The 72,089-nt window shown below is 43.7% G+C and overlaps 1 protein-coding gene across 1 annotated transcript; it reads right to left on the bottom strand.

The window, feature by feature from the left end:
• Positions 1-29,759: 29,759 nt before the first annotated feature.
• On the bottom strand, positions 29,760-60,313 carry LOC125462292 (complement C1q tumor necrosis factor-related protein 1-like). Its single transcript, XM_048552163.1, has 3 exons — positions 60,142-60,313; positions 35,264-35,511; positions 29,760-30,768 (listed from the first exon to the last, which is right to left on the bottom strand). The coding sequence occupies exons 2-3, from the start codon at positions 35,490-35,492 to the stop codon at positions 30,215-30,217; spliced, it is 783 nt and encodes a 260-aa protein (XP_048408120.1). The 5' UTR covers positions 35,493-35,511; positions 60,142-60,313; the 3' UTR covers positions 29,760-30,214.
• Positions 60,314-72,089: the final 11,776 nt, after the last annotated feature.

Here is a 72,089-nt window from a genome sequence, read left to right as displayed (position 1 = left end):
GTCCTCTTGTATCATTGCCTGGGATCATAACAGCATAAATCTGAAAGGGCAGATACAGCCTTTGTTTAATGTCACATCCAAAAGAGAGATTGTTAAACCATGACTGAAATGGCAGCCTAGATTTTGTGCTCTAGTCTCTAATGTGTATCTTGATCCCACATCTGTCTGTCTTAAGGCTGCAAGATCCACCCACTGAGTCATCATTAACATCTAAAATGACAATAACAATTAAACAAAATTAATGCATAAACAATGACTAAATAACACCACGCAGTTAATCTGCAGTGCCTAATCAGCTCAGGAAAATACTTCTCTCTGCATTTCTTTAATTTGTGAAGTGTGTTGTTTGGTGATAACACTTCACAAACCTATTAAAGGGAATGAAGCACCTAGAATCCTGCGTCGATGAAAGAGGTGTGAATTTTGAGAAGCACTGACATCATATATGACATTGTTGTAACATTTAATTTTCTTGCAGTGAGGAAAGTGGAAGAAATTGGTACTGACAAATTAAATAATCTGTTAACCCATGTGAGAAGTTATCCCAGTGATGGTTTAACTAGATGCATCTCAGTCACAATCAAGGCATTTAATCATCTATCACACAGTTAAACTATCTATTGTGTACAGTAATTCCATGGTCATAATCTTTCCACCCGATTGAATGTGGGTTTGGGCCCAAGCTAGATTGGAAAGACCAGAAATTTACATGGGACTGTAATATGGCGCATACTCTGCTGGCTTTCCTTGGTCAGACACTGGAGTCAGACCGGGAACATCTTTGCATCTGACAGGTAGGTAATTATTTGGTTGCGGAAGTTATTAAGACATTAATTATGAGATCCTTTAGCCAATTCTGAATTGCCCAGCATGCACCCATGCTTCCTGATCTGCCACCAAGGGTCACAGGCAGTGTTCCCTCTAATTTCTTTCTAGCCGCACAGGCCTCTGAGATCTGTTTGCGGTAGCGACTACCAGAATTGGAAATCTGTGGCACGGTCAGAATACCAGTGCTCATGGAATCATGAATCTTAGAGGAAACATTGCTCACAGGCATAAGTGCTCAGTGGGAAGAGCCTCTTCAGTGAAACTGACAAGCTGGGAAAGGCTTAGATCAGTTACAATGAAGAACTCCAGCCTTAGGCATCCAGAGACTCCTGTAGAAAGCTCTTTTTTCAGAGAATGTTTTCATTGGGTGACAGATGCTTGCCAACATCTTTAAAGGTGCTTCACCTGTCCAGTGCTTCACCTTCAGCTGCATTTCCCTGTCACCAGCCATCACCATAGTAAAGCAAGTTCCTAAGCTTCTCTGGCTGTCACTTCTACTAAGGAAGAATATCCGAGGTTCTACCAGTGCCGACTGTATCAGGAGCAGCACCATGTCTCCTATTCATTTCTGGTTGACTGTTTTTGCTTTACCACTGGCAGCTGTGCCATTATGTGCCTGTATCTGCAGCTAAATTAGAGCTGATTTTTTTTAATACATCCATTTAACCACTTTGGATCCCTGAGTCTTTCTTAATACCCTTCTCGAAACAGCAATCTATCTTGTAGGCTAATTACCTTTCATCACAACGCTTAAGGTTTGTTGGTGAAACAATGGTCTGGGGGAGAGTAGCATCAAGTGCTAAAGATGGTGTCCAATAAGGTCTCATTTGCAGCCAACGACATCACCACCTTACGACCCAGTTTGACGGCAATGTCCAGGTTGGATCTGAAAGAATGGAAGCCAGCCAGTTCAGAGGGTTACAGCAAGTGAGGGGAGCTGAGCAATCAGATGGCTGAAGTCACAGCAGTAGTCTTCAATGAGAGAATCTGCAGAGGCCAAGAGGCCAGGAAGAGGGATGTTGGTAGATGGCGTGTTCTGGAGACAGGATAGAAGGATCTGTAGTGTGGGTGGAAGACTCCTGATCAATGATGTGGTAGAGATGGAAATGAAACAAAAGAAGACCTTGGTGTCATGCTGAGCTCAAAATTCACTGAGACCAGGCAAAGATGTGCGGGGTAAGTGGATTGGCCATTGGCCACTGCTAAATTGCCTGTAATGTTCAGGGATACGTAGATTAGGTGGGTTACAGGGAGATGAGTAGGTGTGGTCTTGTTGGACCAAAGGGCCTGTTGCCACACTGTAGGGGTTCAATGATATTCTATTCTAAGTTAAACCATTGTCATAGCCAAGCCATTAAGGGTCAGAAGGTAAAAGTGATGAGATCAGTTGGACGGGAGTAAGTGGAAGGATCCAGGGACGTATTGGAACCCATGCAAGATTTGTTAAGACTCGCCATCCTTCCCAGCTGAAGGAAAGAGAAAGTCATTTCTTGAAGCAATGGATGAGACAAAGGGTGAAATGAAATGGATTAGCTCAGCTTTGAGGTAGAGTAAGTGGGGCTGCTGAAGGCTGAGGTTGGTACTGTACATGTGGCAGCCAATTCCAGCGAGCATCAGGAGGATCAGTCTCCTGAAATCTTGAATATCTCGGAGATCTCAAGGTGAATCCAAAGCATAAAAGGTAGAATTTCAGTTGGAATCCACATGGAATATGTGAGAGACAAAAACAGTTCTTAGGGAAATAGATGTGGCTGTGAAAGTAAATGTTTGCAGGTAGCCCACCAAGTGGTGGAAGGGACTAAAAAACGATCACAATGAACAAAGCAGAGGAATCGAACAGAAATCCATCGAAACAAATAGTGAAACTCTTCAAGGCAGACATTCCTGGAAGAGGAGAGGCAGTGAATTAGAAAAGAGCAAAAGATTACAAACAATAGTTCCAACAGCATCCATGGGAAAGAGAGAGCATTAACATTTCAGGTCAATGACCTTTCTTGGAATTCAGCTAATCCAACTACTTTGTTGATGGTGGAAAATTAGGATGAACGCTTCAGATTTTCACCAGACTGAGAAGCAATGCGTTCTAAATTCACCTCAGAATGATTTATCGTTAACCTAAAGTTATCTACTCATGTTCTTGACTCCTTCACCAGAAGAAATGGTTTCTCTCTATTTAGCCTATCAAAACGTTTATGCTGCCTAAGCTGGAACTGGTTTTATTGGGGAGTAGCGCCAGTTGTGGATAGATGCTGTGGTGCAGTGTTCTTGAGGCTACCAAGGTATCTGACTTGATCACCGAGTTAGCTGATCCCAGTGAGCCCATTGGTGTGGACTCTACAAAACATTTCAAACTTCCTGCACACTCGCAGCTATGGACACCAAGAAGTGACAGAATGTAAAAGATAGCGAGGAGAAGTTAGGACTGTTGTCCTTGATGAAAAGAAGGCTGAGAGGACATCTGATCGAGATATTCAAAAACATGAGAAGCCCAGACGGATGGCAGAATATAAGGATTCTTTTTGGTGGGATTTGTGGCAGAATTGGAGAGGAGGTGACAGTGATTATTGCTTATTGAAAGCCTCCTAAACAATACAAATTGCCCGCCATCTTGCCAAATGCACCGAACAAGTTTGAAGTAGGGAAAGCTCAACAAGGAAACCAGAGTAAGCACTTGGTGGGTACAGGACACTGAATGCTCCAAGCAACCCCCATGTTGGAAACTGAGCACCAACATCTCAGTGCTGTGTGGGCACCTGCCACTTGCACTCCATATCTACAAACCTTGGCATCTGAAATGTACCAGCATCTAAGTACCCTCGTGGCACATTTTCAAAACATTTAAAAGATGTTTCCTGACTTCAATGCTGCACTAGCAACTCTCATTATAATGCTGCATCAAGGACACTGTGCATTTAGGAACACACACCCAGCTCGTAGACTGGACGAGGCTGCATCTCAGTGCTGTTCGCTTGCTGTCTTAGTGCTCTGAAGCCATTGTACCTTGCCTTGCATTTTTGCATTTTGGTCCTTCAGCCAAGGATACCAGGCTCATATCCCTACTGTCTCGTCATGCAGTTTAACTAACACCCAAAGCCAGGAAGGTTATTGTTGTTGTCAGCAGTCCTCAGCCAAGTCAAAGAAGATAGACTTTGTTCAGGGGCTTCCCGTTACAGTAAACATTGGCAGCCTCTAATACAGGGCTGCTCAGAGTGGCCAGAGTCAAGACCCACTCCACATAATGGATGAGGAGCCGAATGATGGTCAGCACACCAACTAACTTGACTCTTTCTGCCCTACTGTGTCTTGTTTTCCTCATGGAATGAGGAAGGCACGTATGGAAGATGAAAGTTGGTGGCATAGGTCGGGGATGTGATGCTGGGCAAGCAAGTGAGTAGATAGTAGACAGGGTAGGTGATAGTACGTGGAGTCAGACGTTGCAGGCATTACAGAGAGTGATGGAACATGAGCCTTGGTAGCAGATGGGCCCAGTAACAGAAATAGAGTGAGTTATCAGAAAGAAGATGGTGGCACTAATGAGGACAAAGTAAAGAAAGTAAGTGACCTTCTTCCTACTGAGCTGGGCATTCCTGATCTAGTCCAGCTGGCAACCCCAGACCAGGCTGGCATGGGGTTTGGTGTCGTGGCCTCCACTGCTGATCCTGAGGAAAGAGAAAATCACCAGCTTTGGATCAGTGTTTACTTTGATTTTTTGCATAAATCCTCCTAGTCATGTGTTCATGTCTAGTTAGCTATGGGCGCTGTCTGATGTCTTAGGGGTGGCACAGTGGTTAGGACTGCTGCCTCACAGCATCAGGGACCTGGGTTCGATTCCAGCCTCGGGTCACTGTCTGTGTGGAGTTTGCACATTCTCCCCATATCTGCGTGAGTTTCCTCTGGGTGCTCCAGTTTCCTCCCACAGTCTAAAGATGCGCAGGTTAGGTCGATTGGCCATTGCTAAATTGCCCGTAGTGTGTAAGGTGGGAAGTGCAGGGATAGGATCAGAGGTGGTCTGGGTGGGATGTTCTTTGGACGGTTAGTGTGGACTGGATGGGTTGAATGGACTGCTTCCACACCGTAGATTCTAAGATTCTATGACCATCGCCACACCATCCAGCAAGACCTCCAGGACCCTGCCCACAAAATGGGAGCAAGGAACACCAATTTCTCTCCTGCCTCCACACCCAGGGCAGATATGCAGGACAGGGCACATACAGTAACTGTACAGGGCAGATTCAGACAGCCAGTGCTTGCTCAGGAGCACCACAGTATTAAAGATAGTATGGTGCAAGGAATAATAGTCAATCCTAGATTATCTACTGTGTGCTGGGTGTTCCAAAAATGGCTTGTGGTAAGATGTGGTGGAAATCAAAGGTAAGAGGCGCAGAGAAGGTCATCAATGAGTTGCCTTTGGTGAGACATGGTGTGAGAACTCAATAGGCCTTGCAACGTCAGGTCTTTCAAAAAGAAACTTGACACACCTCACCTTTAGCTACTTAAGGTTCAGCCTGAGGGATATGTAAAGAGAAATTGTTTCCACTCATGAAAGGGTTGGGAATGAGAGTAATTAGTGAAAAAACAGCTGAAGCACAATAAGCAAATACCTGCTCACATGGTGAGTGGTTAGGTTAGCTGCCTGCAATTCTGGTGGAGGCTGAATCAACTGAAACTTTCAGAAAAGAATTAGACTGTTTTCTGAAAAGGGAGCATATGCAAAACTGAGGGGAATTTGGAACCAAGCAAATTTCCCATTCAGTGAGCTGAATGGTGGGATAGATGACATCCTGCACTGCAACTATTTTGTGATTCAGTGATTCTGCACCAGCTAATCTGCTAACACTCCCTATCTTGGCTCAGAATGAAGGAGCTAGTTGTGGTACAGTTTTATTAAACAGGAATAACCATGTTTAAAGACTACTTGGAAAAATAACTCTCTTCCTCCTATACTAATTAAACCCAAGATGAATTTTAGACTTTGGCTGTTTGCCTGATATGAGGAATTTGGCTGTTGTGTGGCAAGCTGGTGATCTTATTTTAAAATAATGATCAACTGTTTAGAGTCATAGAATCATACAGCATGGAAACTGACCTTTTAATCCAACTAATGTGCACCAACCAGATATCCAGACCCATTTGTCAACAATTGGGCCATAAACCTACAAAACCTTCCTTTTTTCTCTGCATATTGATTATAGCTCCAGGCGTACAGTTGGAAGCAATGTAATGATCATCTCAAACATATTTGCACTGAATTTTCTCATGGAATGCTTACCTATGAAGCTAAGGATCAGAGATCTTGCTGAGATCAACTGTCACCATGGATATCTTAGCAACGAATATGCAGTAAATAAATGTACACCCACACACTTCGTGTACAAAAGTCAATAGCATTAAGACTAAGATAACAAGGTGCAGAGCTGGATGAATACAACAGGCCAAGCAAAATCAGAGGAGCAGGAAGGCTGACGGTTCAGGCCTAGACTCTTCTTCAGAAATGGGGGAGGGGTAGGGTCTAGGCCCGAAAGGTCAGCCTTCCTGCTCTTCTGATGCTGCTTGGCCTGCTGTGTTCATCCAGCTCTACACCTTGTTATCTCAAATTCTCCGGCATTTGCAGTTCCTGCTGTCTCTGAAACAGCATTAAGGCTAAACTTTTTTCTTTCTTTCCAATTTTTTCTTCACTTAGCTGAATGTGTGTAACTGTATCCAGTTTCCCCAGACACCTTGACTTCAAAGTTTAGTTCCCTGGTGCTGGTAGTTTCAGAGTTACAAGCATAGTGTGGCAGAAAAAGAAAGTCTGTGTCCTTTCCACCCATTTCACCCAATACCCAACTAATACTCCTCATGTACTCTGTTATTGCCTGATCTTCATGTGACTTTCTCTTTCTGGTGCTCCTACATGATGTGAAACCAGTGGCTGCAGTAAAGGCTGTGCCTCCCCATGGCACCTTCCCATGTAAACACAGAAGGTGCAACACCTGCCCCTCCACCTCCTCCCTGCTCACCATCCAAGGGCCTAAACAGTCTTTCCAGGTGAAGCAGCGTTTCATCTGCACCTCCTCCATCCTGGCCTACGGCATTCACTGCACCCAATGTGGCCTACTCTAACACAGGAGAAACTAAACACAGAGTGGGTGACCACTTTGCAGAATACATGCAAAAGCATGACACTGACCTTCCCACAGCGGGTCATTTTAACACTGTGCCCTGCTCACATGCCCACTTGTCTGTCCTCAGCATGCTGCAGTGCTCCAGCGAATCACAGCGTAAACTAGAGGAACAGCATCTCATCTTCAGACGAGGTACTTTACAGCCTTCTGGATTTAACATTGAGTTCACTACCTTCAAATTATGAGCCTGCCCTTATTCCTTCCCTTTCTTTAGTTTTACTTGTTACATTGTCCATTGCCATGTCCTCTCTCCCCACTCCCCAACCAAGTGGGACTGTCTGTTCGTCACAGTCTGGCAGTTAGACACATCATTGTTCTGCCATTCTCACGTTCTGGTCACTTAACATGACTTTGTCAACATCCTGCCTCCCCTAGGACTCCGCCCTGCCCACCCCACCCCACAACAGTTGCATAAATGCTGCCCCCTCCACACTTGACATCAGCTCTGAGCCATCTCGACTGAAAAAGTTAGCTTGCTTTCTCTCCATGGATGCTGCTGACCCATTGTGATCTCCAGCACTTTTTCTCCAGGCTGACAGAATGAGAGGCATTCTAACTAACAGCTGAGATGACTCAAAGTACTAAAATCTCAACTAAAAGACAATTCTGTGCTCCAGAACACGGCCAACCCAATACCTATAATGAAAGTATGATTCAACAACTTGAAATAGTAACTGTTTTTGAAGGTTTGCTCTGTATAAAAGTCTCACTGTCAGCGAGCATGGTTGTGTGGAGATCTCAGGGGCACAATGTGAACCAACAGGGGAGACAGGGGACGCGTTCCAGGCAGCTATACCGAATTAAGCCCCAATAGCCACAGCCTAGAACTCTGTTGGAAGGTAGGGAAGTGATTGCTGGGCCCCTACTGAGATATTTGTATCATCGATAACCACAGGTGAGATGCTGGAAGACTGGAGCTTGGCTAATGGGGTGCCACTATTTAGGAAAGGTGGTAAGGAAAAGCCAGGGAACTATAGACCAGCGATCCTGACATTGGTGGTGGGCAAGGTGTTGGAGGGAATCCTGAGGGATAGGATTTGCATGTATTTGGAAATGCGAGTAGTGATTAGGGACAGTTAACATGGCTTTGCGTGTGGAAAATGCCATCTTACTAACTCGAATGAGTTTTCTGAAAAAGTAACAAAGAGGATTGTTGAGGGCAGACTGGTGGACGCGAGGCGTTCAACAAGGTTCCTCATGGTAGAATAGTTAGAAAGGTTAGATTAAATGGAATATAGGAGAACTAGCTATCTGGATACATAACTGGCTCAAAGGTAGAAGCCAGAGTGTGGTGGTGGAAGGTTGCTTTTCAGGCTGGAGCCTGTGGCCAACGGCGTGCCACAATGATCAGTGCTGGGTCCACTGCTTTTCGTGATTTACATAAATGATTTGAATGTGATATAGGAGGTATGGTTAATACGTTTGCAAATGACACCAAAATTGGAGGTGTAGTGGATGTTGAAGAAGGTTACCTCAGAGTGCAACAGGATCTTGATCAGATGGGCCAATGGGTCAAGGAGTAGCAGATGGAATTTTGTTTAGATAAATGTGAGGTGCTGCGTTTTGAAAAGGCAATTCAGGACTCTTAATGGTAATGTCCAGGGGTGTTGCTGAACATAGAGACCTTGGAGTGCAGGTCCATAGCTCTTTGAAGTGGAGTCCCAGGTAGATAGGATTGTGAAGAAAGCATTTGGTATGCTTGCCTTTATTGGTCACTGCTTTGAGAATAGGAGTTGGGAGGTCATGTTGTGGGTATATAGGACACTGGTTAGGCCAATATTGGAATTCTGTGTGCAGCCCTGAATTCCCTGCTATAGGAAGGATGCTGTGAAACTTGAAAGGGTTCAGAAAAGATTTACAAGGATGCTGCCAAGGTTGGACTGTTTGTGCTATAGGGAGAGGCTAAATGGTCTGGGACCACTTTCCTTGGAATTTCAGAGGCTGAAGGGTGACCTTATGGAGGCTTGTAAAGTCATGAGGAGCCTGGATAGGGTAAATAGACCAGGTCTTTTTCCCAGGATGGGAGAGTCGAAAACTAGAGGGTGTGGGTTTAAGTTGGGAGGAGGGAAGATTTAAAAAAAGACCTAGGGAGCACCTTTTTCCATGCAGAAGGTGGTGTATGTATGGAATGAGTTGCCAGAGGAAGTGGTGGAGGCTGGTACAATTGTAAAATTTAAAAGGCATCAGGATGGGTGTAAGAATAGGAAAGGTTCAGAGGGATATGGGCCAAATGCTGGCAAATGGGATTAGGTTAGTACAGGATATCTGGTCGGCATGGACTCTACATGACTCCATGACTCTATAACTGCAGGCGCTATCTACAGCTGTTGACTGCAGGTTTTCAACCTCTTCACTTTGGAAGGAGAATCACTCAACAAGCTGGGCATGCAATGATAGTAAAGGCTTATCTCATTTTCACCTTCGCGTGTAACTTCTATTATTTACTCTAAATCTTTCTATCCTATTTTAGCTGATAACGTTATCCCTGAATGACTTTCAGCCATTGCTTAGTGATAAACTAATCTTTTACATTGTTTCATAAAGCTGGGATGCTGGTTAGTTTTAAATTACAACATTCAGAAGTTTAAATGGGGTTACCAATGAGCTTTATACATGGACCAATCTGATGCCATACCTGGTGCATGGATGTGATTACATACTGAATGGCTTTGGCTGTGCTACAGTGGGAGCTTGAGACATCGACTGTAAGATGCTGCATTGTGATTAGGCCCATGCGTGCTGTTGTGGATTTGACCATTACATCTGCGACAGAAAGGTTAGGCTCTAAATTCCACTCAAAGATCCAGCAAACTGCCCAAGAGTCTTAAGGACTCATTTCTGCAGCTTTTGCCTCATCATTTAATTTTCTTCAACAAGGTTTCGCTCCCTTAATAAGAAAGTATCCATTTCAGTTCTGAAATTTTCAGCCCTCACACAACAATGACAGTACTTTACGGGAGGGAGTTTCAGATTTTCATCATCTTTTGTGTGAGGAATTGCTCCTGGCACTCTCCCTCAAAGGCCAAATTTTAATTTTAAGATTATGCACCTTGTGGAGGACTGCCCCTCCATTTTTTTCGACACTACCCTTTAGTCAAGTTTAAGCACCCCAAATAGGAAGGTCATTAAAACCTACCTCCTTAAGCAAACCATCTGTCCCAATGTCTCCTTACATTACAACTCACTATCAAATATTGACAGTACTCACATGAAACTGTTTGAACATGACGCTAGACTAAAAGTAATAGTTAGACAAACAGGAGGCTGGAAGAACACAGCAGGCCAGGCAGCATCTGGAGGAATGGAGCAATCAATGTTTTGGGTATTACCCTTCTTCAGGACTGGATGTGGGGCTAGTGGGGAGCTGTAGATAAAGGGATGGGTGGAGACAGAATGGTGATGATAGGTGGACACTGGTGGCAGGTATGACCCGGTTGGTCGGTGGGAGGAATGAATCTGATTAATGCTGAAAGGGAAGGTCAGTAGGTAGAATGGAAAGGAGGAGGAGGGGAGATGGGGGGAAGGGTGGCAAAGTTATTTGAAATTGGAGGAGAACTCAATGTGGAATCCTCCAGACTGTAGGGTGCCCAGACAGAAGATAAGGTGTTGTTCTTCAAATTTGTGTTCCAAGTCGCTGCAGCACTGGAGTAGGCTGAGGACAGATGTGTCGGAAGGGAAGTGGGGCATGGAGTTGAAATAGGTGGCAACCGGGAGGATAGGTTGGCAGTTACAGACCAGGCAGAGATGCTGGCAGCACCTCCTCCCTTCCATTCCACATTCACCCTTCCAGCTGCCAACTGGATTTATCCCTCCCATCGACCAACCAGGTTGAACCTACCACCAGTGCCCACCTATCACCACCATTCCACCTCCACCCCACCCTACACCTCTTTATCTGCACCTCCAGATGCTGCCTGGTCTGCTGTGTTCTTCCAGCCTCCTGTCTGTCTACCTTGGATTCCAGCATCTGCCGTTTTTTATTGTCTCTAAAGGTAAAAGTTGTTTTTGTGTTCAAAATTGACAGCAGCACATCTGGGCATCAGTAAATCTAACAGGTATCTGTGAAGTTGGAGCATGAGAGATCACAGCAAATAATAAAGAACCGAAGAAATTCAAAACAGACATTCGAGAAGGCACCTTTCTGCAGATTTTAAGTTGCAACTAAAGGTTAATATGGAAAATTACATGAATGCTTTTTGATCAACATTCAAGTCCCTAATTCTACCTTGAATATAATGAATATTTGGTCTTTTATCAAACTCCGATATGTGGTATTGTCTACTGCTCTTCATTAAACTTCAAAAGTATTTCATTGTCTTTAGTGCACTTGGACATTCCAAGGTGGTGGCCATTGTTACATACAGATGCAAATTCCTCATTTAAAACAATTTGTATAAATAGATCGAGAAGAAACATAAGGCTAATAAGGAACAAATTGATCAGAAAGGTCTGCATACAATGAATCATTAATCCATGGAATGGAATCTTGGGCAAAAATATTGTTTATGAAGATGTGGCATCTTCTTGTCAGCTCGATACTGGTGATGTTAACACATTAAAAATGTATGAGTTCGTAAATGGAAGCAGCAACAAACTTAAAATAAATTGCTAAATGGAGGCAATAATGTCTTCAAAAATAGAGAGGAAGTAACACATGTGGAAATGCCAAGTTAATGAATGCACACAATAAATGACAGCAGTAACATATTCAAAGTAAAATAAATAGAAGTCCGAGCATTGATGCACCTTTTTATACAGCAAGTAAAGCACTATCTTGTAAATATTTTCACCATTTATGTTACTATTAACACATAAGTAAATAACACCAAAGCAATTATTTAATATGTCAAGTGTAGGACTTGATTTATCTTTTCATCTAAATCAAATCCACTATTAAATAATGTAGGCTCACAGAATTAATTAGAGGGGTGCGAGTCAATATAATGCGCAAGAAACATGGAATAGTTACTGCATTGAAAGGGTCAACATTGCTGTCGATATGGGCAGATTATTTGAAAGAAGTGAGCTGAGTGAAGAGAATATTGTTTACTGGATTTATAAATTAATCATTAAATAATGTTCACTATGGAAAGCATCAGTTAATAATCATCAGGTAAAGGAACTACACAGCTTGGATTAATTTTTATGTAAATCACAAATATAAAATGGAAACACTGATATCGCTTACCAATTTATAGGGCAAATGAGAGCCCATTGGGATAGAAGTTGATTCCAGTTCGTTTTTGCAGCGAAGGCTAGGTGGCATTAGCCAGAACCTGAAGTTCTGAAGCTCAACCAAAATCATGTCCCAGGCCTTATGTTAAAGGCACAATATCTGCCAGCACTTATTGCATCTCCAGGGGGAGTTCACAAGTCACCAGGGAACCAGGAGAGGCCCCATCTCTTACTGCCTTCAGCAACTTCCAAATAAAAGCAGGTAGAAGGCAAAGGAAGGAAAATGTTATTGCAGGCCTCCCCTCACAGAGCGTTGGGTAGGCCTCAAAAAGAACTGGTAGCCCAGAATTATGTAAGCATTGTGTCTGCTCTGCATCAGAGAGACACGTGCTCCCATTCGTCAGGGTCCTGATACCTGACAGACAAAGTCTGAGATGCCTCAAATGGTACCAGTATATTGAGCACAGTTTGAATGTGGACATCAAGCCCCAAAATTAGGCCAAAATTTTTAAATGTAAAAACAACTTTCATTTGAATACCTGCAGCTTTCACACAGTAAAATGAGAAGGAACTTACATGAACTTTATTGAACAGAATTTGACATCAAGCCACATGAGGAGGGCAGCTGGCCAAAGCTTTGAAAAAAGGACAGACCAAAAAGGAGTTCTAAACGAGACAGTTGAATGCGGTGGAAACGTTTTCGGAGGGAATTCCAGAGTTTAGAGCCTTTACAGTAAGGCCCTGCTGTCGCTGGTGGAACAACTAAAATTTTGGTTGAGAATTTGGCGAAGTGCAGAGAATTTGGAGGCTGTTGCAGGTTAAAAATGGACACAAACAGATGGGCCAACTATAGGTTTCTAAGATAAGCTGACATCGAAAATGAGCTTGAGGACGGGATTCTCAATTGTACAACTAATGATGAACAGGACAGCTATCAGAGAGCATAACTCTACTTGTTTGATCATACATGGGATAACTTGGCATTGCATATGTGCTTCTCTGTCAAAAGGCATGGTAAGCATATGGGTAGAAGGCCGTATTACATGTTAGAAAGAATTACATTTGATCTAGCAGGGAGTTAATATGTTTTGGGTGCTACAGGATGTAAAATGTGAACTATTAAGTCACACTCTATTTGCATATTACATGGACTACTCATTATTTAAATGTAACAGGAGGGCTATTGATCACAGGAAGCAGGGAAGGTGGTGAAATTAAAAGCTGCAGGCAATCTTCAGGAATGGTGGAACAATAATAAATGTGGTTTTTCACCCGACAACTAAGTGAGAATGGTGTGATAGGCGAACTACAGGTAAAGCAGCCAGGGTGGAGACAGGATACAAACTTGAAGACAGAGCTTATGATCAGGGAAGAGAACAGAATACCAATAACAGTCAAGGGTTACAGCTGTTATAAAGTGGAGGTTGGCACCCTCCTCTGAGAACTAAAATCGAAATACCCAAAGAGGAGCACCTCGCCCTATAACTTGTAAGAGGAGTGCGAAAAGTGGTGTAACCTGCCTTTCAGAAATTTCCAGTGGTTAAATAAAATAATTCCCTGACACCCACTTTATAATCAACAAATAACATCTTTTAACTCTTACAGTGAACAAATTAACCAACCTATTAACAAACCAAATTCATCCCTTCTAGCTATTAATTATTTCTGAATAAAACAAGATTCTAATGACATGCACTTCCAATAAATACAAGTACTACTTACATAAAATAAACATACAATGTAGTCTCTCAAAATTACAGCCAGGTTACGTGCCTTCCAGACTGCTCTATGCCTTCTTCCATTGATTCTTCAGTCAGGAATGTTAACAAGTTGTGCCACCAATACTGCTGTTATTTAGATGGTGCTTTCTCTAAGATATAGAAGAGCCTCTGAGTGCCAGTGATTCTCCCTTGACAGCTGAGACCTGTTAACTCTGGCAGATAGCAGTTAACTCTGCTGTCTGTGTCCAACTACTCACTTCTTTTATACTCTTGATGACATATAAATTTCTTACAATAGGATTGGTCCTATGTTGTCAAAACCATCAGATTTACATTGAATTGGTTTTTGCTATCTAAGTGCCTGGTTCAAATTGATTAGCCAAATTCAAAACCCTGTGGTCTTGGTAAAAAAAAACTGCTACTTAGCCTGCTAACTATACAGCTTTTTGATATAAATGTTTCAATTTGGGTGGTCTCTGTGTACTTGCAAACATTCAAGCTGCTGCTCACAGACATCCATTTTACAGCTCTAAGTATCCAAAAAGCACATCATTTTTTAAGGGACCATGCAATGCTTCCACCCCCTGGTATTTTACAAATACCAAATTCTAACTTCCTTGTTCCCTATCCACAAGTACTCTACCCAACATTGCAACACAACTGCATCAGGCTAACGTAAAGATTATTCATTCCTCTGTACTACTGCTAAAGCAATTATATTTACTTTAATTATTACATATTAATAAAGTCAATATCGGCAAACCTGCTAAATTGACAAGCAACAAAAGAACAGCTAGTCTGTTGAGCCTTGCCACACATATCGCAATGGTCAGAGCTTTGTGACTACACATTTCTTCCCTTCCCTCAATCTTATTCCCCTATTGTTTCTCACCAGAGATCAAGTTCAAGGTCAAAAAAGGAAATCAAACTCCTGAAAATTCCTCTCTGAGCCCTGTGAATGATCAGAAACACAACAGGAGATGGCCCTAGCCCTATCAGTACCTACCTTTTGCCTCAGTCAGAAGACAGCAATGAGAACTGACCACAGCCGCATTCTAGGAGCCCACTACTCTCTGGGAAAAGCAGGATTGCTCAGCATCCTGCCTATTCCTAATCTTCCGTACTTTGAAATCATGTCTTCAAGATTTTCCAAATCTGTTAAACGGGAACAATCCATCAGGCTCTGGGATTCTTACTGCATACCTCTGGAGAATGCATTTAACTTGTTCTGCCTCTTTATATTCAAACTGACTGCTGTGTTTCTTACATTACAGAGTTTTAATTTCAAAAGGTACTTCATTGGCGTTCCACTTTAGAATGTGTTACGATTATAATATTTGCCATATCAATGAAAATCTACTTTAATTTTCCAATTGAGTACATATGTAGCTTATGGCCCTGCATGAGTACAATCCTTCTGACACGGTACATTTACATCACTTCGTAGGATAGAATAGAACAGTACTACAAAGTGTCCATTATGCCTGTGATGTCTGTGCTAATTCTACTTAAACTAGCAGCGTGATTGAGAAGCTTAACCATGATGTGCTAGTGATATCTTGCGACTGATACTAGCATAAGCTTGCGCTCCCAGATTGCTGAATATTCTGGACGAAAAATTGTGCAATCACAGCTTTGGTGATGGGTGACATAAACAGAGTGTTTATGTTCACAGTGGACCTCAACCTATATTTCTGCTGGAAATCACTGGAACAATGATCTGATACAGAGCAACATCGGTGTCACATCTGGAATCGTCACTCCCAATGGCTCATTGCTGCACAAAAGACAGAATACTGAAAGAAGCAGACTAAATGACAATAGGACAATTAGAACAAGCGTCAAATTACAGACAGAAAAGAGCAAGATAAAGCAAGGCAATGGAGTAAAAGAGAATGAGGGGGAAGGCTACTATAACAAAAAGAAATAGATAGAATGTGGAGACGAAGAAGTCATTGTAACTCAGTTACTTTCAGGAATCATTGTATTAGTCCTTAGGGAGTTAATGAGCCAACGAAATGTTCGGCGTGCAAAGCATACAAATGATCTTTACATACGAAATATGGAACAGGCAGCCTTGTCCATCATAATCACAGAGAGGAACACCCAGTGAATATGTCATTACACTGCTCTCATAATCATATAACAATTGATGAATGATAAAAGACGAAGGACCTCCAACACCCTAGGTAGTCACATAATGTAACAATAATGGAATTATTGATGAACATTAGCAATCAATCTCTATCAGCCAGTCTACAACAGAGCCTGACATGAGATAAGGAAACCTCCCAGTGGCAGTGGAGAGCTTCAGGAACCATAGGTCCAAAGGCACCTTATCCATAACCCCCTCTACAACTACCCCAACCCAATCACGCTATACTTCCACACCTCCTGTCTCAACTTACTCACACTCTGTAACTCAGAGCATTACTTTCTGAAAGAAACCTATCTGCTTTGCATTTCTCCATATCAAAATAGTTTTTCATCTCAAAAATATTGCCCTTCAATACTAACAGGATTGTAGAAATCAAAGCTGGCACAATGTTGAGCCAAGATTAATAAAAAGGATATAAATTGCTGAAATTTTCTACAAATTAATAATCTAAGGCTACAAAGCATCATCATTCCCCAAGCAATTTCTGGTCGTCCAGCAACCAAATGCTATAGTGCTGCTATTTTGTAGATTTTATTGTCAATGTGTTGCATTAACTAAAATTAAGCAGTAAAATAGAGGCATAAAGTATCATTCAAAAATGAATTTAGAACCAGCTGAGAAATTCTGATCCAATTTCATAACTGCAATTGTGTAAAGTGAGATTTAAAAGGTTTTTGAAGCTGCACTTAACATCTTTTTAATGTTAGTGAATTCTGATCCATTCCTTAGTAACATTCACTACAGATATCAAATGGACACTAGTGAGTGCAGAATGTGTGCACAGGGCTTCATTTACCCCAGCCAATGTGAGAAATAAAGCTTAGCGGTTAGCTCAATGAAATCACTTGTAGTGCAGGGGAACAGAGAAGTTATGGGCGTCACAGGCAGAGGGTCATGTGCAATGGTGCTGAATCATTAGTTAGACATTTAACCTTCAGTGATTACACAATTTCAATTTTTTTCCATTTTAGCTGGATTTGTTGTGTATTCAATTCAGCATGCTCCATAGTTGCATTTCTTAATTTCATCAGTTGTTCAATGTGTGTTGTCAGTAGGCAATTTATTAATTCCATGGATTTGAATCTCAATCAGTTTAATCCAATGAAGGAATCTTTAATTGCCTGTGTCTTCAATGAAAGTGGCATGGTGAAAAAGTATTCTTTCCCTGTGTACTTACAGACTATGTTGTCGAATTTTGCAACCTTAATATCTGACTCTAAATCCATTTAAATTCAAAGATAGAAACTCCCAAACTGGGAGTGAGCAGATTCGTAGTGTAAACTCATTTGGTTTGCCAGAAGATCAGCGGCTTGTTAGCTTTCCCTGCATTGTTTAGGAAGCTAAGTGTCTCACCCCTGTTCCTCTGGGACTGAGATCTGAAGCCTGTCTTCATTGAAATTTCCACAAAGGCTAACCCCAACCCCAATCAGAGAAACTGGTGTTGCTTCCTTTAGAGCACTGGAGATTGTTAGGGTGAGATTTGATGGAAGTTTTCAAAGTCATTTCACCAAAGGAGGAGAAACTAAGTCCATAGACATATGGGTCAAACAACTAGAGGACAAAGAGCTGATAAAAGAATCAAAAAAAAGGAGAATTTCTTTTATTCAGTGTATTCTTATGACCTGGTTGCAAAGCTTGAGAACAGTGGAGGAAATGAAATAATAACCTTCAAAACAAATGGAATAAACCCTAGAAAGGGCACAAATTTATTTCTTGGGGAGCGGAACTGACTGAATGGCTCTTTCAAGAAAGCAAGAAATGCTGCGATCGATTAAGTTGCCTCCCTCTGTATCATGCTCAATCTCTCATCCTATGATTCCTCAAATGTGTAGTACTAGATCTCTCTTCCAAAGGGCCAAGAAGGAAACAAATAGCAAAATTTACAGCTCTCTGAATTGAAGAACCACTGACAAATCAAGAATTATGTGGGGTAAAAACATCTACAGTATTTATAGGGAGGGGGTTCCAGGATTTTGATCCTGCAACAGCAAAGAAACAATGATATAATTCCAAGTCAGAATTCTGAGTATGGAGGGAACTTGGAATTGATGGTGTTCCCAACTGCCCTAGTTTTTCTATAGAGTAGACATTGAAGGTTTGGAAAGCATTTTCAAAGGCATTTTGACACATTGCTGCATTGTATCTTGTAGGTGGTATGCAGTGCTGCCACTACATAGCAGTGGTGCATATTCAACATATGTTTAAGGTAGGTCCTATTATGCAGGCTTCTTTCATGTTTATCGTGTTGAACCTCTTTAGTGTAATTAGAGCAGCATCCACCAGTGAAGTAGAGAGAATTCCACCATAAGACTGATGAGTCAGGAGACGAGCTATTTTGTGCAGAATTCCTGATCTCTGACCTGTTCTTATAGCCAGAATATATGTCTAGTGCAGTTAGGTTTCTGGTCAATGATAATCTCCTAGCACATAGATGGTGAATAATTCAGCATGGTAATACCATCCATTGTCAAGCAGAGATTATTAGATTTGCAATTGTTGGCCATATGCGGCATTTCTGTGATTTGATTATTATTTGTCATTTATCATTCCAAGCCTGCATGCAGTATCTGAGGAGGTGCAAATGGTGCTGAACATTGTGCAATCATCAGCAATCATCCCCACTTCTGACATTATGCAGGACAGATAGCCATTGTTGAAGCAGCTGAAGATGGTTGGGCCTCGGACTCGACCCTGACGAACTCCCGCTTTGATAAGCTGGGGCTGAAATGATTGGCCGCTCCACTAACCACAAGTATCTTCTTTTGTGATGTGCGTGATTGCAATCAATGGAGTATTTTCATCTGATTCCCATTGACATCAGTTTTATTAGAGCTACTTAATGTCACACGTGGTCAAGTGCTACCTTGATATCAGGGGAAGTATCTATCACCTCTCCTCTGAAATTCAGCTTCTTTGTCAGTGTTTGAACCAAAGCTGGAATGAGGTTTGGAGCTAACTGGCTATGACAAATTCCAAACTGAGTGCCATAGAGCAGGTTATTAGTCATAGGGTTGTAGAGTCATTGAGTTGTACAGCATAGAAACAGACCCTTTGATTCAACTCATCCACGTTATCCTGAATTAATCTAGTCCCATTTACCAGCATTTGGCCAATATCCCTTTAAACCCTTCCTATTCAGGTACCTATCCAGATGCCTCTTAAGTGTTGTAATTGTGCCAATCTCCACCACTTCCCCTGGCAGCTTGTCCCATATGGGCATCACCCACTGCATGAAAAAGTTGCTCCTTAGGTGCCATTTAAATCTTTCCTGTCTCAGCTTAAACCTATACCCTCTAGTTTTGGATTCCTCTACCCTGAGAAAAAAACCTTCACTATTCACCCTATCCATGTCCCTCATGGTTTTATAAAGCCTTATAAGGTCAGCCTTCAATGCTCCAGGGAAAATATCGCTAACCTATTCAGCATGTCCCTATAGCTCAAATCCTCCAACGCTGGCAACATCCTGGTAAATCTTTTCTGAACTCTTTCAAGATTAACAACACTTTTCCTATAGCAGAGAGACCAGAACTAAGTGCAGTATTCCAAAAATGGCCTAACCAATGTCCAGCCTGCCCCAGCTCAGAGCCTCCCTCTCCCAGACCTGCAAAGGACCCCTGCTGTTTTTTATCCTCCGCAGGATCCACAGACTGAACACCCAGTTCCACTCAGCTTCACTGGACACCAAAAATCGTAAGTACAACAAACTCACTGGCCCCTGCCACCCACAAGAGGATTCCTGCGCCTCCCAAATCCCGACTCTGTCCCTGCCCCACCCCCACCATGCACCCGCCGCCATTGACCATGAGGACACGGCCGGAGACCCCACCGATGACGTCACATCCGCCTCCGCCGGCCACAGAACTTCCGGAACCGCTGCTGCAGTCACCACCTCCACGTCCAGGTACTACAGCCCACACACCACCCTCACCTCAGCTGCTGCCGCCCACCTCGATCCTCCAACCGCCGACGCAACCCCGCCCACGGTCGACGCCGACGCAACCCCGCCCACGGCCGACGCCGACGCAACCCCGCCCACGGTCCACGCCGACGGAACCCCGCCCACGGCCGGCGAAGCCCCGCCCACGGCCGACGCCGATGAAACCCCGCCCACGGCCGACGGAACCCCGCCCACGGCCGACGGAACCCCGCCCACGGCCGACGACCTCATCGCTCCGCCCACAACCTCCACAGCCTGCAACCCCAGAGGAGACAGCCACACTGAGCCCTGCCGCATCTTCACCATCCCCCCAGACCTCCCACTGACTGAGGACGAACGGTCAGTCCTTAGCAAGGGGCTCACCTTTGTCCCCCTACAACCACACATCAACGAATACCAGTCACGGTCGGACATAGAGCAGTTTTTCCGCCGTCTTCGCCTCCATGGCTACTTCTTCAACTGGGAACCCAACCCTCCTTCCACTGACCCCTTCACCCGCTTCCAACACAAGGCCTCCTACCCTCCCTCGACCTCTTCATCTCCAACTGCCGTCGAGACATTAACCGCCTCAACCTCTCCACCCCTCTCACCCACTCCAACCTCTCCCCCGCAGAACGGGCAGCCCTCCGCTCCCTCCGCTCCAACCCCAACCTCACCATCAAACCCGCAGACAAGGGTGGCGCTGTGGTAGTATGGCGCACTGACCTCTACATCGCTGAGGCCAGATGCCAACTCTCCGACACCACCTCCTACCGCCCCCTCGATCATGACCCCGCACCCAAGCACCAAACCATCATCTCCAACACCATTCACGACCTCATCACCTCAGGGGACCTCCCACCCACAGCCTCCAACCTCATTGTTCCCCAACCCCGCATGGCCCGTTTCTATCTCCTTCCCAAAATCCACAAACCTGCCTGCCCTGGTCGACCCATCGTCTCAGCCTGCTCCTGCCCCACCGAACTCATCTCCACCTATCTGGACTCCATTTTCTCCCCTTTGGTCCAGGAACTCCCCACCTACGTCCGTGACACCACCCACGCCCTCCACCTCCTCCAGGACTTCCAATTCCCTGGCCCCCAACACATCATATTCACCATGGACGTCCAGTCCCTGTACACCTGCATTCCGCATGGAGATGGCCTCAAGGCCCTCCGCTTCTTCCTGTCCCGCAGGCCCGACCAGGCCCCCTCCACCGACACTCTCATCCGCCTAGCTGAACTCGTCCTCACACTCAACAACTTCTCTTTTGACTCCTCCCACTTCCTACAGACTAACGGGGTGGCCATGGGCACCCGCATGGGCCCCAGCTATGCCTGCCTCTTTGTAGGTTACGTGGAACAGTCCCTCTTCCGCACCTACACAGGCCCCAAACCCCACCTCTTCCTCCGGTACATTGATGACTGTATCGGCGCCGCCTCTTGCTCCCCAGAGGAGCTCGAACAGTTCATCCACTTCACCAACACCTTCCACCACAACCTTCAGTTCACCTGGGCCATCTCCAGCACATCCCTCACCTTCCTGGACCTCTCAGTCTCCATCTCAGGCAACCAGCTTGTAACTGATGTCCATTTCAAGCCCACCGACTCCCACAGCTACCTAGAATACACCTCCTCCCACCCACCCTCCTGCAAAAATTCCATCCCCTATTCCCAATTCCTCCGCCTCCGCCGCATCTGCTCCCACGATAAGACATTTCACTCCCGCACATCCCAGATGTCCAAGTTCTTTAAGGACCGCAACTTTCCCCCCACGGTGATCGAGAACGCCCTTGACCGCGTCTCCCGCATTTCCCGCGACACATCCCTCACACCCCGCCCCCGCCACAACCGTCCCAAGAGGATCCCCCTCGTTCTCACACACCACCCTACCAACCTCCGGATACAACACATTATCCTCCGACACTTCCGCCATTTACAATCCGACCCCACCACCCAAGACATTTTTCCATCCCCTCCCCTGTCTGCTTTCCGGAGAGACCACTCTCTCCGTGACTCCCTTGTTCGCTCCACACTGCCCTCCAACCCCACCACACCCGGCACCTTCCCCTGCAACCGCAGGAAATGCTACACCTATCACCACACCTCCTCCCTCACCCCCATCCCAGGCTCCAAGATGACATTCCACATTAAGCAGAGGTTCACCTGCACATCTGCCAATGTGATATACTGCATCCACTGTACCCGGTGCGGCTTCCTCTACATTGGGGAAACCAAGCGGAGGCTTGGGGACCGCTTTGCAGAACACCTCCGCTCAGTTCGCAACAAACAACTGCACCTCCCAGTCGCAAACCATTTCCACTCCCCCTCCCATTCTCTTGATGACATGTCCATCATGGGCCTCCTGCACTGCCACAATGATGCCACCCGAAGGTTGCAGGAACAGTAACTCATATTCCGCCTGGGAACCCTGCAGCCATATGGTATCAATGTGGACTTCACCAGTTTCAAAATCTCCCCTTCCCCTACTGCATCCCTAAACCAGCCCAGTTCATCCCCTCCCCCCACTGCACCACACAACCAGCCCAGCTCTTCCCCCGCACCCACTGCATCCCAAAACCAGTCCAACCTGTCTCTGCATCCCTAACCGGTTCTTCCTCTCACCCATCCCTTCCTCCCACCCCAAGCCGCACCCCCAGCTACCTACTAACCTCATCCCACCTCCTTGACCTGTCCGTCTTCCCTGGACTGACCTATCCCCTCCCTACCTCCCCACCTACACTCTCTCCACCTATCTTTTTACTCTCCATCTTCGGTCCGCCTCCCCCTCTCTCCCTATTTATTCCAGTTCCCTCCCCCCATCCCCCTCTCTGATGAAGGGTCTAGGCCCGAAACGTCAGCTTTTGTGCTCCTGAGATGCTGCTTGGCCTGCTGTGTTCATCCAGCCTCACATTTTATTATCTTGGAATCTCCAGCATCTGCAGTTCCCATTATCTCTAACCAATGTCCTGTACAGGCACAACATGATATTGCAACTCTTTTACTCAATGCACTGACTAATAAAGACAAGCATACCAAATGCTTTGTTCACTACCCTGTCTACGTGTTATTCCACCTTCAAAGAACTACAAAGTTGCACCCCAAGGTCTTTTTGTTTGACAACATTCCCCAGGATCGTACCCTTAAGTGTATAAGTCCTGCCCTGATTTGCTTTTCCATGTTGACTATCCCTAATCAGTCCTTGCCTTTCCAAATGCATGTGAGCAGGCCACACTTAACAATATGTCAAGGGCAGCTTTATCACTTCGCTGATAGTTGAACTGAGGCTGATGAGATGGCACCTGCTCTCATGTGCTTTTGTAGATATGAACTATTAGAGTCATTTTCCACATCTTTGGGTAAATGCCAATATTGTGGCTTTCCTTGAATCGATTGGCCTTGGGACATAACTGGTTCTGGAGCACCAGTAAATGTTCAGTATTCTAGTTGTTGTGGACCTCAGGAGTCATTGTCAGCTGGAGATGGTGACCAATGCTTCAGCTTGTTGTTTGCTTTGATGTGCTAGGTTGTGCTATGATTGAAGGGGATTTTTTTAAATTATCCTCCACTATTCATGACTGGACGTTCTAGGAATGGAGGACTTACATCTGACTCATGGTGTAAGCTTATTTATCTCTGTCCATCACCCATTCTATGGCATGCAAGTCGACCTTTGTGATACCAAGTTGGCATCCTCATTTTTGTTATATCTGGTGCTACACCTGTCATGCTCAAGTGCACTCCTCACAGAAACAAACAGGATACCTTGACAAGAATGTATTGGTAGAATTATTTTGTCTACCTCTTTGGGGACGTAACTCCATGGTCATCACATCCTGAGGTGTACATTGAATCCAAAAATGCTGGACCAGAACTATGGGCATTAACACTGTGCCACAAGGTATTAGAAGAATGAGATATATACACACATTGTGAGATAATGATCATAATAGTTGATGACACATACCACCTCCTCATGTCCAGCTTTGAGTTGCTAGATTTTTTCTGAGTCTATCCTATTTCAAGACATGTTAAACATGGAGAAGTACAGATTCATCAGTTGAGGTAGAGCAGAAGGAGGTTTCCTTGCCCATGTTTCACATGACACCATGAGAATTCATCGGATCTATTGTCAATGAGAGGATTCTCAGGCCCATGGCCTCCCAACTATAAAGCTCTGCGATAAAACCTTTGGTGACTATGCTCTGCTGGGATAATCAAAGAACATGGGGCATGATATGGAACATGGAACATATGACACAGGAACATGAACGCCCAAATGTTTGAGAAGAAATCAAACGGATTTCAACCAAGTCCAATAAAAGTGGAATAATTGGGAGAACATTATCCCCACCCACCCCACCAGCTAATTACCACCTTTTATTCTTAGAGCAGGTGAGGCATTCTGATGGAAATGCTTACATGTCCCCCATCAGTTTTAGTTTGCCATTCAACACAACTGTGTCGTTTTGGAAGGATCAGGGTTAGTACAGTTGATGCTAACGAGGATTAAAACGAATGAGGACTATATTGGAATAGCTCAGCCCTTTATCTTGCCTAGGGATGGTGATAAGACAGCTGGAAACTGTGAAGGATACTGCATGCAGAGGGTAGAAGGTCAAGCAAAGCCTTGCTGTTATACTGGTTTGGAACTCAATACTTTCACCTGGGTTAAGTGCAGCATTAAGCCATGGATGAGAGTCACCCTTTTCTGACAACTGCAAAAGTCTTGCACAAAATAAAACCAGGGCAGTCTCAATTAATTTTAGTGAGTTGACGTTGCTTGTGTATGGATAGGCAATGTAGGATCTTTAAATATTGGATGTAAGGACAGATGTGGTGGGAAGATGTGGAGTAAAGGGCTAACACTCAAATATGTATAAATTAAGCTAAATCAGGGGATATTACTGTATTCCCCAAGGGATAATCAAAGAACATTGTGTTGATCTAGCACAGCAAGTTGGATTCGAAGAAGTGGAGAATGAGGATGTTGAAGAGTTGCTTGAGTCCCACAGTGAAGACCTCTCTACAACTGACCTACAACGACTTTTCACTGAGGGGGTAGTGGAAGCTGGGGATGAAGAAGATGAAGTCCAGGATGCAGCACCATGAGAAATTTCCACTTTAGCTTTGTCTTCCGTCCTGAGGTAAATTGAGAAGCAGTTGTAGCTCTTAGAGGACAATGATTGAAATGCAGAACTCAGCAGGGTAGCAGTTTGTGAAATAATTATTTGGCATCCTATAAACAACTTCTTCATGAAAGAGGAAAAAAGGCAAAGCAGCAAAAACTGGATGTCTTTTTTTAAGCCAACCCTCAAGAAACAGTCAGAACACAATGAACCACAGCCATCCACTTCTGGATTATCTATTTTACACCCTAACCCTCCAACCCCAACTGTACCTGAAAGCGATGATGATGATGATGATGATGATGATGACCCTCAACCCCTGCATTAACAACAGAGCAACCTCAAAATCTCCTCCTCCATCAAGTCTTCTTGACATCTTTTCGAAGGTAAGGTGTTAAGTTTAGTTTTATTTCATTATTAGGTATGAATTAAACATTTATTCAACTGTGCTATTATTTGTATTGTGTTGTGCTGGCATGTGAGTGATTTTTGAGCAATTTTGAATATTATTTGATGGTCTGCCCCAACCCTGATTGTTTCATATGTCCTATTATTTCTGTAGCACGATTTTCCATAACGCGATGTAGCACAGGAGCGCAACAATTATAGCAGAACCAACTGCACTGCATACAATTCTGGACACCTTTCTACAGGAAGGATGCTGTTAAATTGGAAAGGATTCAGAAAAGATTTCCAAGGAATTTGCCAGGACTGGAGAGTTCGAGCTAAAGGGAGAGGCTGAATAGGTTGGGGCTATTTTCCCTGGAGGGTCAGAGGCTGAGGGGTGACCTTATAGAGATTTATAAAATCATAAGGGGCATGGATAGCGTGAACAGCCAAGGTCTTTTTCCAAGGGTGGGAGAGTCCAAAATTAATGGGATAGGTTTAAGTTCAGAGGGGAAAGGGACCTGAGGGGAAACTTTTTTCATACAGAGTGTGGTGCATGTATGGAACGGGCTGCCAGGGGAAGTGGTGGTGGCAGATACAGTTACAACATTTAAAAGGCATCTGAATGATTAAATGAATAGGAAGGGTTTATGGGATATGGTCCAAATACTGGCAAGTGGCACTAAGGTCAGATTGGGAGGTCGAGTCGGCACAGATGAGTTGGACCAAAGGGCCTGTTTCCATGCAGTGTAACTCTACGACTCTATGACTAAACATCGGCTCATACCAAAAAGCAATTGACGATGAAATTTTTAAAAATCAGTTTACAGTAAGATAAAAGAAGTCTGAATTCCTGCAACATTTCTCAGTGTCATAATTGATTAGGAAAATACATATTCCAAGGAAAGAAATTTACTTGGAGGAAATGGGAAACTTCCCACATTTTGAAATCTTAAAGTAATCAGGATGCAAACAATTAAGTACATACAGTTTACTCATATTTCTTAAAATATGAATTTTAAGAAGATAAGCTTTAATGAACCATGAATAAGAATATCTTACTGGTGTTCAAGCTAGTGTTAATTGCCCATCATCGCAGATGAGAATAGCAACCATGCAGCTTGTATGCGATCACAGAAGCAGCCCATTCCATGAGTGGTATAAAACTCTCATATTATACTTGCATGCTGTACATGGAAGGCAAGTACTTTTACAGGCTCATATTGTTGTGGTTGCACTATGTCTTTGGATTCAATGTGATTTGTGAAGCCATTTGGTTTTATAACTCTAGGCTGCTGTAAAGAAATGTGATTGTGCAGTAGGAAATGTGAGTACAATGATTAGTCATCTTTTTGCACAGTGCCAAAGTGCATTATTCTGCAGTTCATCACTCGTATAACTATCAGAACAAAAGATCCAGATCAAGCATTCCCACAAAACCATTACTATAAATATACCTACCATCAATTATATCTGATTATGCTCCTTTGAAGTACTTTAGACTGATTTACTACATTAGAGGTGCTCCACCGTTGCAAGTTGTTGTTCAAATGAGTTTTCTTTAGAATTATGATTTGTTGTTTAATCTGTCTCAATCAGATTCAAATACAATGGCTAATGGGCTGAAAGAGAACTTATTCTCCCCACTGTCCAATTTAGTTGAATAGCTATGATCTCCAACATTGAACAGCATAAAATTCAATCGAGCAACAAAGGAAATTGCACAATTATCTGGAGGTCTCACTTTTTCCGATATAAAAACCAAAAGAACTGCAGACACTGTAAATCAGAAACAAAAACAGATGTTCTAGAAAGAGCTTTTCCAGCAATTTCTGTTTTTGTCACTTAATCCTATTATTTCCTAACAGAAAGCTTTATACAGTATATGCCAAAACTGTTTGGACAAAAAATTGCAATAGTGATTGTATGTTTGAATATTTATCTAGGACCAGAGTCTTCACCAATGCAATAATAATGGCATTCCTTGTTAACTTCAGCTACAGCGGATTGGTTTTATTCACCTGAGTCTGAGGTTAGTCTGAGGATTTCCAAAGGATATCTTTACACATTGGCTGTCCTTTTTATTCTGTGATATTTTTAAATGACAAAAAATGACAAAATCATGCCTGAAATACTTGTTAAATACAATATAATAAGCATGTTAGCAAAACTGGAACCCATAGGCTCAAAGGAGTCCAGGATACATATATTGCATGAAATTGACTCAAGGACTGAAAACCTTTAAAGTGGAGAAAATATGCTGTGGTACGCCCCCGTGTCAGTAATGGGATTACACTTTCAGGGAAATTTAGTGACAACCTGAACTTTGATATTGACATTATACTACAAGGCTGTACTATTCCATAATTCTACGAAAACAAACTAAAATTACCAAGATTGTAAGGGCTTTCTGTTTTCTAGGAAAAGCAGCAGGCAAATCGAAACATGGGAGCACAGTGAAATAAAGTGGTGAAGGGAGCTCACATCACCTCTGGGTGAACTAAAAAACTGAGGAATCTTATAAATATAGTGGCTCACAAAAGCTCAGGTCTTTCCACATGCTTTACATAAAATGAAAGACTTTTGAAGCAGTCAGTGTTTTAATGTAGGAAAGACAGCAGTCAGTTCACGATTAGTAATCTTCTACAACAATGACATAATCCCAAATAGATAACCTATGAAAAGAAGTACACACTAAGTGAAAATGGAAGGACAACTGTTGGCTTGGATACCAGGGAACGCTCCCCTGCTGTCCTTCAAAATAATGCCATGGGAGTATTCAGGTGCACCTCAACCTGGACAGTCAGGGCCTCAGTTAAAGTCTCGTTGATTTTTCTTTTAACAAAGTCTAACGCAAAGTTAATGCATTAAAATTAGGATAGAGAGTAAATAGATGAAGATTGGTGGAAAAGATATTAAAAACTTTGCTTTTAATTGAGTGGCTTTGAAATATTTATCCTGTTGCACAGGATTAGTATTACAATAACAAAGCTGCTTCTGAAATCCGAGTCGCTTAATTAATATAATTCTTCTGTTTGTCGTAGCGCCAAAATAATAACATAGAAATATAAAGACCAGAGAAAGTGAAACTTCCCTGGAGCTACTGAGAGGCTACTGATAGGAAAAGTAAAACACATATGGTCTGCTTTTTTTTATTAGACAAAGTAACATATGTGCAAGAATATAAGTTGGTGTTATACTGGTTATTGAGTTAAAAGTGATCCATCACTTCAGTGGGCAGCTACTTAATTTTGTCATTTTCTAATTACATAAATGTATAGAGTGACAATGTCATTGACTTATGATATTTACTGGAACCCAGTGTATGGACATGCAAGACTGCAGACCAAGTTCCAATCACTCAGAAACCCCGTGCTGATTGAACTACCTATGATGTCTCTTGTTGAAATGCCCCAATTTGAAAGCTTCATTCTTGTTTTCAAATGTTCATGTATCTGTAATTTCCTACAGTCAAAGTTCTGAAATCTTGTGCTCCCCCAATTCTAACCTTGCATGTATCCTCAGTTTTAATCACTCCACTATATCATTCTTTCTGCTACCCAGGCAGTAAGGTCTGGAATTTCTGTGGAAAACTGCTTGAACCCGCTAACCCTCTTTCTTCCTTTATGATGGTCTTTCATACCAACCTCTTCAACTCAGCATTGCTCATCTGCCATAATATACCTTTATGTTACCCGGTGTCAAATTCTGGCAATGCATCTAAGTGAAACATCTAAGAACTATGTTAAAAGTATTATATGAATGCACGTTAGTGTTGATGAGTTTAATGCTTGATATACACCTTATTTGGGGAAAGTAGAAAAATAAAGGGGACAATGAAAGGTCATGAGAACTGAAAGAAATTCAAAATACTGCAGATGTTCAAAATCTTCAGCAAATGTAGAAAATGCTGAGCAGGTCAGGAAGCTTCTGTAGAGTGAGAAAAAAAGGGTTAATCTATCACCTCAATGACCTTGGCCAGAATTCAGATTGTGAGCACTGCCTGAGCGCAGTCAGGTTCAAAATGCTGGCCAGGTAAAATTCGAATTATGTGTTCAGGATTATAAACCAGGAAGCACTTTTATTGATAAAGGTCATAGAAATACAGAATCCTTTCCACCTAAATCCTGTGAATTCTGGGAATCAGTTAAAACATTCAAGACTAGAATCGACAGATTTGCAATAGGAAAGTGCATCACAGGATAATGATCAGAGATGAGTTATATACAAGTAAAAATACAAAGGAACATCAGAACAAAAAATAGGCCATTCAGCCCCTTGAACCTGTTCCACCATTCCGTTTGCTCATTGTTTATCTATTCCTGAGCTCCTTCTACTCACTTTGGTTCTATATTCTTCCATACCCATTGCCTAACAGAAATGCATCAATCTATTTTTAAATTGACAGTTAAATCCCCAGCTTCAACAGCCTTTAGGGGTAGAATGTGTGAAATTTTCAATAACTTCTGTATGACAAAATACTCCCTAACATCCCCCCCACATGACCTAATCCTCATGTTAAGGTGATACCCCCTTTGCTTTGGGCTCTTCTACCAAAGGAATTAGCTTCTCTCTATCAACCTATCACCTTCTTTGATCATCTAAAACACCTCAATTAGATTGCCCTTTAATCTTCAAGTGAATACAGTCTCATCTATAGAACCTGTCCTCATGATGTCATGATTTTCACCATAATTTAGTCTGAATAATGGGACAATGCACTGCCGGCCGGCCCTTCTAATCCGACTCTACTGCTGCCTTGATTAAGTAGCCATTGAATGTGATGTAGATATCGCCTGCACCACTATAAACAGCGTTTTCCCTGTTCTCCTGGTAAAGGCGCACCCACACCTCATCATTCTCACTTAGGTCCAGCATGACACTCTGACTCTGCATGATGCTGCGGTCACTGGGTTGAGCGTACAGGATCACCACCTCCTGGTCATTGCGCATGAGGTGGAGGTATGTTTCCTTAAAGTTCCAGGTGTGCACGTTGAGGTTAAAGAAGTAAACCCCCTGGATGTAGCAGTAGAACCTGCCAGTGAACATGTTGAAATGGTGGTAAAGGTTGACAAACTCAGTGTCAAAAATCAGCTGAGGTTGGAGCTCTTTGCTCTGGATGCCCTTCCTGCGGCCAACCGAGAACGCTGCATAATGTTGTTTGCAGTTATGCCCTGGAATGCCTGCTTGTCCTTTGTCTCCCTTGATGCCAGTGATACCCATGGAACCATTGGGTCCTGTTTTTCCTGTTTTTCCTGGCATTCCTCTCTCCCCCTTCTCTCCTTTGGAGCCTGTATAAAGAGATTAATATTCGATTTGTGTTAGCATTTTGTTTTCCCCAGGAGGTGTGCTTGTTGCATGGAATTACATCGAACCCACAGCAGAGAAACACCAGCTGATCTACACTATAGATAATAAAATGTGAGGCTGGATGAACACAGCAGGCCAAGCAGCATCTGAGGAGCACAAAAGCTGACGTTTCGGGCCTAGACCCTTCATCAGAGAGGCTAACGTCAGCTTTTGTGCTCCTGAGATGCTGCTTGGCCTGCTGTGTTCATCCAGCCTCACATTTTATTATCTTGGATCCTCCAGAATCTGCAGTTCCCATTATCAGCTGATCTACACTGGTGTTCAAGCTCTGCAAGAGGGTCCTGCCACTATATTTAATTGAAACATATCACATCAGCTATGTGTGCTGACACCAGGCTGGTGTACTAGAGATTAACTTAACCTCACCATCAGAAAACTGGAGAACAAAACTCATCCAATCCCCTCCCTACCTCCCCACCTACACCCTCTCCACCTATCTTCTTTACTCTCCATCTTCGGTCCGCCTCCCCCTCTCTCCCTATTTATTCCAGTTCCCTCCCCCCATCCCCCTCTCTGATGAAGGGTCTAGGCCCGAAACGTCAGCTTTTGTGCTCCTGAGATGCTGCTTGGCCTGCTGTGTTCATCCAGCCTCACATTTTATTATCTTGGAATCTCCAGCATCTGCAGTTCCCATTATCTCATCCAATGTTTTGTCTGCGTTGTGTAATTTGATCCAGAATGCTGAAGAGTCATTGAAGTTCTGAAGGGGTTTAGTTATGCGGAGCAGTTGGGTAAACTCATTGCTTTCACAGGAAAGATGGCTGAGCAGTGACAAGATAGAGGTCTACAAAACAATGAGATGCATAGATAGGGTAGATAGTCAGAAACTTTTTCCAACAGTGGAAAAGTCAAATATAATAGAGCACAGGTTCCAGGTGAGGGGGAACAGTTTAAGGGAGAATTGCAGGGACAGTTTTTCACACAGAGGGTAGTGAGTACCTGGAAGGCACTGTCAGTGGCAGTAGTACAACCAGACACATTAGCAACATTTAAGGCACATCTTGATAGACACATGAATGGGAGGCAAACAGAGGGGTAGAAACCACATATAGGCAATAAGAAGCAGGTCTAAATAAGGAATCGGAATCAGTCCAGTCTTTGTGGGCGAAAAGACCTGTTCCTGTGCTGTATTGTCATATTGTTCTTTGTTCCAGACAAAATGAGGAATAACTAAGTCACAATGAAATTCCTGCACGTAAAGAGTGAAAGTTTTGAGTGACATAAATATCTCAGCAAGACCTCACCTACCTGTTATTCATTACGTAATATCATCAAAGCACTGAACACAGTGGGATTTTCATTTTAGTCAATACCTTATGCATATATCAATGGAAAGTAAAGAATTTTGCATTATCACCCAGTCAGATTGCCTTATTTGCCTGCATTGATAAATATTCCCCTGACCTGAGACATTGGGGTACATTGACAGTGAGTCATTGCTTATCTCTTGTGTGGTAAACATCACTTGCCTTGTATCAGATGAAACCTGAATGTCATTCAGATCTAGCTGCATGCAAGAAGGGCTCCTCGAGCCTCTGAGCAGGTAAAATTGTAGTTAGATGACACAGTGGCTCTGTGGTTAGCACTGCAGCCTCACAGCGCCAGGGACCCGGGTTCGATTCCCACCTCAGGCAACTGTCTGTGTGGAGTTTGCACATTCTCCCCGTTCTGCGTGGGTTTCCTCCAGGTGCTCCAGTTTCCTCCCACAGTCCAAAGATGTGCAGGCTAGGTGGATCGGCCATGCTAAATTGCCCGTAGTGTTCAGAGATGTATAGGTTAGTGGGTTAGAGATGGAAAATGCAGGGTTAGGGGAATGTGTCTGGGTGACAATATCTTCGGAGAGGTGGTGTGGACCTGTTGTGTCAAATGGCTTGCTTCCACACTGTGGGGATTCTATGATGAAATACGGTTATATCATTTAAAAGACATTTGGGCAGGCACACGAGTAGGAAATGTTCAGAGGGATATGGACCAACACAGGCAAATAGGACTTGTTAAGTTTGGTATACCTGATCAGCATGGATGAGTTGGACAAAAGGGTCTGTTTACATGTTGTACAATTCTATGACTCACTGAAACAGGATTGATTACCTCAATGGTAACGGTAGTGTGGGGGTAATGTTAGGCCATGATGCTGCTGATGATGACCCTTATTGATGCCCAGTTTTGAGCTTCCAGCTCTATTATGAATCTTCCCAATTTTGTTGGGTGGCATTGCCACACAACTCAATGAATGGTATTCTGAAACTGAACGTAAGGCTTTGTCCCTTCAAGCATTGAGCAGTGGTTGCTCAGGAATTTTTTTCATGGAAAGATATGATACAGCAGGAAATACATCTAGAAGTGATGGAGGATGAACAATGGGTGCGTTATTAATTGCAGTTCCTGCTATTGTACTCAAATGATTCAGCTATAGCTAATTTGAGCAGAAAGTGTTGTCCAGGTTATCTTCGGACTTCCCCCTCCTCTCCCTGTTCATCTTCCTGCTGCTGCCATGTATCTGGTGACAAGCTCTTTGTCTGTATGATAGTGAGGTTGTACAGTATGAAACTAGCCACCACACATCTCGACATGGAGTCCTGCAGTGGTCAGCAGAACCTATCAGATTCAGGCAGCAGAGGCACTGTTTTTGAACACCACAGGTCTGTTGGATGACGGCTTATGTGCCAGCCCAAGTTAGAGTTCATTCTGCACTCCGATCACATATCCTTTACATATTGCTCGTCACCCAAGTAGCCACCCTCTGGTTTGTTTTGGTCGTTCAAATGTGGGTGCCACAGGATGTGACCAGCAAGATACCAGACGTTGACCTGTTTGATACACTGAGGAGGCCCACTCAATGTCACGAGGATGGAATCCCTTTCAGTCAGAATACTTCTCAGTAGGGGGTGCAATGGCCTGTTGCTAGACTGCTAATCCACAGACCTGAATAACATTGTGGGGACCTGGGTTCAAATCCTGCCATGGCAGAAGGTGGAATTTGAATGCAATAAAATATCTGGAATTAAGGGTCTAATAATGACCATGAATCCATTGTTTATTGTCACAAAAATGCATCTGGTTCACCAATGTCCTTTAGGGAAGGAAACTAAATTCCTTACCTGGGCTGGCTACATATGACTCCAGACCCACAGCACAGCAAAGTAGTTGAGTCTGAACTGCCCTTGGGGCAATTAGGGATGGGCAAGAAATGCTGCTGAGCCAGCAATGTCCTCTTCCCATGAATGAATAATGGTTCAAAAAAAAGTTGACAAATGGAGCAATCAAGTTGATGCGCATTCAGTAAATAGTGCCCCACGCTGTGGAACAGCCTGCAATCCTCACAAAGCTATTGTTCCTTCCACTCACTCTGTCTGGTAAGGGAGCATATGATCTATTCAGTTGACTTGGAATATAGGCTCTAAAATGATGTTCCTTAAGCAACAGTGAACGAAATCTGGGAGAAGCTGTACATAACACCTTCACAAGCCAGGATGTTGTATAAAAGTTCACGGTCACGGTCTTAGAACATAGAACATTGAACAATACAGCGCAGAACAGGCCCTTCGGCCCTCGATGTTGCACCGACCTGTGAACTAATCTAAGCCCCTCTCCCTACACTATCCCATCATTTTGCATATGTTCTGTTACTGCAATACCATCCTCACCCTGCTTGGAGTCTGTAGTTCTAGCTGCAGGCACTGGCAGAAGTAAGGTTTTCAACTGCAGATTCATTATCCTCTGAAAGATGAGATTCCTTCTCGTCTCTGATTTAAATCAATGACCCCTTACTGTGAGATAGTACCCTCTGGTTCTAGAATCTCCCACAAGGGGAAACAACCTTTCTGCATCGACTTAGGTCCCCAAAGAATCTTGCATGTTTCAATGAGGTCATCTCGAATTCTTCTCAATTCCAATAAGTACAAGCCCAATCTATTTAACTTGCCTGATAAGATAGTTTGCCCATACTTTGTATTAGCCAAGCAAACCTTCTCTGGACTGCCTCCAATACCTAATATGTCTTACCTTAGATAATGGGCCCAGGTCAGCTCAAAGTTTCTAGCTGAGGTCTGACTAGTGGTTTGAGCAAAACCTCCCCAAACTTTATACAGCATTTCCTCTGAAATAAAGGCCAACATTCCATTTCCCTTCCCTATTACCTGCTGAACTTGGATGCTCGCTTTTTGTGCTACAATGACAAGAGCTCCAAAGTCCTCTGTTTCGTAGCTTTCTACAGTCTTTTTTCATTACATAAATAATATTCAGTTTCTGTATTCTTCCTGTTAAAAGTGTATAACCTGGCATTGTCCCATCTGATAAAGTGGATGACTGGTGTGGCTCACAACAGAAGCGTGAATGCAGTAAAATGGCACTTTGGAGCTAAAATCAGACTTGCTCTGGTGCAAAACCAGTGGCCAAGAAATTTCTGGCTCTGACCTTTTAGTATAGTCATGTCTATCTTTGGCTTGATCTCAGGAATGGTGTAGGTGGGATGGTCACTTGCCACCCTCTGGCTAGATGACAGCCCATACAGATGCATCGGCTTCTCCAAAGGACCACAGCATCGGACGCATGATGATTGGAGCGTCTGCTTTTTAAAGAGAATTCTTTTGGGCGAGGCAGCAGCAGCTAGGAAGGAAACAATCAGAGCAATGGAACCCTTCATTCTTCAACTGCAGAATAACCTGTGCAGGGGGAGATAGAGAAAATAATCAGTATTTATCCCTGGCAATATACACAAAAGAGGATGAGGTGGCTGAATCTCCAGGATTGCCCAAGCATTTAAGATAATTGTCCAGCTGCAAGCAAAAAGTCCTTGGGGAAAAATTATAGCTGTGTTCAAAACTTTTTTATTATTATGCCATCTACAAGGCACAAGCCAGGAGAATGATGGAATACTTACCACTTGCCTGGATGGGTGCAGCCCCAGCAATGCTCAAGAAACTTGACACCATCCAGCACAAAGCAGCCCGCTTGATTGACGCTACATAAAAAAACACCAGCTCCCCCATCACCAACGCCCAGTCGCAGCAGTGAGTACTATCTACATAATGCACTGCAGAAATTCACCAAAGGCCCACCTTCCAAACCCATGACCACTTCTATCCAGAAGGACATGAACAGCAGATATATGGGAACACCACTACCTTCAAATTCCCCTCCAAACCACTCACCGTCCCAACTTGGAAATATATCTTTATTCCTTCACTGACACTAGGTCAAAAGCCAGAAATTCCCTCCCTAATGGCATTGTGGGTCAACTCACAGCAGATGGACTGCAGCTATTCTAGAAACCAGCTCATTACCACCTTCCAAGGGCAAATAAGGGTGGGCAATAAATGCTGGGCCCAGCCAGTGTCACCCATATCTCACAAATAAAGAAAAGCTATCAAAATATTGGTGATAGGGAAGAAATGGATGAATTGACAGACAAAAATTACCAATCCGTATGGGAAGGAGGGACACTGTGGCATGTCAGGTGACCAGTGGTGGGTTTGGGTGGTTGGGTACTTGAGGTCATGGGATGTTACTTTAAAGAACATGCCAACTCTGAACTAGCCACTCTTACATAAAGGCCTTCAAAAACACCCAGTCCATTTGCAGCTTCAAACTCATAGGTTTGCTGCTCTTTAAATGTGACAACACCATGAGAGATAGATTAATAGAATCCCTACAGTGTGGAAACATGCCATTCAGGCCCAACGCACATCCCACCCAGACCCATTCCCCTATCCCTGCAGTTCTCATGTTTAACCCACCTAACGTAAACATCCCTGAACACTTCGTGGAAATTTAGCATGGCCAATCCACCTAGCCTGCACATCTATGGACTATGGGAGGAAACCGGAGCACCTGGAGGAAACCCATGCAGACTCGGGGAGAAAGTGCAAACTCCACATAGAGAGTTGCCTGAGAGTGGAATCAAACCCAGGTCCCTGGCGCTGTGAGGCAGCGGTGCTAACGACTGAGCCACTGTGCTGCGCCAAATACTTTGACAAATGTAACCGCTCAACACCATCATCATCTCATGGCAACTAGAAATAGGCTGTAAATGGCAGCCTTACCAATGACACTCATTTCTGCACAATGAAGGAGCAGAGTAAAGCAAAGATCATTTTCACCCACAAGCACAAAATAAATGAAATCTTCATCAAAAAAGTTGTTGCAACTCTGTGATTAATTCCACATGTTTGCCTGTCCATGCAGTGTGGGGTTTTACATGTAAGAAAGAGTCCCATTTACTTCACAGCCAGATTTACAACCCCAGGATGCCCCAGAGCACTTTACAGCCAGTTGAATATTATTATGAATTGCAGTCACTGTTGCCATATCAGATAGTCAGTCATTCATACACAGCACGATGTCCTGTATTATGTGGAATATATGAGGGAGTGGGCACTGTTGGAGGGTCAGTGCTGAGGGAGAGGGCACTGTCGGAGGGTCAGTGCTGAGGGAGAGGGCACTGTCGGAGGGTCAGTGCTGAGGGAGAGTCGCACTGTCGGAGGGTCAGTGCTGAGGGAGCAGGCACTGTCGGAGGGTCAGTGCTGAGGGAGAGGGCACTGTCGGAGGGTCAGTGCTGAGGGAGAGTCGCACTGTCGGAGGGTCAGTGCTGAGGGAGCAGGCACTGTCGGAGGGTCAAGGCTGTGGGAGTGGGCACTGTTGGAGGGTCAGTGCTGAGGGAGAGTCGCACTGTCAGAGGGTCAGTACTGAGGGAGCGGGCACTGTCGGAGGGTCAGTGCTGAGGGAGCAGGCACTGTCGGAGGGTCAGTGCTGTGGGAGTGGGCACTGTTGGAGGGTCAGTGCTGAGGGAGAGTCGCACTGTCGGAGGGTCAGTGCTGAGGGAGTTTCACATTGTCGGAGGGTCAGTGCTGTGGGAGTGGGCACTGTCGGAGGGTCAGTGCTGAGGGAGAGTCGCACTGTCGGAGGGTCAGTGCTGAGGGAGCGGGCACTGTCGGAGGGTCAGTGCTGGGGGAGCGCCGCACTGTCGGACGGTCAGTGCAGAGGGAGAGTCGCACTGTCAGAGGGTCAGTGCTGAGGGAGCGTCGCACTGTCGGAGGGTCAGTGCTGAGGGAGCATCACACTGTCGGAGGGACAGTGCTGAGGGAGCGTCACACTGTCGGAGGGTCAGCGCTGTGGGAGCGGGCACTGTCGGAGGGTCGGCGCTGTGGGAGCGGGCACTGTCGGAGGGTCAGCGCTGGGGGAGCGGGCACTGTCGGAGGGTCAGCGCTGGGGGAGCGGGCACTGTCGGAGGGTCGGCGCTGGGGGAGCGGGCACTGTCAGAGGGTCGGCGCTGGGGGAGCGGGCACTGTCGGAGGGTCGGTGCTGGGGGAGCTGGCACAGTCGGAGGGTCGGTGCTGGGGGAGCGGGCACTGTCGGAGGGTCGGCGCTGGGGGAGCGGGCACTGTCGGAGGGTCAGTGCTGAGGGAGAGTCGCACTGTCGAAGGGTCAGTGCTGAGGGAGCGGGCACTGTCGGAGGGTCAGTGCTGAGGGAGCGGGCACTGTCGGAGGGTCAGTGCTGGGGGAGCGCCGCACTGTCGGACGGTCAGTGCAGAGGGAGAGTCGCACTGTCAGAGGGTCAGTGCTGAGGGAGCGTCGCACTGTCGGAGGGTCAGTGCTGAGGGAGCATCACACTGTCGGAGGGACAGTGCTGAGGGAGCGTCACACTGTCGGAGGGTCGGCGCTGTGGGAGCGGGCACTGTCGGAGGGTCGGCGCTGTGGGAGCGGGCACTGTCGGAGGGTCAGTGCTGAGGGAGCGGGCACTGTCGGAGGGTCAGTGCTGGGGGAGCGCCGCACTGTTGGTCGGTCAGTGCAGAGGGAGAGTCGCACTGTCGGAGGGACAGTGCTGAGGGAGCGTCACACTGTCGGAGGGTCGGCGCTGTGGGAGCGGGCACTGTCGGAGGGTCGGCGCTGTGGGAGCGGGCACTGTCGGAGGATCAGCGCTGGGGGAGCGGGCACTGTCGGAGGGTCGGCGCTGGGGGAGCGGGCACTGTCAGAGGGTCAGTGCTGGGGGAGCGGGCACTGTCGGAGGGTCGGTGCTGGGGGAGCTGGCACAGTCGGAGGGTCGGTGCTGGGGGAGCGGGCACTGTCGGAGGGTCGGTGCTGGGGGAGCGGGCACTGTCGGAGGGTCAATGCTGAGGGGGCGGGCACTGTTGGGGGGGGTCAGTGCTGAGGGGGCGGGCATAGTCAGAGTCGGTACTGAGGGTGCGGGCAGTGTCGGAGGGTCGGCGCTGGGGGAGCTGGCACAGTCGGAGGGTCAGTGCTGAGGGAGCGTCACACTGTCGGAGGGTCGGCGCTGTGGGAGCGGGCACTGTCGGAGGGTCGGCGCTGGGGGAGCGGGCACTGTCGGAGGGTCAGTGCTGGGGGAGCGGGCACTGTCGGAGGGTCGGCGCTGGGGGAGCGGGCACTGTCGGAGGGCCGGTGCTGGGGGAGCGGGCACTGTCGGAGGGTTGGTGCTGGGGGAGCTGGCACAGACGGAGGGCCGGTGCTGGGGGAGCGGGCACTGTCGGAGGGGTCAGTGCTGAGGGGGCGGGCACAGTCAGAGTCAGTACTGAGGGAGCGGGCAGTGTCAGAGGGTCAGTGCTCAGGGAGCGGGCAGTGTCAGAGGGTCAGTGCTTGAGGGAGCGGGCACTGTCGGAGGGTCAGTGCTGAGGGAGCGGGCACTGTCGGAGGGTAAGTGCTAAGGGAGCACCGCGCCATCAGAGGATCAACTTGTCAATGCCCTTTTGGAGTTTCACACTCTCCTCCTCACAGTTTGTAGTTCTACCAAGTTTAGTGTGATCTTCAAAATTTTAAATTGTCTCCTGTACACCCCCATCCAGTTCATTACATCTGGAAAAGCAATGGTCGAAATTCTGACCCTTGGTAACTCTACTGCAAACTTTCCTCTGGCCTGAAAATTATCCATTGGCACTTACTCTGTTTTTTTTGTCATTCAGCCAATGTTGTGTCCACATGGCTGCTGACCCTTGTCTCCCGTGACCAACGACCTTCTTCCAGTTCCTACTCTCTCTGTAACAGCCTCTCTCACAAATCAGGCCTAGAATGTTGATGGAGGCGCTTGCCCCAGATAGAGCTCAGTAGATTTTCTTCTCATTTCCCTCTCTTTTCCCTTCTCTTTGGTGTTTTCTTCATTTTTCTCTCAGCCTCAAACTTCTGGCCTTGGGCTTTCTGCATAGACCTGGTGCAATGACCTCCTGGCCCGGTGTGGCAGCCTATCGGCCTGGTGTAGCAATCTCTCAGTGGCCTGCCATGGCCATCTCTCGGCCCAATATGATGGTCTTTCGGCAGTCTCTCGGTCCAGCGTGGACCTCCAGTCTTGAGTTGATTCCTCAAAGCCCACTCCCTTCATGGTTAAGTACTTAAGAAAAACTATAATGTTTGAACTTTCAACTTTATTGCTTTATCTTCTACTTAAAACCAAGAAGGTCTACAATGTGTAACTTGTAGCTTTATTTCCTATGTTTTACGCTAACCTATAATTACCACAATGTTTCACTTTTAACTTTGTTCTTTCTTTCTAGCCTGTTCTTAAATTCTGTACCTAGATACATTGTACCTAAGATGATGCTTTGTGTGACGACATTATGTACTTTTCTGTGTACTCCTGTACTTTTGTGATTGAGTCTATGTGACAATAAAATCAAAATCAAATCACAGATAGTAAGAACTGCAGATGCTGGAGTCTGAGATGACACAGTATGAAGCTGGAGGAATCCAGCAGACCTTCTACAGAAATGGCTAAGGAAGGGTCCCAAACTGAAATGTCAAATTTCCTGCTCCTCAGCTGCCTGGCCTGATGTGTTTCTCCAGCTCCACACTGTGTTGTCTCAAAATCAAATCAAGTTTGTTATACAGCACTGTGTCCAGCATTTTCTGGAAATCCACGTATACCATATTGGCAGCAATATTTTCTTCAAGCCTTTCTGTTGCCACTTCAAAAAAAATCCCCACAAGTTAATTAAAGCAGACTTCACCTTTTGAAATTAATGCTGACTCTTGCCAATCAACTCACATTTTCCATGTGACAACTAATTCTATCCTGAATAATTGTTTCTAGAAGCTTTCCAACTACTGAAGTTAAACTGACAAGTCTATAATTGCTGGGGTTATTCTTACAGCCTTTCTTGAACAAGGCTGTAGTTTAATTTTCTGGTACCTCCCCTGAGTCCAGGGAAGACTGAAAGATTATGCCTAGTGCCCACAATTTCTACCCTCACCTCCTTCAAAATTCCTTGGATATATCCATTAAATTTTGTTGAGAAATTTAAGAATTGAGAAGTGATAATCTTCTCATGGAGCTTATTTATTCAATCACTTAACATAGATTGTTTACATTTCTAGGGAGCATGATATAATAGCCAATGCATCATCAAGAGTGTGACTGTGGTTAGATTTAGGGTGGTGCCAAAGACATTTTGCAAACTGAAAAACTGAAGTGAGTTTTGGAAAATTAAAACCAATGCATCGATTATCTCATTCGCCACTTTTTAAGCCCCTTGGAGAGAGTGCACCATCCTTGTCAGCTCACAGTTTCAACCATTTGTTTAATCCCGTTTCTCTGGTGATTGTATTTTCTCGAGTTCCTCTCTTCTTTCCATTTCCTGACTTATCACTTCTCCTTGGATGTATTTTGTATCCTCTTTAGTGAAAAGCCATGCTAAATATCTGTTCAATTCATCAACCATCTCCTTATCTACCATTATCAGTTCTCCAAACTCACTTTCTAACAGGCCACAATTACTTTCTTAACACTTTCTTCTTTAAATGTTTGTAGAAACATATTCTGCCTGGAAGTCAGTGGTGAGTGGTGTTCCACAGGGCTCTGTCCTTGGGCCTCTACGGTTTGTAATTTTTATTAATGACTTGGATGAGGGGATTGAAGGATGGGTCAGCAAGTTTGCAGACGACACGAAGGTTGGAGGTGTCGTTGACAGTATAGAGGGCTGATGTAGGCTGCAGCGGGACATTGACAGGATGCAGAGATGGGCTGAGAGGTGGCAGATGGAGTACAACCTGGATAAATGCGAGGTGATGCATTTTGGAAGGTCGAATTTGAAAGCTGAGTACAGGATTATGGATAGGATTCTTGGCAGTGTGGAGGAACAGAGGGATCTTGGTGTGCAGATACATAGATCCCTTAAAATGGCCACCCAAGTGGACAGGGTTGTTAAGAAAGCATATGGTGTTTTGGCTTTCATTAACAGGGGGATTGAGTTTAAGAGTCGTGAGATCTTGTTGCAGCTCTATAAAACTTTGGTTAGACCGCACTTGGAATACTGCGTCCAGTTCTGGTTGCCCTATTATAGGAAAGATGTGGATGCTTTGGAGAGGGTTCAGAGGAGGTTTACCAGGATGCTGCCTGGACTGGAGGGCTTATCTTATGAAGAGATGTTGACTGAGCTCGGACTTTTTTCACTGGAGAAAAGGAGGAGGAGAGGGGACCTAATTGAGGTATACAAGATAATGAGAGGCATAGATAGAGTTGATAGCCAGAGACTATTTCCCAGGGCAGAAAAGGCTAACACGAGGTTTAAGCTGGTTGGAGGAAAGTATAGAGGGGATGTCAGAGGCGGGTTCTTTACACAGAGAGTTGTGAGAGCATGGAATGCGTTGCCAGCAGCAGTTGTGGAAGCAAGGTCATTGGGGACATTTAAGAGACTGCTGGACATGCATATGGTCACAGAAATTTGAGGGTGCATACATGAGGATCAATGGTCGGCACAACATTGTGGGCTGAAGGGCCTGTTCTGTGCTGTACTGTTCTATGTTCTATGTTCTATGTTCTATTTGTTCACAACACAGGGGGGAGGGGAGGTGGCAACAGTGGAGGGTATTATTACCTTACTCTTCTATCGAAACAACTCATGAGATCTTTAAATTCACCTTAAGAGGGTACGTAGAAAAAACAGCACACACTTTTCTGAACAACAATACTCCCTCATACCTAGACTGCCAGACCAAAGGGTCTGTTTGCGTGCTGCAAGACTCTACAGCTCTGTGGAGGCAGTTTGTGCTCCAATCTCTGGATTAGGACTTGACCCCACGTCTTCCAACTCAGAAGAAGAATCCTGCCAACTAAGCAACACCTGACAGCAGTTCTTTGGGGTGAAGAAAGGATAATAAACTTTTCCAGCATGTTTGTTCAGATTAAAAACTGGAGAGAATCTACAATTGATGTGGCTTGTGCTCGATAGTGTAAACTAGTAGAAGCAAATAAGCGATTTTTTAAAAATCTGTAAGTTTCTTATATGTCAGTGGGGTTCAAATTAGCTGTGGAATTCTGTTTGTTCAATATCAAACATCCTCTGAATTTAAAAAATGGACTGGTTCTCTGTGTTACAGTTGCAAAGCACTATTCCGGGTTTGATGGTTATTAAAGGAGAAAAACTAAAGGACATTTTTGAAATACGTTTTGCAGGTGATGCAAAATTACCTTTGTATGTGTCTTTGTTCATTTGGAAGCAATCAATGCTGCTGCCAATGAACTCATGTTGTGACACCTGCCAAACACTGCAAAGAAAACAGTTTTGCTCACCATCAAGGCGAGGAACTGATTCCAAACACAATTTGAAAAGCAACATTTACTGGCTCACTTCATTGTCTGGTTTCATACCTTGAGGCAAAGACTGAATGCAGAGTTTGGCATTCATAAGAACAGGGATTTAAGACTATTTCATTTTAAATGGGAAAAGGGCAACAAATTTTGTGAAGATTATGGACTGATATCAGGAGGACATCTGTTCCACTTCATTTAGTAACGACAATGCCGAATTGTTTTGGCTGTTGGATGTATTAGATTGTAAAAATGTAGTAATGAAATGAAACAAACTATTTAATACCCTCTCTTCAACCTGTTCAATGGCAAACTTCTCACATTTGTTGATGACTCTATTAGTCGTATCAATGTAATGCCTGTCATTTTGTCACTGTATTATTACTATGCCTGTGAGCTCACTATCCTCAAAATGGGATATAGTCATAGGAGAATTACCCTAATCTGAATCTTTCACCTGCTGTTTGAAAACTGTGAAGTCCTTTCTTTTGTTGTACTTCTTAGATCAAGGATGACTTGTTTCCAGTCTGGTTCAATGCATTCTGAAACTTCTGATCAGTCCAATGCGCAATCTGCAGACTTTGCCACATGTGGGCCAGGTGGCACTTGAAGGGTTGAAGAGATGGTTGCTCAACTCTGCACTTTTCCAATGAAGTCCCTCGCTGGTTCCGAGGCCTCCTCTGTTTGATCATTCACGAGCCAGAATGTTCCCAAATTATGGGATGTTTGACCCCTTCAAGATTGTTTCGAGGATATCTCTAAAATGTTTCCATTCACTTCTGAGGAATCTCATGCGACAGACAGAGGTTCTTTGGAAGTTTAATATCAGACACACAAATGACATATTGCACCCAACAGAGATGATTTTGTGCGACTAGTGCTTGTTTGCTGGGTATTTTGTAGAGAATATTGCTGCTAATTGCATTAATTGTCATCAGATTAGGAGGGTCATGCAAAGGCACCGCATCTTGGATCTTCTTCAGTGCATCCAAGAATCTGCTGAATGTTGTCCACGTTGCTGAATTATTGAAGAACACAGATCACTGCTGCTTGGTTAACCCGAGTATTGGGATAGAGATATCAAGGTGTGGAGCCAGATGAACACAGCAGGCCAAGCAGCATCAGAGGAGCAGGAAAGCTGACGTTTTGGGCCTAGACCCTTCTTCAGAAATAGGGGAGGGGAAGGGGGTTCTGAAATAAATAGGGGGAGAGGGGGAGACGGATCGAAGATGGATAGAGAAAATAGGTGGAGAGGAGACAGACAAGTTAAAGAGGTGGGGATAGAGCCAGTAAAGGTGTAGTTCTGAGGAAGGGTCACCGGACCCAAAACGTTAACTCTGTTTTCTCCTCCACAGATACTGCCAGACCTGGTGAGCTTTCCCAGCAACTTTGTTTTTGTTCCAGGATGGACCTGTCATCTGTGGAATGGGAGGGGGAGTTGAAATGGTTCGTGACTGGGAGGTGCAGTTGTTTAGTGTGAACCGAGTGTAGGTGTTCTGCAAAGCGGTCCCCAAGCCTCCGCTTGGTTTCCTCAATGTAGAGGAGGCCACAACAGATACAGCGGATGCAGTATATCACATGATGTGCAAGTGAACATCTGCTTATTATTGAAAGTCATCTTGGGGCCTGGGATGGGGGTGAGAGAGGAGGTGTGGGGGCTAGCGTAGCATTTCCTGCGGTTGCAGGGGAAGGTGCCGGGTGTGGTGGGGTTGGAGGGGTGTGGAGCGGACAACGGAGTACCGGAGAGAGTGGTCCCTCCGGAAAGCAGGCAAGGGTGGGGAGGGAAAAATGTCTTTGGTGGTGGGGTCGGATTGCAGATGGCAGAAGTGTCGGAGGATGATGTTTTGGATCCAGAGGTTGGTGGGGTGGTACATGAGGACGAGGGGGATTCACTTTTGGTTTTTATTGCAGGGACGGGGTGTGAGGGATGAGTTGCGGGAAATGCGGGAGACACAGTCGAGGGCATTCCCAACCACTGGGGGGGGGGGGGCGCGGGGCGGGTGCTGGTGGGGAGGTGGGAATCTTGCGGACCTTGATAAACGAGGACATCTGAGATGTACAGGAGTGGAATCCTCATCCTGGGAGCAGATGCGGCAGAGGCGAAGGATTTGGGAATAGGGGATGGCATTTTTGTCAGAAGGTGGTTGGGAGGAGGTGTATTCTAGATAGTTGTGGGAGTCGGTGGGCTTGAAATGGATATCGGTTTCTAGGTGGTTGCCAGACATTGTGACAGAGAGGCCCAGGAAGGAGAGAGAGGTATTAGAGATGGTCCAGGTGAACTTAAGGTTGGGGAGGAAGGTGTTGGTGAAATGGATGAACTGTTCGAGCTCCTCGCGACAACACGAGGCGGCACCAATTCAGTCATCAATGTAACGGAGGAAGAGATGGGGTTTGGGGCCTGTGTAGGTGCGGAAGAGGGATTGTTCCAAGTAACCTACAAAGAGGCAGGCATAGCTTGGCCCCTTGCGGGTACCCATGGCCACCCCCTTTGTCTGTAGGAAGTGAGAGGAATTGAAAAATTTGTTGAGGGTGAGGACGAGTTCGGCTAAGTGGATGAGGCTGTCAGTGGAGGGGAACTGGTCGGGCTTGCAGGACAAGAAGAAGTGGAGGGCCTTTAGGCCATCTGCATGGGGAATACAGGTGTATAGGGACTGGATGTCCATGATATAGATGAGGTATTGGAGACCAGGAATTGGAAGTTCTGGAGGAGGTGTAGGGCATGGGTGGTGTCACAGACGTAGGTAGGGAGTTCCTGGACCAAGTGGGAGAAAATGGAGTCCAGATAGGTGGAAATAAGGTCGGTTGTGCAGGAGCAGGCAGAGACAATGGGTCGACCAGGGCAGTCAGGTTTGTGGATTTTGGGAAGGAGATAGAAGCGGCCGGTGCAGGGTTGGGGAACGATGAGGTTAGAGGCTGATTGTCAAATATTCTTTTCCTCAGTTGACCAAAAGCAGAGCTGGCATGTTGGAAATGAATTTGAATTTCATCATCCACTTAGGCTTCCATCAAACCAAGCCTACTAATACAAGGAAAATGGCACACCTGGCCCACCATCTCACTGTTGATCTTTATCAATGGAGGGAGGTGTTTGCTGTTGGATTGTTTTGTGAAAAATCCTTTCTCTCACATGGCTCAGAGAAGGAATGGACCATGACTGGAACTCAGTTTCTGACAGTGTGCATATGAAGGACCATCAGCTTTTGAAGTTCAATAATTGAGGTTGGAGTGGCTTTGGTTTTGATTCAAAAGCTTCATATGTTGAATGCTTTCCTGTCTGCTCTGTCAATTATCTCCATGCCTGTGGATAACTTGCTGGCGGTGAGATGCAGTGCTGCAGAGAGGAAACTGGAGAAGGGAGCTGATGCAATGCTAAAGCCTTGTGTTATCCCTGTAATCACTGGGTTAGGGATTGTGGAGATTTGTTGGTGAGAATCAAAGCTAACATGTTATTGTGCAGTCGGTAGGGGTGGAAAATTATGACAAATTTCTGACGATAGACAAATTTGAGGTGGGTATTCTTGAACTGGCCCTGAGTTACAGAGACTGTAATTGGTGTTGGTTCTTGTATTTTCCTCCGATATTGCTGTCCAGTGAAAATGATATCTGTGATACCTCTCAATTGGCAAAAACAGCATTGTGACTCTGGATGGTGTTCCTCACTATCTAGGAGGTGATAGTTGAGGAGAACCCTTGCAATGGTCTTCTCTATGGCAGACAGCAGAGACACCCCTGTACAGGTATCACATTTGGATTTCTGTCCTTCTTGATTATAGTCAAGATCTTGCAACCTCCCAGCAAACACTGTTCTTCTTAAAGAGGAATATAAGGTTGTACAGCTGGGACAGGTGCATGACTCAAAGAAGACATTAAAAAGAGTTTGAGCCTGGAATTTAACTCCTTGAAAATGTTCAAGAGATGTCATTGATGATGTGATATATGACCACACAGGGTGGTAGTGAATTGGTGTTACATCTCTTCCATTGTTCTTTTCTTTCAATGGCGATGGAAAACAAAGTTGAGCAGGATTGGGTTGCTCAATTACGGAGGAGTTCTGCTAACTCTGTCAATCATGAGAAGCTGTTTACAGCTCTGAGTTACTTCATCTGCATTCACTATTTCAGATCTTCTTCAAAGTTATCATAAAAATCTGGAACTAATTCTCTCTAAATCACTATGGTATATCAACTAAAGTTGGCAAAACTTGAGACTGATACAAGGAATATGATACAAATGGGTTCTGGTATAAATCAGCTATGACCTAATTATACCTGGCACAGCAGAATTGAGTGCTTGTGTTTCCATTTCCACTAAAGGATACCATGACTTTTGAAGATCATTGTAGTTATGCCTGAAATAGGACCAACAGAATCTTTGATCTTGGATGCCTGAGTTATATACTTCTCTGAGGAAGGATGGTATCCTTTTAGTGTAAAAGCAAAAGAAGGATATTGTTTTACTTGAGCACTTGTTTTGTGCTACTCATCAGTACTATTACTCCTCAGTGTTAGCCCAGATGATGTTCTTAAATGCCTGGAGCATAGCTTAGAGCCAGGGAACCTGAGTTCAATGTACTACCAAATAAACCGAGTTGGTAATAGTCACTTTGAAGGAACATGAACATCTGCAGTCTGTGCATACAGTCAGATCTACTCTGTGTATATATAAATGTTAAAATTGGCAGATTTCTGACATTGTTTCATTATTTGCAGATCTGTTTGAGTTTTACATTGGCCTCTGTATGTTATTTGATTGTGCAAATCATTTCTGTTACCGTGTTTCTGACTTGAGGAAATGCTGTAACCCCTGAGTGTATGAACTATATCATATTTATTTTGCTCAAAGCAAGTAAATATTTAGACTAGCATGGTTGGTTGGTAGGTAGGAAGGAATCATGTAGTGCCCGGATGGCACATTGGCTTAATGGTTAGCACTGCTGCCACACAGCACCAGGGATCAGGGCTCAGTTCCAGCCTTGGGTGACTGCTTGTGTGGGGTTTGCACATTCTCTCTGACTGTGTGGGTTTCCTGCAAGCACTTTGGTTTCCTCCCACAGTCCAAAAGACACTTAGGTTATGGGGATTGGACACATAGGCTGGTTGGATTAGCTGTGGGAAAGGTCGGGTGGGGGTGCTGGATCTTAGTGGGATGCTTTGTAGAGGGTTGGTGCAAACCCAAATGACCTCTTCCACACTGTAGGGATTCAAGGTCCTGGTGAAGGAAAGCAATATGTGACAGCAATGTTAAAGGGTGGTAGAATTTTGAAAAATTGGTGAACGGCCTGCAGGCCGGGTGAGACCACACCTCAACAGGACAGGAGCAGAAGTGCAGGAGATCCATTGGATTTGGCCCGAAACTAGGGATTGGGATTATGATGCAAGATTACCTGGTGACTAGCCCCGGCACAGCAAACAAACTATATGCTGCCTATTCATGACCGTGAATGTCGGGAGCAACGTGGTGTTAAATCCATTGCTGACTGGCTGCATGCTCAGCAGTGGAGGGACCCAATGTCATGCAAGACTGGCACAGTGCACTGCAGGCCTGGATCTCTGAAAACCATGCTGCCCTTTTGCGGCGAGGGGTAGGTTTTTGTGGGGGGGTTGGTGGGGGCGATGCTCTCCAATTGCAGGAGCTGACAGAACAGACTCTGGAATGCTCTGGTAATAGAGCAACTGAAACAGGATTTCAGATTTCCTGAAGTCATGCTGATAGCTTCAGCAATACCAGCTGAAAAGGAGGAGAGAGGCCACAGTTCCTGGGTGGGGGTAAAGGAGGCTGTAAACAGGCCATCATTTGGGAGGATCAATTCCCAGAGTCTAGCCTAAATAACCCAGCTGTGGTGCTAGAGGAAATTCAAGCAGGATATGACCATAAGACCATCGACATAGGAGCAGAAATTAGACTGTTTAGCGACAGGTCTTCAAATACCATCTCTCACCCATCACACTGCTAATCTATTACTTATGTGAATAAATCACACCCCATCAGCAATGGCAACTCAAACCTAACTTTCACAAAGCATACAAACACCAACGTTGCCAGCCTCATACCCACCAACTTGCACCTGGTTATTACAGGAAATCACTCCGACATGGGCAATGCCCTCACTGGCATTCTTCACACTTTCTCACAGCATATCGCCAAATGAAGTGACTGAGAGCTGGCAGACACAGGTATGCCTTCATGCCCTGATCCCCTGGGGGCGGGGCAGGGGATTGTTCCTTATTGGATGTGACGAACACCATTAGATCTGGAGTCACTGAGAACATTCTGGATGATAGAAAGCCTCTCACAAATCCCACATTCTGCCATCTGACATGAAGTGCAACCTGCACATGACCGTGTGACCGTGAATTTTTTTTACTCTCCACCCCAATCCACCTTCATAGCCACCGGTAGCACCATGGGTCCAATCATAGGAGGTGACACACTTCAGTGACCATCACCTTGCAAACATGTAGCTGCCTCAGACATTGACTCTGGCTGACTTGCGGGTAGGTGATTTGAAGCAAACCCTCGGCAGTTCGGACCGTCTCCTGTGAGCCCTCATCTTCCTCCATCTACAGACAGCCTCCCCTCCCTGCTCCTTTTCCAGGCCACGCTGTAGCTCTGGGCGAAATTACTGCAGACTGAAGCAGAATGTCTCCTGACAGTGTCCCTGACCCCACACATCTCTTCTGATATCCTTGTCAAAGCTCACCCTTTCCAGAAATTCAAGGAAAACATCAAGATGTATGGAAATCGTGCGGCGAGTGGCACTGAGGTAAATGATTATTCGTGATCAAATTAAACAATGGACCAGGCTTGATGGGCTGAATGGTCTGCTTCCATTCCCATTGCCTTGAATTGAAAACATCTGAATTCCTCGAGCAGTAGTGAGCAGAACAGCAATAGGAATTCTAATGTGGTTCAAAGTTAAAATATGTTCCCTTTATTTATCTTTCATGGTATGGGGTCCTCATGCAGTTGAACACATGTTCATCTGAGAGTGATTAAAAGAAAACATTCACTGAACCTGGAGGGTCCAAAATGGAAAAATCAGATGCCAACTCAGACGCTGTTTGAAGTCAGGATTTGCCCACTGTGCATGTTTCCAGCATATGCTAGTGGCCTTACAGTCAGACTGTGCCACTCAGAGTAAGCCTGAATGCCTGGTGGATTCTTCTGAAGTCCCAGGTTTCCTTGGTGCCAGCACTTACAGGACTGTAGGGCAGAACTTTACAGACGATATTTCCATCGGAATACAATGATAAAACAGCTGAAAGTAACTTGCCTGTGCCCGTGAAACTGTCATTGAGCAACATCTAAAAGCATCAGAAACACAACCCGCAGACACTCCTTCAACCCAGGTCAGCATGCACCAAGCTTCATTCACTGAGAGATTCATCCGAACTGACAGTAATCCATGACACATTCTCTATGTATACATTCTAAATTCAGGTCCTAGTTCCTCCCTTAGTACAGTACGCAGCTCACATGCTGGGGCTTGCTTCATTTTGACAGTTTTTGAAGTTTCCTGTTTTATTTCTCTCTTGCTCATTGGCCCCTCTCCCAGTTTCAGTGTCTCTTTGACTACTCTCAAAGTGGCTCTCTTTTATCTCTTGATCTTCATAACTTCTTCCCCTAAATCGTTCCCCCGCACCCCCAAAATCCTCCTTAACATTTTATGACCGGGTCATTTTTCCTCTTTTCCTCACATGATCAATGGATATGTTCCTCATTCAATGCATTGCTCTGTTTCTGGTTATCTATGACATCTTTATCATTTTGAAGATGGAGTTATCTGGCCTATCTCCAGCTACTTTTGCCTCAGGTTACCAGCAGCTGCGGTATTTTTGGTCATCTTAATGCCATGGCTGAATTCTTTACTTTTTCACCCCATTGATGGCCTTCTGTGCTAATCTCTTCTCATGTGCTCTCACATTTGCAAGGCAAAAACAAAACAAATCCAATCATAATCTTCAAATATCAATCAAGCGTTGCATTCCTCCCAAGGAGATTGGGAGGAATGAGATTCCCCCTCTAGCATAATTTTCCCCTACTGCTATTGCGCTTATAATTTGATTTTTCTTCCTGCTCATTCCTTGCTCCGATTTGTGGATGATTCTCAATTTGTTTGCCTCCTCAGTATCTATGGAGCTCTGTTCACAGTACAGGATGATGTCTGTAAAATGACTAAGCGATTTCATATTTCGACTATCTTCTACTCATTGAGTGAATGTATTTTACAAAAGCTCGCAAAATGCTGCCTGACAAATACCCTGCCCCTGCACCTGTTCCCAGATTGGGACAAAAATCGCACCTCCCTCCGAAGTTTTTGACCATGCTTGCAATCTCCCACTGAGTTCTCCCAGCAGCAAGATTCCACTCCAATAGCACATATTTATTGAAAATTAATGGCCAGTAAATTGAAGGAGCAGATATCTGATAGAGGGATTGCACTCAAAGCTTGTGTGATTCCAAATAAACCTATTGGACTATAACCTGGTGTCGTGTGACTCATGACTTCGACACGGGAGAGCTCAACTGACCCATTTTACGCTATTCAATTCGGACATGCATGATCTGCAGCGCATCTCTGTTTCCCCACTTTTGATCACTATTCTTCGTCCAAAGCTATCTTCCAGTACTGAATTTCCATCCGCACCAGGAGGTTGCAGTAATAAATTTTAACCTGGACGTTGTTACTGTAAGATTAATTACTCTTTAAACATCCTGCACTTTGCAAGGATAATTTGCTCACTTAATCCACCAAAATAAAGATTTTGTTTAAAGTTGAACTCAGACCTTTAGACTCTTAAATACAGAGTTAGTGAGATTTTCCTTCAATCAGAAGTGTGCTATTCGTTGTATTTCCATATAGCCTGTAGCTTGGGTAGAAGACAGACACAGATGATGGGAAACAGAAACTTAAGCAGCTTACCTTGTCAGGTTTCACCTAAGAGATGTGATCTTTTGGAATACACTTCAACTGAGTGCACCCTCTTTACTCTGTAATGGATCAGGAGAGCGCTAGTTTTCGCTTCAGCAAATTGCTATTTTTGCCAGAGTGGGAAGAGCAGGACAGGAAGGTGCTTGAATTGAATAAAGCAACATGAACTGGCTGTGCTACTGCTTCAGATTGATAACAAGTTGCATCTTTTCGTGTGAAACTGAACCAGGTTTTTGCAGGAAAGAGAATGTGTGACATGGATCCATGCTCATCTCCTGCCACTTGTTTGCCATTAGAAATTTCTACTTCAATAGGTACAATTCTGCATGGGCCAGCGTGAGGCACCCGTAACTACATTCTTCCCCTCTAGAATTCTCCATTTACTGGAAGATCACTAGTGGGTTACTTTTACAACTAAGCTTACACATATACAGCACAGAGTAATCTCCAGGGAGAGCTTGTGCCTCAAGTGCTACAGTACAGAAGCTTGTGGCTTATAGTCATGTGATAACATCCAGCTACTTGGGTGTATTTGAATGCTGAGCTTCTTAGAAGAGGTTTTAAGCTGCCTTTTTGATGTGGTGTGGATAGACCCGCAATATCATTAGGGAGGGAATTCCAGGATTTTGACTCAGTGACACTGAGGGAACGGTGATATATTTACAAATCAGGGTAGGAGTAACTTCGAAGGAGCCTTGCAGGTGGTGGCATTCCTGTGAATCTCATGCTTTTGACCTTCTAGATGGGGCTGATTTAAGGTTTGATCCATGCTTTCTTTCACTTGGATTTAAAAGTTCATTGAGGAATTTTGCTTATATCTTTAACTTTTGTGATGATTCTGGGAAGAGAGGGGCTTGATTTACAGTGTGCTACCCCAATGAGGCATGACATGTCCAACTTCCACAACCATGCTCCTGTGTCAGGTATGGCTCCTGATTCCCCAGAGAATAGAGCAGGGCTAATTGATGCCACACTCCATCAGATACAGCTTTGATGTCAAGAACAGTCAGTGAACGTCTACACACCTCTGGAATCAGCTCTTCTTTGACCATAGATGGATGTCACTTTTAGGGTGAATACACAACAACCCTGTTTATTTTCCAAAGATGATTCTTTTATCCTATTTGTGAAAACAGTTAAACATTTAGTAAGAGCAAAATTAGTTATGCTGTTATGGGAACTGTAAAATTTACAAGGCACAAAGTCCTGACAGTCCATATAAAATTTCTGCTGTTTGATAACTCTTCTAGATCTTGCTATGGTGTAACCTCCTAAAAGTATGCATCTGACACTTGGCTGTGATCAGTGACTTGTTTGTTGTCCTGGTGTTACATTACACAGTTGTCACCTGGGTGTTATTTCATCTTCAATGTGCACAATTAGCATATTGTACACGACCCTTCACTGGCTATACTTACTCCTCAGCATCGTTGCAGTGTGTATTCTGAATCTACAAGGTCTGAACTTACTGCATATTTGGAAAACTTTGAATGTAACCATGCTCCCATCAAGTGAAATGTGACTGACGCTTTGGCCCTGTGTGTTGTTGGGCTTGGCCTATACCTACACGAGTCATGAACCATTGTCATTCACTCTGGTTTGTCAAAAAGTGCATCCTGCATCTGGGAGAATTTGGAAAGGTGGTGGCTTGGCAAGGTTATGCTCTCACGTTGCTTTGAATATGAACTTTGCCCAGTGATGGTGATACCATATCCAAAAGTATAGCTCTGAGGAGAAGCACAACAAACAAAAACACACAACACAACCAACTGTTGGTTCAACGCTACGCACTTCAGATCAAATGATTTATAGCTGGGAGCCATTCACATAGCGAGATTAATTGGTGTGCAAGTGATGAGGATGTCATGGTGTTCGTGACAATCTTTCAGTAGTCTACTCATACTGTGGAGTATTGTCAGAAATGTTCTGTGATGCATCAATCAAACTGAACATCGCACTCAATGAGCCTGCCTTGGACTTGTCTGAAGTGTTCTTTACCTGTCCAACAACTGGAAATTTGACAAAATTATCGCTGATTAAAATGAATAAAAATCATCATTGATGGTAAATCGATTGGTGTGATTTTGGATCAAGAGACTGACAAAATCTTGGTGCAGGTGTAGGTATTTTCCACATGTGACAGATCGCTCTAGCTTATACCTTGCACATCCTCACTAACTTTTCTATGTCACCATTTAGCCCTGGTCAATAGCCTCGTATACTTGTCTCATTCCCTCTCTGCCTGTACATTCTTGTATGGTTGTGACAACATCTCCCAAAGATCTTCATGTGAAAAGTATTGGTTTTCCTTTGAAAATAATGCCTCCTGACAAGGCAGGCTCATCTCCTTAAGGCCTAAAGCAGCTATGTATATCTGACATCTCTTTCATGGCATCAGGCTATCCTTTAAGATGTTTTACTTGATAATAACTTTTTCAGTGATGTTATTACTAATATCTGGAGCAAACAGAACTTAAACCCAGACCTCCTGGTCCAAAAATAGGGACACTGCCACTGCACTCCAGGAGTCCTAGATCTACCTTGAATCAACCTGTTCATACATGTTATGACACACACATATGGAGCAGGTATGGTCAGTATCTGAGCATCCTGGTTGAGAGGAAGAGACACTACCTGTGCACCACAAGAACCCCTTAAAGGCTATTCTTTGAGATATTTTTGAGCCAACCTGTTCACACGTGTTATTACACAGCCCTGGGGCAGGTGGGACGGATAATGTTGTAATTGCATTTATTTAGTGGGCCATTAACTGTTTTGGATGGAGGGTTCCTCAGGCAGCTTAAATTAGTCCCACTGTTAATGGAAACCTGTTACCTATTGCATCCAATGGCTGCCACCATGTAATAACAGTTTTATGTTATCTAGCTATAACTCAAATGAGGTACTTCGATTCTGTTTACTTAAAGATTTCTGGTGTGTTTATTTATTGGTAGGCTAATATATACAGAACAGACTCACAGAGTTATACAGCATGAAAACAGATCGTCCAGTCCAACCAGTCCACACTGACCATGTTCCCAAACAAAACTAGTCCCAGTTGCCTGCACTTGGCCCATAACCGTCCCAATGCATGTGCTTATGCAAATGTCTTTTAAATGTTCTAACTGTCCGTCACTTCCTCTGGCAGTTTATTCCCCACATGAACTGCCCTCTACATAAAAAATGTTGCCCTCATGTCCTTTTTAAAACTCTTTACACTTTAAAAATACGCCCCATAGTTTTAAGCTTCCCACCCTTAAAGACCCTTGTCGTTGCTCCTCATGGTTTTATAAAACTCTAAAAGGTCACCCCTCAACCTCCTATGCTGCTATGTCCCAGTCAATCTTTATAGTGCAAACCCTTCTTTCCCAGCAACATGCTGGTAAATCAATTCTGAGCCCTCTCCAATTTAATAACATCCTTCCTATAGCAGAGCAACCAGAACTATATACAATAATCCAGAAGAAGCCTCACCAATGTTCTGTACAACCCTCAACATGCCTTCCAAATTCCAATATTCAAAAGGTCTGAGCAATGAAGAGAATCATGCTAAGTGCCTTCTTAACAACCCTGTCTACACATTGCAGAATTTCAAAGAATTATATATCTGAACCCTTAGTTCTCTCTGCTCTACAACACCTTCCATGGCCCTGCCATTAATAGTACAAGTCTTGCCCTTGTTTGTTCTACCAAAATGTAATATCTTGCGTTTTCCAAATTAAACTGCATCTGCCACTCCTCAGCCCATTAAACCAATTGATCAAGGTCTCTTTGTAATATTTGATAACTTTCACTGTCCACTATGCCACTAATTTTGGCGCCATCCGCAAACTTGCTAACCATGTCTCTTAAATTCTCATTCAAATCATTTATGTACATGAGAAACAAAAGGAAACCCAGTACCAAACACAGCATATGCCTTTAATGCTACAGTGCAGAACCTGTGGTCAAGTTATAGCATCTGGGGACTTGGCTCATTTGTATATTGAGCTTTTTAAAGGGAAATCACTCCAAAGATCATTACATACCTGCATCGGTACTAATGCTAACTTAATGTTCGTAAAACAGGATTTGTTCGCTATTTTCACTAACAATGCTTCGTGTGTGGTTGCTGATTCAAGTTAAATACAGTAAGGGAACTGTTAAACCCCAAAACAGGTGAGATTGGGTCACATGGTATAGAAAAGAAATTTCAAACTCAAAACCAATTCACCTCAAACACACACACTTAAAGTTTTAATTGAGTTATAACAAGCAACTAACTTACTGCCAGGAGGCAGATCACTCATTCAATGTAAATTTATATGCATCTGTGTGTACCAGATGTTATCTGCCTTCTAGATTTAAACCTGATCGACTGGTTTGGCAATTGAATATCGGGGAATGATCAGACACAGAAGGAACCTGTCTGCAACGTTTTTTTGCAAAAGCTACCTAATTCATCTCATTCCTTTGCGCTTTCTGTGTAGCATCGAACAAATTTTCTTTCAACTCTTCATCCAATTCCCTTTCCAAAGATTTAATTAAATCTGCTGTACAGCATTATTGAAACACCTAAAAATGGTACTGTATTATTAGCTAATATATGATGACTGTAGCTAACCAAAATCCCCTGCTCTAAATTTGTTGAATCAAATTTTAATGCCTTGGTTTACAAAGCAGGTTTCTCAGAAACCTGTTCTTACGTTAATATTTCATGCCATGGCTTCACTGCACTTCAGTAGAATGCTATAATCAAACTTGATTGAAAATTGGAACAGTATGGGGAAAATATTTTAAGTATAAACATCTAAAGCAGCAGGTAATTAAGAGGAGAGGATTGTTAATTTGTCGGCAATGCCTTCAAAGGCAGCAGATGTAGATCCAATCATATGGTTACATTGACTGTGCAGTTGCAAAAGAAAACAATGCGGACCTGTAGGAGTGAAGTATGGAGGATAAATCTGAATTGTTAACTCTTTCACAAGGGCCATTGGAGATGGGGCAAAGATCTCCTTTTGTAACCCAAGAATCTGGCATCCTGATAGTGACAGGCAGCTGGGAGTGGGGCAGTGTGAAGGGATGCTGTAGGGTAAACACTGCTGCAGGCTGGATGTTGCAAAGTGAGGAGGTGCAGAGTACTGAGGAGATGTTGGGTGCTGTGGGGTGGGAGGGAGCTGAGTTATGACAGGGTATGGAATTATGTTTTGTAGACATGTAGAAGATGTGGAGTGAAGGGGTGCTGATGGAGTTCTGGGTGCCGAGGGGTGAGGGGATGTTGTGTATAGACTGAAAACCCAGAAGAATGGGTCTAGCTCAGGTCCTGACAAGTTTAACAGCAGAGCTTGATCCAGGTTGGTAACTCCATTTGCCAGGCGAAGCAAGTTACTGACTGACTGACTCAGAGGGAGGACCCGCAGCACAAGGCTGCCACTGAGGTTATGAGAGGAGGGACAAATTGAGGTTTGTAGCAAAGTGGCTCATTTTGATGGCTTAAAACTCCTGACAAATTAATTCCTAATGCACCAACAGTGATTGAACACAATGTCTGGGAATAGACATAACTACATTTTCACAGAATTGTCTAGAACCGTCAGAAGCCATTCAGCTCTTCACATCTGTGCCAGCTCTCCAAATGAGAAATTTACTTCATGCCATTCGCCCACCTTCACCCTGTTACACATGCAAATCATTCCCCTTTTTCTTAAAATAATAGTTGCATCCCCTTTTCGTTGTTTCACTTACTTCCATTATACTTTTAGCTAATACATTCCATAACTTGTTAAATTTTTACTGATTTCAAATTTTGCTTCCTTCACCCATTACTTTTAATCTGCAGTCTCTTATTCTCAATCGTCTCATGAATGATAAAAGTTCCTAGTGATCTATTTTGTCCAGTCTCAGGGATTTTAAATACTTCTATCAAATCTCTTTCCAGCTTTCTTTTCTTCAAGGAAGTGCCTCAACTTCTCCCATCTATCTTTGATAACTTAAGTTTATCTTCTTTTGAAAAACTGGCATTGGTGTTTTTTCTGCACCTTCTGTAATATATTCACGTTCTTCCTAAGGTATGGAGCCAAGAGCTGTACACAATACTCCAGCTGCTGTTTAACATCTTAGACAAGTTCACCATCAGCACTTTGCTTTTGTAGTCTATGCTCCTATGAATAAAGTTTAGGATGATCTATGCTTTATTAGCAACTCTTTCAACCAGTCCTGAAAGTTTCAATGACTTATGCCTAAATATATGGAGGTCCCTTTGCTTTTATATCCCTTTTAGAGTTGGACATTTTGTTTTGTTCTGCTTTTCCTAACAAAATGAATCACCTCAATTCTCCAGTTGTACTTCATCAACCATCTGTTTGCCACTGTGTCAACTTTTCTATGTCCTTTGGAGCTCTACATTATCTACCACAGTTTACAAGCTTCCAAGTTTTGTATCATTCATAAACTTTGGAGTTCTGTTCTGTCCACCAAGTTGAAGGGCATTAATATATATCAGGAAAGACATCAGTAAGTGAAACAAGTGATCTGAAATTACACTGTCATACTTTATCAGTCCAGAAAGATCAACCAACCAGACCCAGCAGAACACTTGTGAATTTAACATGATTTCCAGCAACTCTAACTGAGCAGTCAAATGTAAACATTTTCCCGACATTATCGCCTGGCGTGCTGTGCAATATTCTACATGATTCTGTATTTCACATGCTTCAGCCTATTCTTAATTATGTACTCCCTAAAAAAGGTCAGAAATGAGTATATAGATTGTGGTTTACTTACAAGGGCAGTATGTGTTTATATTGGGGGTTTGCTCTGTACTCGTTCGTATGCTCTGATTGGAAACAATTGAGGTTTTAACTCGATCAAAACCCAATCACCAGTAAGCAATTAAAATCAAACCCAAAGATTCTTAGAGCACAGGGGAGGCCATTTAGTCATTTGTGTTTGTGCTACTGCCTTGAAAGAGCTGTACAATTAAGCCCACAAACACCTGCCCTTTCCCTGTAGCCTGCAGCCTTACCCCTTAAAACCAAGGGAACTGTGGATACTGGATATCCAAAATAAATTGCTGAAGAAACTCAGGACATCTAGCAGCATCTGTGGAGAAACAACCAGAATTAATGTTTCGAGTACACTGATCCTTCCTCAGGACCTAACTGGACTTGAAACGCTAACTCTGCTTTCTCTCCACAGATGCTTCCAGACCAGCTGAGTTTCTCCAGTAATGTCTCTGTGTTTCTGCAGTTCTCCCCCTCACTTTTCATGCAATTCCCTTTGAAAACCATTTGTAATCTTCCAATAAGCATTCACTATTACACATTTCGCTTTAGTCTTCAGCAAAAGAAGATAAATTCTTTAATCTACTCGGAGATGTGAATGGATGCAGTCAGTGAGTTAAATTGGGTAACATACTGTCAACCCAGCAATGGCTCACTGGACAGCTTCTTCATGAATCGCACATTCTTGGGCAAAAGATTCACTGCAGAGATCAGAGTACAAAAAGCTAGGCTGACAATCCAGGGCACTACTGAAGGAATGGAGTCCCGCTGGGTGCAGTCCAAGATACCTCCTGATGAATATAAAGATCCTGCGGCATTGCTTCAAAGAAGAGGCCCATATTCGTCTCTCAATCAACAAAATTAATTATCCAAACACTGTTACATTGTTGTTTGTGGGAACATCTTGTGCGCACTTGGCTGCCATGTTTTCTTTATTCTGCAGTGACTACAATTTAAATAGCACTTCACTGGCTGCAGAGGTTTAAGACATCCTGAGTTCAAAAAAGGTGCTACATAAATGCAAGTCCTTATTTTTATTTCCCCTCATGCTATACTTTAAACAACTTACCCAAGGACTTGCTCCTCTTCTTCAGTGAAGCATTTGATGTGATCCAGTTTCCTCTCAGCACAAAATAATCTTCTTCAGTCTGTCTCAGCCTCAACCCTCACAATGATACAGCCAAGCGCCGATCTGGGTTATTGTTTCTGTTTGCATTGGCAAGCAACTTCTTTGCACCGAAAGTTATTTGCTTTGGCTTTAAACTCTAAGATTGCCACCCTTCAAATTACTGGAACCAGTCTGGGACTTGGTGTGTTAAGTCTCCAGAGTTACAGATGCCCATTGTTCAAGATCCAACAGGAAAAATAAAACTCATTTAAAACAGAAGGGAAAAAAAGCACCCCAGGCAAAGGGAAAGAAAATATGTGGTAAAACCAGCTGGAAGTCATTTCAGAGTAGGAGATGTTAGCAAGTGTGTGAACATGGAGCAGCTGCCTGGATTCTGAAACATTTGGGAAGCACTTTAGATTAGAATGTAGAAATAAAGCAGTCTCAGGTTCAGATCATTACCATTCAGTTGCTGGACTCAGAAGCAGCGATGCGCTTCTAAGGCTTTGTAAGGCTCTAGTTAGGCCACATATAGAATACTGTGTCCAATTTTGGGCCCCACACCTCAGGAAGGACATACTGGCCCTGTGTCCAGCGGAGATTCACACGGATGATCCCTGGAATGGTAGGTTTAACGTATGATGAACGGCTAAGGATCCTGGGATTGTACTCATTAGAGTTTAGAAGGTTGAGGGGAGATCTAATAGAAACTTACAAGATAATGTATGGTTTAGAAGGGGTGGATGCTAGGAAGTTGTTTCCGTTAGGCAGGGAGACTAGGACACGTGGGCACAGCCTTAAAATTAGAAGGGGTAAATTTAAAACGGAAATGAGGTGACATTTCTTCAGCCAGAGAGTGGTGGGCTTGTGGAATTCATTGCCGCAGAGTGCAGTGGAGGCCGGCACGTTGGATGCCTTCAAGGTAGAGATCGACAAATTCTTGATCTCAAAAGGAATCAAGGGCTATGGGGAGAGTGCAGGGAAGTGGTGTTGAAGTGCCCATCAGCCATGATTTAAATGGCGGAGTGGACTTGATGGGCCTAATGGCCTTACTTCCACTCCTACATCTTATGGTTATAGCAGAGAAGGTAACTCTTCAGCCCATTCTGTCCATACCAACTCCCCAAATGAGCAACTTAAAAAATTACACCTCCCTACACTTTCTCCATTGCCCTGAAACTTTTTTTTTTAAATCCATTCCCCATTTGAAATCCCCGATTATCATTACCTCGACCACATCATGAGACAAAAATGTTCCAGATTCTAACCAATCCCTATGTTTAAAAAAATGCTTTTCCTTGTGTCACTTTTACTACTCACTGTAAGTCACAGTCTGTTGGTGCTCGACCTATTCCCCCCATCAATCTACTTTGTCAGTCCTCTTTTCTGAGCTGTCCTGCTATGTTCAACAATTTGTGCATGCACGTCACAGCACTCTCTAACCCTGCTCCCATTTAGAAGTAGGCACTTGTTTTGCATTTCTTGTCCTTCCTAGTAAGCTATAATACATTATAAGCAGAGAACAGAAAGCTGATACTTCTTAAGTACTTTATACAGTTTCAGAACACCCAGATGTCCTTCACATCAACTAATGGACTTGTTGAATTCACGCTTGTTTATAAAGTACTTACAGAGCAAGATCTAACAAAATTAATGCGATCACGACCAGATCATTTCTCTGTACCAATATTGATTGAGTGATAAATGGTGGCCAAGTGACAGGTGAGAACTAGAATTCTCTTCCCAAAAAATCATGTTATGAGATAGTTCACATGCAACCAAGTAGGCAGGCAGGCAGAAAATCAATTTACCATCTTGTCTGAAGGCTCGCACGTCAGCCAATGCAACATACCCTCTTCTACACTGCAGCAACAGTACCAACTCAATGACTGAATTGCTTGAGATGGGCCAGATTCGCTGGTGAAAGGCTTTTAAAGAAGTACCTTGTATTGCTTCATTGGAGTAACAACACTCCTAGCCTATGCGAGTACCGTCGGCACATTAAAGAATTTAATTGCATGTCATAATAGTCTGAATACATCTTTAGGACTGAAAACAAAGAATCAATTCAGTTGAGGGCTAATAGAACAGGTGTAATGCAGTTAAATTAATAACAGAGCTCTGAAACCACTTAATTTCAATGATTGAATTGACTACAAATTTCAATGCAGATAGCACCTAATTCGACACTTAGGTATTATACAGTAGTTGATATGGCTGCCAGTGAACAAGGCAATGCAAATGAATGATGATCTTGGGTTTTCACGGCACAGTGGTAGTGTGCTGACCTCTGCACTGGGAGGCTCAGGTTCAGGTCCCACCTGCTCCAGAGGTGTGTAGTAATATCTCTCTGAACAGGTTGATTAAAAAATACAGGTTAGAGAAAAATTTGAAAGAGGATCTTTAATTCAGTGAAAGCAAGCCAATAATTAATGTCTGATCTTTGAGGTCACAAACTACTTTAGCTTTGCTGTTTAACAAAGTCACCTAATTATTACTCCTAATATTGTTAAAACCTAACTATTGGTTCTAAATAAGCTTTAGAATGTATTCTTTAATTAATGCCTGAGATGTGAACATCATTGGTAAGACCAGTATTTATTGGCCATTGTTAATGTCCCTTGTGAAAGTGCTGGTGAGCTGCAGTTTTCGATGTTGACGATAGTATTTCCTATGAACTGTCCTGATGAATGCAAGATGAAACACTTTGGCAAAATCTGTCTTTTTTTCAGTAATACCCAAGTTCTGTGCTACCAAACAACTGCTTACACCCAAGTGTTGTAAGTGAGACTTTTCCAGAAGTTTGATATCACTGATACAGTGATCTAGTTCCAAATCAGGACGATTTTTCATTTGGAGAGAAATTTGCAGGCAGTGATGCAATTCAAAGGACTGGAACAGGCACGATGGGCCAAATGGCCCGTATCTGCTGACCTTGTCCTTTCAATTGATCGATGCCATGGATTTGGAAGTTGCAGTCATGGAAACTTGATGCTGCAATGTATCTTATGTGCCATGAATGGGGTGCCAATCAGGTGGGCTTCCTTTTCTTGGGTGGTCTTGAGTTTCTTGAGTATTATTGGAGCTGTACTCTTCCAGGTAAGAGGAGTGCTCCTGACCTGAGCCTTGTAGTTGATGGAAAGGTTTTGGGGAGGCAGGAGATGTTACTTATTGAAGGATTCCTAGTATCTGACCTAATCTTGTGGCCTCAGCACTTGTATGATTGCTCTAGTTCATTTTCTGGTGACTTCTTTGCTGATTCCCAAGTGTTGATGATGGCAGTTTTTGTAATAATAGCATTGAATGTCAAGGGAAGTGACAGAATTTATGACTTTTCATAGTGAAGGGGATGATTACTGTGAAGCATTTGTGTGATTCAAACATTACTTTCCCTTGTCAAGCTAAGCCTGAATGTTGTCCATATCTACAGAGATTGCTTCAGTATTTGAGAAATCATGAATGGTGTTGAACATTGTGCAATCATCAGTGAATATCTCATCTCTGATCTTATGATGGAGGAAAGGTCACTGATGAAGCAGCTAAAAAGGTTGGGCCGAGGACACTGGTTTGACACACACCTAAAGCAATCTTTTGAGGATGAATTGATTGAGATTATTGTCACTTTCAGATCTGCAACTCGATCATTTTGTCCAAGTTGAACGAATGTTGTGATAGGGTCTGGAGCACAAACTCATGAATATGAACCACTTAACAGCACTGGCAAGCACACTTCCTAATACTTTGTACGTGGCTTTTTGCAATGATCGATAATCAGCCATTTCCTGAAGTCACATGAAATGCAATTTGGAAGAAAACTGGCACCTGAGATGATAGGTCCCCAAAGAGGAGGCCAATATGGATCATTCATGGCACTGTTTGCCGAGATGGTTGCAAATGCTCGATCATTAATATAACAAACAATGTGCTGGGTGTCATATAGTGAAATTGGTGTAAGTTGTGACAATGTGCCTGATGACATGACTTTGTCAGTGGAAAGGGAGAAGACACTAGGCTAGAATGAGTATGTGAGGAAAGAGGTCATCGAGAGAGCTGTATTAGATAGCCTACACGTAGCCCTTGATTTACATAGTAGTTAAGTGAAAGGAAGTCACTGCATTAAATGAAATGTACATTCTCATAGAAGCCCATGTACATGTTCAGGTTATGTTTCCAGAATATCAAGCAAATGCAGAATACAAGCGTGCCATTAACATAAAACACCAAAGTAGACATAAAAATATGTGAATGGAATATTTTTGAATGCTCCTTACCTCATATACAAGATTGTTCATCTGGACGGGGAAGACTGTAGATCTTCATTTGACTGATCTGACTGATTGTGGACCATTGGACCGCTCTTTTTGCTTCTTTTGGAGATGGAGGGCTGTGTTTCATTCGGGACAGCTTATTTTTAAAAAAATCTGGCAGGTAACAGTCAAAACAAGCAGAGTGAACAAGAGCTTGCTTGGGAATGCTGTGTCTGGGCAGGCATTGATTCTTTAGTGCTGTTGGGAAAGGAGTTAAAACTGTATTGTTACAAATCAGGGACACGTTATTAGAATCATGGGCTGTAACAACTACATCATGGTAAAATCACATTAGTCAAGAACAATCTGCATGAACAGACATTTTAAAAAAGTAGTGTTCCAATACGTATGTAGTTTAAGGGCCATGTAATAATAAGGAGGAAGTAACCTCAGGGAGAGTGTATCTGCAGACTCCAAAGCCCATGACATTCCAGTCAGAAAACACAAAGTACAGGTAACTGTCTTGACTTAAGGCGCAAGGTAAAGCACAGAAACAGTGAAGGGAACGGCATCCACAGTCAAAGTGTGAAGTTAAAGCAGAGTCCAAGGGACACAGCTGAAAAGGGAAGACTCCAAAGGCAGGACAGGACTTCAGATGATATCAATGACGTAGCCAAGCGAACAGAAGGAGGGTTCAAAATGCAGGCCATAACCTCAGAGGATTCATGAGAAAAGCTGGATGTGGACAAAACTCCAAAGGCGAGGAAAAACCCTTGGAAGACTTCATTTACAAGGCTACAGAATGGGAAGGCTTTGAAAAGGTGTTTGGGGGGAAGGGAAGAACCTCAGAAGACCTTGACCCTGGCCACAAATCACTCAAGAGAGGAAATATCCAAGTGCTGTTGCAGATCAGTCAGGCATAATTGCCCATAGTGATGTCAGCTGCAGTGGACAGCTTGCCATTACCTCAACCCATGGGAAACATAGAATGCTCAAAGTGGGAGTTCTGAAAGCAATACTTTCAAAATCATTGAATGGCTTCAAACTTACACATAAATAAGCACTGCTACCATGTCAGCACATTTTTATATGCAATTGGGCTAGTAACTGATGATGTTCTGGAAAGACAAAGTGTAGAAAAAGTTCTACAAAATATGATGCATTGTTTAAAGAATTTAACATAAGCTTTAACCCAGAAAGTAATTTAGTGATTAAGTGGTCAAGATTTAATCAACGATCTCAGCGTTTAGATGAATCAATAGAAGCCATTTTAACATATTTATATTGTTAAGCAGGATGCTGTGAGCGTGAAGCTTTTCAGGATGAATTAATTAGAGACCATTTAGTAATCAGTGTAAGATATGTGAACTTATCAAATTTGCTTGAATCCAAGGAGGACTTAATATTGAAATGAGCAATCAAACTTGCTACCAGGGAGAAATCTCAGCTAAAATTTAGAGTATTGTGAGCAAATATTGAGGACTTTCCTGACAAAGTTGGAAGTATCAGCCGCATGATGACATCATCACTCTCCTGAAAGTTCATCAAAATGTCAAAAAAAAAATCAGTCATCGATTATTAGCTTGTGTGAGATGTGGCTCCAACCAGAAACATGAGTGCAATAGACGCACAACAGGAAGAGCTGAGTGCATTAAGGTAAGGAGAGTTGGGACACTTCAGAAAATATTGTGAGTTAGCAGCACCTTCGACACTGGAAAAAAAAGATCCTGCAAAAGGAACACTTGCAGAGAAACGCAAATCACACATCAAGGAAAAAGTTCAACAGGTTAAAGATGTAGAACAAAAAATAAGGAGAACATTCCAACGGGAGTTTTGGGGGTCTAGACTGTCAAAAGGCTTTGAAACAAGATCTAAATTCAAGCCGTTTGCCATGGTTGAAGCCTGTGAGAATTGGAGCAACTAACGCAGCATGAAGGGACAGGAGGTATAGATCTTCAGATGCAGAGAAAAATCAGCACAATGCTTAGTCACAGAGGCTGAAGTATCAGTGAAACACTGTGTATTTCGGATGAATCAGAATACCTCATTGTTGAGCAGAAATATATGTATTTGTCCCGGTCTCCCAGAGAAAGTAGATACTTCACACCAAAGGCAGGAGAGAATTTTAGTAAGAGTTTTGATTTGATTTTGATTTTATTGTCACGTGTATTTTACAGTAAGAATACAATAAAATACAGTGAAACGCTTTCATTTGTCACCACGAAATGGTGCTGTTTTGAATATTTTGACAATACGGAAAGAAATAACTTGAAGAGAGTCCATCAGTCCTGAGCTAACTCATCACCATCATCAACATCTATGCAGCCATGCCTACGCCACCACTTCACTGCCAGCACTGGGCTCAAACAATATTGAAGTCACGAAGCTTGAGGCACTGTCTTTTGCCACTGGGCCTACTTTGCCAACACCACCTCTGTCGAATGTAGCAGCTGCCGATTCCAGGTCCTGTGCTTGCTCCAGGAAAGTAAGTAGGTGTCTTCTCCCTGGGCTCTCACCACTGCCGACGCCATCCGAGTTCAGGACAAGGCAAGTAAGTAAATAAAAAAGAATAGATTCTGGGAAAAGAAAGAAAAAGGAAAAGAAAAGCAGTCACAGTGCATGATCTCCGGCACAGGAGCCGTGCTCTGCCACCATCTTGATCCAGAATTTTCCACGTTCTTTGAATGTTTTGGGAAGTCTGAAGCAGGAGAATCACATAACATTACACATGATCCTAACCGGAAACCCATCTCCTCATACTCTACCAGGAAATCGCTCATCCTCCAGTAAGAAAAGCAAAAGCTCTGTAGGATAGTATGATTGAAAGCAAGATCATATTTATAGCACCGAAACTGACACAAAAGTGCTCAGGGTGCGGTGGGTCATGGACTGGGCTGCAGGGATACACAGAGGTATCCGAGAGCTGGCGCTCAGCCCACACATTGTAAAGGTCAGTCCGCCAGCTAACAACTGCACCACCCTTGTTGGCAGGCTTGAATATAAAGTCAGAGTTGGATCTGAGAGCATGGCGTGCAGTCAGTTCAGAGGGAGGTAGGTTGGAATGGGGGCAGAGAAATTGAGGTGACCAATGTAAAATCGACTGTTCTTGATGAACAGGTTGAGTGCAAGTAAAAGGCCAAAGGGAGGGGTCCATGAGGAGGGACAGTATTGGAGGAGGGTGAAGGGACAAGGACAGGACTCTCGTCCAAAGAACTGGACGTGGAGGTGAAAGTAACGAAGAAGAGTTCAATAGAGAGAGTAGGAACTGCAGATGCTGGAGAATCTGAAGCAAGGTGTAGAGCTGGATGAACACAGCAGGCCAAGCAACATCAGAGGAGCAGGAAGGCTGATGTTTCGGGCCTAGACCCTTCTTCAGAAACGTCAGCTCTCTTGATCTTCTGATGCTGCTTGGCCTGCTGTGTACATCCAGCTCCACACCTTGTTTTCTAAGAAGTCATGTCATGCCCAAAATTTGTTGAAGTGGAGCACAGGAGGAATACTCTAAGACCTTCCCTGTGTACAGAACACACAGCATCAGAGAACAGAAGGTCACAAAGGATAGCAAACGCACAATGGGAGATGGGATGGAGTCAGAGGGAAGGGGTAGGGTGGAAGGTTCCAGAGGGGTGTTGCATTTTACGTTGCTTAATGCCCAAAAGGAAAAGACAAAAGTTTCTTGTTAGAACATTGAATAAGCCAGAGGGTGAAAGGACAGCCCTGAGCTAGCATATGCAGTGCTAACACAGAGGTCAAGAGTTTGCACATGGCAATGTACGACACTGAGTGTGGATTTTATAATATGGAGACAGCAGTTCTCTAAGCTGCGCTATACATCACAGAGATACCTGTGATCCTTGAAGCCTTCAGGATTAAATATTTAGTTCAATAATTTGAGAGCCTGAGCACTTTACCCAGTTTCTTACTTCATTCCACACACAGCAGGGCTGCGACTGCAACTATCCATTTTCAGCTACTCATTGCTCCCATGTGCTACTTTTGATTCGTCTTTACTGATCGTTACCCATTGCTTTATCTGCCCAATTATTGCTGCCTCTCATGTTCCCTCTCTCTCTCTCTCTCTCTCTCTCTGGGTTTCATCTCCATCTATAATTTAATCCTTCCCTTTCCCCCACCCCATCTTCAGCATATATACCAACCTTATCTTAACTGCAATCAGTTGTGAAGAAGGATCACTGAACACAAAATGTTAATTGCTTTCTTGCCACAGAAGCTACCACACCCGCTGAGTTTGTTTCCATCAATTTCTGTTTTTGTTTCTGATTTCCAGCATCTGTCTTTATTTGTGTTTCTATATGTCTCAAGATGGAAGCTTATTCATTTCCAATATATTAATGCTTCTGTTCCGATAACAAATGATGGACTCATGCTGGAATGTGTCAAGTATTTACAGTCATCTATGAAACACATTTAATGTCTCAGCCAGTTACAGTGTATCTCTTTGTCTTCAGCTCTATTTTTGCAATGTATTGAAACTCAGGCCACAGTACACCTTACCTTTGACATGACCCCTATTAAATTTCCTCTATCAATAGCTTTAGCAAACCTTGAAAATCATGTTGGGCCATCAAGGATGGTCAGCTAGCACCTGTTCACACAAAGATTGGTGAAAACATGGGACTGTCACTCGCCAGGGACATGGGCCCAATTCCACCCTGTGGGGAGTTTGTACATTCTCCCCGTGTCTGCGTGGATTTCCTCTGGGTGCTCCGGTTTCTTCTCTCAATCCAAAGATGTACAGGCTAGGTGAATTGGCCATGGGAAGTTACCCAGAGTGTTCAGGGATGTGAAGATCTGGTGGGTTATAGGGGAATGGGTCGGTGTGGACTTGTTGGGCCGAAGGGCCTACCTCCACCCTGTAGGGATTCTATGATCATGAAAAAGTTTTTGCAACTAATGGGCATCCGAAAATTTCAGAACTGGATCAATAGATTTTTGCTGGACAAGATAGATAAAGGTTACAAAACCAAGGTGAATTAAGATACAGATTGGCCATAAGCTAACTAAACAGGGAAACAGATCAAGAAGTTTAATAATCTGTTCCTGTTCACCCTTTGGGGGGAAAAAATATCAAATCCAATTCCCTCTACTTGGAAGGAGTAAGGAAGAGGCCAGATTCTTCCATCATCTGCATGTTCAATTTAATTGAATATCACATTGAACCCTTCTCCATATTATGAGCTTTTCTCCTTTGAATGTAATCACCCTATAATTAGAAAAGCATGTTGTTATTTATTGGGCATAGCTCCATTGTTTCTCCTGTAGAGCAGCTAATTAAATATCTTCAACGTCTTCACATTGACATGTTAATGTACTTCAGCATCTTGAGCAATCTTCAACCACTGAAAATTATTTTAACTCATTGAGCACTAAAGAAATCAGCAAAAATTGACTGCTGAGCTGGAATACTCATCCATCCAAATGATGTGAAAAAGGTATTGGCAAGTCTCATATGATCCAATATTTTAGAAGTGGTGTTTTCCGCAGATGTGCTGATTGTATTTTTATAATTTTAAAGTAAAATGCTAATAACGGTTGAAAGTTAAACAGTTAATGTCAGGATAATGTTGGTTGGTATCAGTCAATCTCTGAGTGATGACGGGAACATTGCCTTAGCATTTGGTTGAGATTAGATGAGATTATCTCCTGCTTTTGATAAAACAAGACAAACCCCTCATCTCTGGGATGAACCTAGTGAATCTTTTCTGACTTGCTCCAACACAACCACATCCTTCCTGAAGTAAGGGCACTGATGGTTTAATGGTTAAATGAACCGATTCTGGACTGCAAAATCTGCTAAAAGTGCCGCATATGATTCTGCCCCTTTCCAGTGATGCAGGATGCTTTCAACTGTCATAACCATTGAACTTAACCCAGAAGCATTTATAGACATACAGAACTTTTAATTGCAATACATGCTTTTCTTAAAGAGGTGAAAAATAGCCAAAGGATGTCATATATTTTATAGTATTATTTACTTCAGAGTTTGGACTTTGAAATAGTGACATGTGGGTTTTGGTCTGTGTGTATGAGGAGGATTAATGTCAATATTTCTGGAGCCATGTTCTTTTTAAACCAGCATAAGAGAGACTTCCTGGGGAATAATGGGGATTTGTTCACATTGAGAGAATTTTACCAAGTGGACAGAATAATCTTGAAGGGCATTAGGTTGCTTACAGTGAAAAGGATCAGGATTTTTGCTTTGCTAATGAAAAATATTAATAGTTTAGAAAGTCTTTGGCTCCACTTTTTAGAAGTCCTAACTGAAGTAATAAAACAAATTCTCCTAGACAAAGGTGTTAGTTAAGAAAAGTTAGAAAATAGTTTAACAAAATGTGGAGCTGGTTGAATACAGCAGGCCAAGCAGCATCTTAAGAGCACAAAAGCTGACGTTTCAGGTCTAGACCCTTCATCAGAAAACCTTTTATGATGAAGGGTCTAGGCCTGAAACATCAGCTTTTGTGCTCCTAAGATGCTGCTTGGCCTGCTGTGTTCATCCAGCTCCACACTTTATTATCTCAGATTCTACAGCATCTGCAGTTCCCATTATCTCTTAGAAAATAGTTTACTTCAGTACTAGGGTTATAGTAGAAAGCTTCAGACTACATATGTTTGGGTAGAACCATGAAGGGCTTATTGAAAGCTGAGTAAATCTAATTTCAGCATAATCAAGGAAGAGACAGTCAAATTCTCAAGACTGAAAATTGGAAGAAACAATTAATTCAAACCAATAGATAATGGAAATTGTCTCTGGTGTTTGCATGCTGGGATAGGTGGGATTGTACTTTAACACTTGTTTAAAACATTTTCAAGTTATTTTATAAGTAAGTAATTTGGTTTGCTCTATTTTATCTTAACTTCTTTTGGGCAATGAACTTCTGTTTTATTGTATACATATGTTCCAGTGAAAGACTATCCTGTTAAAAAAAAAATTACCAAGCCAGTTTTTCTGCTGGGATCTGATTTATATCATCATAACTTCAGCTGGGATCATGACGTAGAAACATAGAAGATGAGAGCAGGAGGAGGCTATTCAGCCCTTCGAGCCTGCCCTGCCATTCTTCACAATCATAGTTGATCATCCAACTCAACAGCCAGTCCTGCTTTCTTCCCATAGTCACTGATCCCAAGCACTGTATCGAGTCGCCTCTTGAATACATTTAATGTTTTGGCATCAAAATGACCGTCGGGATATAAATTAAGTTCAGCTGGGCAGCTAAATAATTATATTAACTCTTTAATACACCTACTTGAATGAGGGTGTTCAGAAATGCACCTTTAAGAGTCAATGGTTCAACTGTTGTTCAGTTTTACTTAGGATATAAATTATAGACAGTCTGAAAAATGGACATTGCATAGAGATATGGGAAAGGGGGTGCGAAGACACAGTGACAAATCTATTGTTCTCCTCCCTCCAGCTGAAGAAGGGCCCCGCCCTGAAATATCAGCTTTCCTAATTCTCTGATGCTGCCTGGCCTGCTCCACACCTTGTAGTGACAAATCTAGTTGCTTTTCCCTTTATTATTTACTGTTATATTATTGAATCCCTTAAACAATGACCCTGAAATAATGTAGTGGGATGTTAGTGTAAGAACATATCCACCTGACTTTCATCTTTCCACTAGTTTACCAGAACTGTTGTTC

This window comes from Stegostoma tigrinum, chromosome 23, assembly GCF_030684315.1.
Source record: "Stegostoma tigrinum isolate sSteTig4 chromosome 23, sSteTig4.hap1, whole genome shotgun sequence".
NCBI classification, from domain to species: Eukaryota; Metazoa; Chordata; class Chondrichthyes; order Orectolobiformes; family Stegostomatidae; genus Stegostoma; species Stegostoma tigrinum.
This window is presented reverse-complemented; position numbering and strand designations above follow the sequence as displayed.

What these genes read in the sequence shown, in the direction of transcription:
- LOC125462292 (XM_048552163.1), bottom strand. Translation starts at nt 35,492, where the DNA reads ATGAAGGGTTCCATTGCTCTGATTGTTTCCTTCCTAGCTGCTGCTGCC. An exon ending in AGACATGACTATACTAAAAG is followed by an intron (nt 30,769 to 35,263) that starts GTCAGAGCCAGA and finishes CTCTTTATACAG; the next exon opens with GCTCCAAAGGAGAGAAGGGG.